At 33.5% G+C, this 60,948-nt stretch overlaps 3 protein-coding genes and 1 long non-coding RNA gene across 5 annotated transcripts; all 4 read left to right on the forward strand.

Moving 5' to 3' along the window:
- Window positions 1–20,833: 20,833 nt before the first annotated feature.
- Window positions 20,834–27,569, forward strand: LOC139491807 (uncharacterized). The gene is made up of 4 exons (XR_011656645.1): window positions 20,834–20,948; window positions 24,781–24,941; window positions 25,870–26,129; window positions 27,376–27,569. It is a non-coding gene; the product is annotated as an uncharacterized lncRNA (long non-coding RNA).
- LOC139492120 (uncharacterized) lies at window positions 21,118–24,056 on the forward strand. Its single transcript, XM_071280259.1, has one exon. It carries the CDS (start codon window positions 21,234–21,236, stop codon window positions 24,054–24,056), a length of 2,823 nt encoding a protein of 940 aa, XP_071136360.1. The 5' UTR covers window positions 21,118–21,233.
- A 19,337-nt stretch (window positions 27,570–46,906) lies between the features above and the next one.
- LOC139491809 (paraneoplastic antigen Ma3 homolog) lies at window positions 46,907–60,488 on the forward strand. 2 transcript variants are annotated; one of them, XM_071279681.1, is made up of 3 exons: window positions 46,907–47,318; window positions 56,570–56,636; window positions 57,078–60,488. In XM_071279681.1, the coding sequence occupies exon 3, from the start codon at window positions 58,866–58,868 to the stop codon at window positions 60,141–60,143; it is 1,278 nt and encodes a 425-aa protein (XP_071135782.1). In that variant the 5' UTR covers window positions 46,907–47,318; window positions 56,570–56,636; window positions 57,078–58,865; the 3' UTR covers window positions 60,144–60,488. The 2 variants fall into 2 exon arrangements, with proteins under 2 accessions (XP_071135782.1, XP_071135781.1); XM_071279680.1 differs by lacking the exon at window positions 46,907–47,318 and having other exon boundaries at window positions 56,347–56,636.
- On the forward strand, window positions 47,456–55,532 carry LOC139491808 (uncharacterized metal-dependent hydrolase BUsg_343-like). The gene is made up of 2 exons (XM_071279679.1): window positions 47,456–47,559; window positions 54,059–55,532. The coding sequence occupies exon 2, from the start codon at window positions 54,060–54,062 to the stop codon at window positions 55,530–55,532; it is 1,473 nt and encodes a 490-aa protein (XP_071135780.1). The 5' UTR covers window positions 47,456–47,559; window position 54,059.
- Window positions 60,489–60,948: the final 460 nt, after the last annotated feature.

The raw sequence follows: 60,948 nt of genomic DNA on the forward strand, positions 1-60,948 counted from the left end.
CTTTTTTAATGTTCTATTGTCATAGCAGTTACTTGATGAATATCCTGCAATCATTGCAATTAATTAATGATTATCCTATTGTGATAGCAGTTACTTGAGAAATATAATATTGTCATAGCAAGTACTTTATGAATATCCTATTGTCAAAGTAGGAACTTGATGAATATCATACTGTCGTAGCAGTTTAATGACGAATATTCTATGGTCAAAGCAGGTACTTGTTGAATAACCTATAGTCATGACAGGTACTGGATGGATATCCGATAGTCATAGCAACTACTTGTTGGATATCCTACATTAAAATAAGAAAATTGAATATCGTATAGTCGAAGCAGGTACATGATGAATATCCTATAGTCATATCAGTTACTTGAAGATATCCTATTGTCATCGCAGATGCTGGATGAATAATCTGCAGTCATAGCAGTTACTTGATGAATATCCTGCAATCATAGCAGTTACTTGATGAAAGTCCTATTAAGATAGCAGTTACTTGAGAAATATCTTTTTGTCATAGTTGGTACTTTATGAATATCCTATAGTCAAAGTGGGTACTTGATGAATATCATACTGTCATAGCAGTTTAATGAAGAATATTCTATAGTCAAAGCAGGTACTTGTTCAACATCATATTGTCATAGCAGTAACTTGATGAATACCCTTTAGTCATAGCAGGTACTGGATGGATATCCTATATTCTTAGCAGCTACTTGTTGGATATCCTACATTCAAATTAGAGAATTGATGAATATCCTTTAGTCAAAGCAGGTGCTTTTTGAATTTCCTACATTCAAATACGAGAAAGGATGAATATCCTATAGTCATAGCAGTTACTTGAGGAATATCATATTGTCACATCAAGTTCTTGATGAATATCCTATTGTCATAGAAGTTACTAGATAAATATCTTATAGTCATAGCAGCTTCTTGTTGAATATCCTACATTCAAATACGAGAATGGATGAATATCCTATAGTCATAGCAGTTACTTGATGAATATCATATTGTCATATCAGGTACTTGATAAATATGCTATAGTCATAGCAGTTACTTGATGGATATCCTATTGTCATAGCATGTACTTGATGAATATTCTATTGTCATATCAGTTACGTGTTGAATATTCTATATTCAAATAAGGGAACTAATAAATATTCTATAGTCAAAGCAGGGACTTGGTAAATATCCGATAGTCATAATAGTTCCTTGATGAATATCCTATTGTCATAGCAGTTACTTGAAGACTATCATATAGTCATAGCAGTTACTTGATAGATATCCTATTGCCAAAGCATGAACTTGATGAATATCATATAGTCGTAGCAGTTACTTGATGGATATCCTATTGTCATAGCATGTACTTGATGAATATCATATTGTCATAGCAGTTACTTGTTGAATATCCTATATTTTAAATAAGGGAATTGATGAATATTATATTGTCATAGCAGTTACTTGATGGATATCATATAGTCGTAGCAGTTACTTGATGGATATCATATTGGCAAAGCATGTACTTGATGAATATTATATTGTCTAAGCAGTTACTTGATGAATATCCTATAGTCAAAGCAGTTCATGATGAATATCCTATTGCTTTATCATGTACTTGATAAATATCATATACTAACTCAAAGCAGGTACTTGTTGAATATCAAATTGTCATAGGAGTTACTTGACGAATATCATATAGGCAAAGCAGTTACTTGTTGATTATCATATAGTCATAACAGGTTCTTTTTGAATGTTCTATCGTCATAGCAATTACTTGATGAATATCCTGCAATCATAGCAGTTACTTAATGAATATCCTATTGTGATAGCAGTTTCACGAGAAATATAATATTGTCATAGCAGGTACTTTATGAATATCCTATTGTCAAAGTAGGTATTTGATGAATATCGCAGTTTAATGACGAATATTCTATAGTAACCTATAGTCATAGCAGACACTTGACGAATAACCTATAGTCATAGCATGTACTTAATAGGTAACATATAATCATAACAATTACTTTGATTTAAATCATATAGTAGAAACAGTTACTTCATGAATATCATGAATATTCTTTAGTCAAAGCAGTTACGTGAAGAATAACCTACAATCATAGCAGTCACTTGATGAATATCCTATAGTCATAGCACTCTGTGTTTTTTGGTTTGTTAGGTGTATTTTTGTTTGTACCCAACTGATGATATAAGCTTTTTTCCACTAAATTTAATAGTTTATTCTTATGTTGTACTGTTTTATCACTGTCACAGGATATTAGGAGGGTTAGTGTCTTCGAATAAGTTTTAACCAACCACATTCTATATGTGCCTGTCCCAAGTCAGGATCCATTCGTTTGTTGCTGTAAAACATATTTGTTTTCCGGTCATGATTCCGTGCATAAATTGTTTTTACATTTGTCATTTTGGGGCCTTTTATAGCTATGCGGTATGGACTTTGCTTTGATCACCCATATATACCGTATTACGTCACTAGCACACTATGTAACGAATTTATCTTACCGACTATCTTAACGTGTGAAATTAAGACTAGTAATTCTCAAAATGAGCAAGTCTTCAATACTGTTAGCGCTAAGAAAATACTTCCATTGATCCTACAAAAACAGATGCCAACAATAACGACTTGTAAGGTTTAAATGTGTTTTATGAATTTGTTTCAATCTTAATCATCAATTTCTTCGTCTGTTGGAACTTTTAAGAATTTTTCTCAGTACCGTTTTGTTTTTACAAAGGGACATAACACCATTACTAACCGTGTATGAAATAAGCCCCGCCCCCTTCTTACCTAATAAGGAATACAAAGGGACGTAACTCCACTACTAACCGTGTATGAGATAAGCCCCGCCTCCCTACTAACCTAATATCAAATATACACGGTTTGCACGCGGACGCTTTTAACCAATCATATTCCTGGAAATGTATAGGAGGTAAGATAATAGAATATTCATCAAGTAACTACTGTGACTACAGGATATTCATCAAGTACCTGCTTTGACTATAGGATATTCATCAATTCTCCTATTTGAATGTATTTACATGTACATGATTTGGAGCAGATTTTATTTTGCAGGAATAAATTTGTATTTCAGAGAGAAATTTATTCATAAAATAAGAAGGATTAGCATTTTTTTTTTAATAAAATAGAAATTGGATTCCAAAAAAAAGGGAGGGTAAGATGGGTTTTTGTGGGCATTGGATGATTTACAAAGATAAATTGCATGTACGCATCATGATAGATGTAAATTCTGAAGCTATAATTAGTTAATTTGTTAGTTTTCCCATTTCAGTGGCATGAAAACCCCCCAAAATACTAAGCGTATAATTTCGACGAATACTCTCGACTTACAGTGTAATGTAACATTTTGCTCACATTTTTTAAAATTTTACCCCGAACATTTTTCTGAGTAAAAGCAGTTTGAAGTGAATGTCAAAATTTGAACATGACCTTGTCCTTGACCTAATTTTCTAAGTTGGGACCCAAGGACCTTCAATAAAGCGACTCTATGTTTATACGGCTTACGGTTTATGAGTTTATATGCATATCACTTATATCAAATGCATAAGGGGAAAGAACTTTGGTGCAATCCAACTCATCATCTTGAAGATATAGCAAGTACTTTGGTAAAATAAATTTGTCGTAATTTTTTACGGTTGTGAAGGAGTAGTGGACACAAGGAAAACAGTGTTCGGGGAGATAACACTTACAATGTAAAGTGTACGGTTTAACAGGGTCAGTTTCAAAAGCGCAATAACTGTTCGATATCATATGCGAAAAAATCTAGGCGACATCTTGCGAAACCACAATACTACGTAAGAACAAAATGTGGCGGAAGAAAAACAATAAATCTCAGAACAAAACCAATAGGTCTTTCCACGGAAAAGTTTAAAGACCTAATAATCAAAACCAAATAAATGGATCTTTCCACGGAGAGGTGGAAAGACCTAATAATCAGAACAAAATCAATAGGTCTTTCCACGGAAAGGTATAAAGACCTAAGTAATATGATTGTCAATGAACTATGAAAGTTTTACTATTATTCTAGCAAATAACCTTATGTCATCTCCGTGCCTATATCATCGTCCTAAAAATATATGAAATATTTGCCTCTGAACGTTAATCAACCAATAATCGATAATTCATTAATATGTCAAACCATTGAAGGTAACATGGAAACTACGTACAAACTAGTATGATTGTCAATGAACCATAAAACTTATACTATTATACGACCAAACAGCCTTGTCTCTATATTATAGCCCTAAAAAAACATGAAATATGTGCCACTAGATGTTAAGCGACCACAATCAAGATTTCATCGCTATATCATTTCAAACCTTATACAGAACATGAAAACTAGTTATAAATCAATATGACCGTCAATGAACTATGGAAGTTATACTATAATACTAGCAAACAACCTTCGGCCATCACTATATCATCGTCCTACACATACATGAAATATTTGTCACTGGCATTAAAACAATCACAATCAATAATTCGTCGTTATTTCAAGTCAAACCTTAGTTGGAAACATGGAAAATAAATACAAATTAACATGATTGTCGATGAAATATAGATGTTATACTATTATACTAGCAAATAACCTTAGGTCATCACTAGCTATATATATATATATATATATATATAGCTATTTCATCGTCCTAAACATATATGAAATATGTTCCACTGAACGTTAAGCAACCAACAGTCAATATTTCATTACTATTTCAAACCAGTGAAGGTAACATGGAAACTAATATGATTGTCAGTGAACTATAGAAGTTATACTACTAAAAAAGCAAACAACCTTATATCATCACTATACCATCATCATACACATACATGAGATACTTGCCACTGGGTTTTAAGCAATCAACAATATATAATTCTTCGCCAATCGTATCAAACCTTAGAAGTTACCATGCAACCTGATTACAAATAATATGATTGTCAATGAGCTACCTATGGAAGTAATGCTATTATAATACAACAGATCGTTGGCGTTTTAATGGGCGGAGTTGCCTTCCTGGAAATATTTTATATTGCTATATTTGACAATGACCATAATAATAAACAATAAAATAAAGCAATATCTTACAAAAATAATATCAAATTGCACAAAAGAACGAGAAATAATGGATTTAATATATTCAAAGAAGACGGTGAACAAAAACTATTTGAATTTAATTCCTTTACAAATTGCGAGAATTATTAGAAACAATAGCAACATGTACAAAATTTGTTTCTGAATATATTCTGTCTATAGATATTCATTGGTTACAGTTCTGCCAAATTAAAATATTTTGATTCTTTCAGATTAAGCTGTCTGCCTGTGAGGCTTAGGCCGTGTTCACACCAAACGCCGTGTAGAGTAAACATGTTTACAATTAGTTTAGTGTAGTGTACACTGGTTTCACATTACATTTGTTCACATCTATACACCGTGTTTAGCTACCTGTACATAAGATATGTTCCCACTTGTAAACTATATGTCATTTAGATGTTCATTACGTAGAACTAAATTCAAAATATTTGGACAATTTTTCTAGCGATAAGGGAACAACCATTTGACTTCAAAATGGGGGTGGGGATGGGGGGGGGGGGGGGGGGTGGTGGTTTGGAATGGAAATATTCCGATCCCCAATTTGATAAAATAAAAATGGTCATACAGATGATAAAAAAATATTATGAATCAAGAGTTCCCCCATACATTATAGTGTTAAATATTGAAAAAAAAAAAGAATTTGATCACCAGCATCGAAAAAAAGAAATAAAAACGTACGCACGAAAAAAATCTGACTCAGATAAAAAAAAAATAACCCTCCCCCTTTTTTAAGTTAAGTGGTTGCTACTTTATAAAAGGCATTTTTATAATTTGTAGTAGTTTGAATATACTAGAGATGTCTCGATTACGCATTAGAAAACGTTAGCTGCAGCAGCGTGCTTACAGCCGAAAAAAAGGATTGAGATATTAGGGATCACTACATTTTTATCTTTTCTGTTCGTTTCAAATGGTATTTCTTCTCCAAGGAGTATTTAGTAAAGGAATAGGGTAACGTTTTTTTTTAATTTATTTTAAGTGTTATTTAACGGATCTGATATACTAGACAAACATATCATTTACCTCACACTTTTTTTAGTCATGCATTTATGCGTGAATCGTTGTTTGAGTAAAGACCAGTGGCGAATATTTCTGTGTACGTCAAGTTGATTCGGGAAGACCTTTTCAAATGAATTAGGCAGCAACTATTTACTTCATTTTTTGTGGAGGGGAGGGGGAGTGGAGGACGGGGGACGTGAGCTATTGATTTTTTTCAGGACAAATTTTGGTGACAAGTCAAAATCAATTTTAGCATTATAAATAGTGGCAGCTGAGGGTGAAACAAACAATTTTTTTTTCAGGGCCAAAAACTGGAAACATTTTTTGTTTCCAAAACAAAATCCATAGCTCACCACCCCACCCCCTTGCCTTTATGTTTTATAATCAACAATAATAATAGCCTCCCCCCGAAAATCAATTGGTAGCTGCCTTATGGGTTCGGCAATGATGCTGCTTTGAGTCTTGATCAGGGGTTAATGAAGTACGTTATTTAAAAAAAAACAAAAAAAAACTGTAAAATTTAGACAACAATTTCTGTAAAGAACTATACTAATAATTATCAAAAATATCAATTTTACTCAAAAATAGTTTCCTCCTTAAATATATACACGGTAAAACTAATGTCCTAAATGCCTAGTTTTGTGTACACTTAACCTACACAAGGCCTACATTGACTATCGACTGTGTGTAGATAAAACATCATTTAAACTACATGTAAACATTGAGTTTTATCAATGGGAACGCAATTGTGTTTAGTTTACGTGTGAGTTACACTAACACAACACCGATTTTAGATCAATGTGAACACGGTCTTACTTTCTTTTACAAATGTTTCACCGTCTATATGATTCTTTTTTGTTTCTCTTGATAAACTTTATTTAATTATGTACAAATAGATATTCACTAGACAGTATTTGTCGGCCTCTGATGAGGGTTTACCTTGGAATATTCCTGAAAGAACCCGAAACATTGCATATTAAATTCTATAGAATTAAGCAATATAAAGTACGTAGTGTCAGGTCAGAAATATTGATGCCATACCATGAATAAGTGGATTTATGGTTATTATATACACCAAACAAATAAAAAGCTACTTTCTCGGCATTTCTTTTAATTTAAAAATTAAAATCTGGTAATGATCAGTTGATATTGCAAGAAACTTTTCTGTACCGCATTTATTTGCTAAGGTTTGCTTCTTAATTACACAGTAAAATTATATGTGTCCGATTTTCCAATAATTAGTTCTGTAGCCCGAGTTGTGACTGGATTTACAGGTGTGCGATTGCGCAATTTATTGCCCTCCAATTAATCACCTGAAATTAAGCTGGAGGTGAAGTTCTAAATGGATTATCACTTGGTAATTGTTTTTACAACTAAACAAATTACTTTATTTAAACAGAAGCACTGGGCAATACTATGGTATTCAATCCGGAAAAACAATATATGTCACGGTACATATATATTATATATATGTGTGTCTTTGTTAATGATAAAAAAAAAATGCACGATTTTTTAATATAAAATATTTGATATAAAAAAAAATATTTTGTTATATTAAAAATAATAAATGATGCATTAATATAGAAATTAGAAAGTAAATTATTCTACAACGACTTGCCATGTATATGAAATTAGTACCAGTTATAACTTATTAACTTTGTCACGGTAAAATTATTATAAGTATAATAATTAATAACTGTAAACTTGCATGTAATATAATTTCGTCTCAATTTTTACAGATAAACAGTATTCTAAAATACTATTAACTGCCGGTTGTTGAGATCTAGCTAGACGATCAATTTGACTTAAACGCGTTGTCATTTGAATCGATGGATATGATTGGACAAAATTAATTAGCATTGTCGATAACCTATTGTGATTGGGTACATATGAATTGCTATCGAAAACAGGGCGTAAATGCATTTAAGAATCGCCCGTTAAACTGTAATTATCCAATAATATGGTTCCCGCGTTCCTTTATTATAGATTGTCGACTGTTAATGCATTTATGATCGATAATGATAGATTGTCGACGATAATTTCGTAAATGCATTTACAAACGTAAAGTATACTTTACGCCGTACATCTATAATGGTCGACCGATAATCTATCATTATCCCCGATAAATTGTGATTATCTCATTTATGTGGTTCCCGCGTGCCATACCTTTAAGTCAAATTGATCGTCGAGCTAGATCTCAACAACCGGCAATTAATAGTATTCTACTGTTTATCTGTAAAAATTGAGACGAAATTAATTACACGCAAGCTTACAGTTATTAATTATTTTAACGTTTGCAACAGAGATCAACAGACACGAATCCTGGGAATATCAATTATTATACTTATAATAATTTTTCAAAGCAAATAAGTTATAACTGGTGTGACAAAAATGCAGTTTAGACATAAGACAATATTTGTAATTTATCGTTGAATTGTAATCCATGATTAATTACCCATTTGAACAGTACGTTAACGAAAACTACATATATAAAAACATCCTTTTATCCTCGGTTGTTACGAGACGCGTTAATTGTTGCTAGGGTGCTCTCTTCGAGGTCCGCGCTCTTGGTATATAAAGACACTGATTTGTAGTGCGAGTTCGCCATCATCCATTACATTCAGTCACTTCTTCTTCTTCTTCTTTAGGTTTCTAGCGATCCTTCAATTATTGAAGATTATTCGCCAGGCGTCGACTATAAAATTTATAATATACACTTAGGAACAAAATCAAAAATAACAAAATCAAAAAATCAACATAACGTAATTTACATTTGAAAAAATGAATTGTGATAAAACTATATACATTTGATAACAGAATAGTTAGGGATAGAATATGGGGATGAGAGCAGATTCTGAGATCATACTCTTGAATCCCTGTACTGTACTGCATGATACTATTTGTTGTGGCAGATGATTCCAATTTATAACAGTTCGTAAATAAAATGAATATTTATAACTGTCTTTGGATGTTTGTATTTGCCTAAATGAGTGTGGATTGCTATGTCTGGTTCTATTGTCTAGTGGGATCAAAAGGTTATGTTTAGGGACTGCAACAATTTCATGTATAATAATGTAAAAGAAAACAAGTCTGTATCGTAAACGCCTAATTTTGAGTGGGTACCAATTTAGGTCTGTCATCATTTCAGTAACTAAGCTGGTGTTATGGAAGCGGTTGCATGAGAAGCGTGCTGCTCTTTTGCTATTTTTAGAAACATAAGGCCACTAGTAATTTTAGGTCTTTTATGGTGCAGTGAATACAAAATTTAAAAAAATTCTCAAAAATTCATTTTCATCTGTATGTAAAATTATTTCATATTTTTCTACACCTGATTCATCCCTCAGTTTGGGAAAGTATGTTCAGTTGATACTGTATTTTTTGTCCAATCACACTGTTTAGATACATTTACCTAAGTAGGGTACACAAAAGAGCAACCTAAATTCTGGAATGCAAATACTACCGTGCCACCTTAACCAAGACATAACAAACTTGAAACCAGTCATGACACCTATGATGCATAGACTTCTTACTTTGGAACATATTACAATAAAGAATACTAGTCTGCACTCATTTCATATAAAAAAAAATTGAAACATTACATCCCTACCCCATCTGGCAGATTTTCACTTTTTTTCATCTTACCATTTTTACTTAAGAAGTGAACAAAACCCAAATATATGATGTTTCAAATCAACACAGAAGTCAAACATGGTGATTTAGGAGGAATTATTGGATTGCCAACTCTGTTTGTGGTTAATCTGAGTAAAAGAACCAGTTTAATCACCAAATCATGAAAACTGATATTAAAGTCCATTCCACATTTTACAGCATGCCTTACATTACTTTAAACATTTTCAGTTTATGAGGGCAATACAACAAGAGTCTTTAGATTGCAGTTAACTATTATTCCGTAACCTGTTTGACAATACATGTACTAGAATACATCTCTAAGTTGACTGTTTGTCTATTTCTCATGTATGCATTAAGTTAAATTATGTCCCCTTACATAATCAATTTGCATTTATTGTGCTTTTCACTGTCAGAAAATCTTAACAACTAATGGTATTTGCATGGAAAATGAATAAACCATTTAATCTTGCTGATATAGCATCATAAATACATTCTTTGTCAAAAATAATGTCTATTCAATGTACAGAAACCCCTATTTCTATCTCTATTTCATACCAATATGAGAGCTAAATGAATAAGTAAGGACCCCTTAACCACTTACTGGTTCCCCAAAAGCTCCTACTGGTGTCATGTAACATCAGAACTACTAATTAAACCTTAAGAAAGCTAGTATAGCTGTACTTATGTTGAAAAAAATAAGAAATTATGCAATTTATTTATTTCTGTGAAAATAATAGGATGAACATGCAACCGTAGAATGTCGCGTCTCAAATTTCAGTGGTTGCACATGTGTCAGACACTGCGAAAAGTTAAAGCGAGCATTTATAATTAAAAATGTATTGCAAGTTACATAAAAATAATGAAGTTTTACTTTCTATGAAAATTTTTACATTATTACCTACAGATCAGGCAAAATTTGCTGAATCAGCAATTTTTACTCTCAGGGGTGGAATTTAAGGCTTGTTTTATCATAGTTGCCCTTAATCAACTTTTTATTGATAAACTTACAAATTGCATAGGTAAAAAAAGTTCCTTCATTGATTTAGTGTAAAAATATATATCCCCCTTAAAGAGCACTCGTAAATAATTTGACAACCCTAAGTAAACAATACTATAAATATATGACACTGTAGCATGCTAGGTTCCGCGGCATGAATACGAGTTGTATAAATTGACTTTATTTCCGAAAGATATACAACTCGATTTTACCGAATATCAACACGTCTCAGTCATTACAGCTGAACGGACGTGCTGGGCCAGCTCTCCTTTACCCGCTATCTTCGATGAGGGTTTACTGTTAGATGATCAACGACTTACTACTTAAGATGACAGAAACCCAAGCCGTACAGATAGACGTAGTAGTTGGCGTACCCGCGTTAACATGCACTCCAAAACCATTGTATCATGGGGAGTGTTATGCCGATTAACGTCCGAGGGCTGTATCCTAGGTATTGGGTGATACGACCTACATGTAACTGCCTCACGGCTTTGCAATCTAATTAAAATATTGATCTCTGATTACGTTATACTACATATATTTAATAAGACATCTATAGATAAAAGCTTAAGTATACCTTGGTGAATTCAATGTTGTGATGTCACAGCAGATCTTAGAATACAGAAAGTTGTTACTTATAACGATATTTTTATGAATTGACAAAAAAAAAGTTTGTCCCGAGTAACCGCCCCTCCCCCTCTATAATTTGGTATTGCCGAAGTGGGAGGCTAAAGTTTAAAAAAAAAACGCGACCTAACAGACTACGGAACAGCAGACAGTTGAACATTTGATATGTTATAAAGACACCGTTGGACACAAAATGATTGCACTGGATAATTACAACTACCACATGATACCCTATGTATTAATTGACATACTTGAACTCGTCTGAGGAATATATTCTCAGTAAACAAAAACGAATTCAGTAAATGTTTACTATAAAAACAGACAACAGACTTGCTGTCTTGAATACATTTGTGGCTTGTATTGTTTAATTCATTTTTAAAGCAACATTTGATCGATTGTCGGTGGCTTAACGTCCAGTGGCAAACATTTCATGCATATTCTAGACGAGAAGTAGTTTTAGAAATTATTAGGTTTAACAAATGTTAAAATGCTCTCATCATTTTGCAAAAGGATATTTTCTAAGCTATTAAAATTGGTACGTCATATATTTTTATACCCCCGCTTTGAAAAAAGGGGGGTATACTGTTTTACCTCTGTCTGTCCTTCCGTCAGTCCGTCAGTCCATCAGTCCATCAATCCGTCAGTCCGGCAGTCTGTCAGTCAGTCCTTCCGTCCGTCCCATGAATATTTTTCGTCATATTTTTCTCAGGAACTACACTACCAGGATTTCTGAAATTTGGTTTCAGGCTTGATATAAGTCAGTTATACCGTGTGATGCATTTTCAGATTCATCACTCGACAACTTCCTGTTTACCGAACACTTGCATATTTTTACACTATTAATATTATCCACTTGCGGCGGGGGTATCATCAGTGAGCAGTAGCTCGCAGTTTCACTTGTTCTGACATAATTTCATATTTTGCTCCAAATCAACACATACGGTTCTGATCACATTAAGAACATTGCCATTTTAATATTTTAGGAACTTATTGTTAGGGTTCACCTGAGAAGGAAGGAATATATATACATTGTATTTATATATGTGTGTAGTTCATGAAGTTCAAACTATATGTATACTAGACTATACTATTATTGTTATTGTCTTATTTATGTCATATATTGTACTATGCTCTTTGTGAGCCGTTTTGATGGAAATTAAAATCTTGGTTTTTTTCTTGTAACTTAAGTCTCGGTAATAATTGATATATATATTAGGGCTTTTGAACCCGTATAAACCCGCTGCATTTGTTTGCACCTGCCCTTTGTTGTTCAGTTGTTGACTTTGTTGGTGTATTAGTTCATTCATAAGTGCTTCTCGTTTCTCGTTTTTCGTATAGATTAGACCGTTGAGTTTTCAGTTTGAAGGGTTATACACTAGCCTATAAGTACTTAAAATTCGGGTGTTTCCTCCATCTTTTTTGATGTAGCAAATAACAATTGATCTTGATCTTTAATGTAAAGTGCAATGGATTTTTTTGGAAAATAAAGTTTGTTTCAAGATTTTGGAGACAAAAAATAATTTGTTTTTTACTCTGAGAAAAAAAAAGTGTTTGTTTCACCCTCAGCTGCCACTATATGTAATTCTAAAATTAAAAGAAAAAAATTGTTTTCGTCTTTTCGCCAAAAAACGTTTGTTCAGAAAAAAAATCCTTGCCCCTCCCCCGAAATTCAAATGGTTGCTGCCCAAAGAGCTATATACCGTAATTTTGATTACTTTTTTCTCAGTAAATTTTTTAATAGATATCTTCTATACTATTTATCGAGAAGACCTCATTTTGTGTGTCGCTTCTCTTCCTTCCGCAATAAATTAATCATCATGCCTCTGTGTCCTATAGGTACCATGTATTGTCGCATTTGTCATCCATTCTTATGATTATTCAGTTTGAGTTATTTTGGGAGAAAAACGAAAAAAAAAATGCGTCCGGATATTTTTCCGACATTGGACGAAATTATAAGTCAGACTAGACATCCGGTTTGCGTTTGCTATGTTGAATTGAGATCATTAATACAATAATTAAACAATGTGGGGCTCAAACTGTCCCCTTGTTTGACCCCTTTATTTATTTCAAAATATTCAGATTGTTTATTATATATTTACCTGAAGATTTACAACACTTATATATATCTTTAATTACTTCAAATATTTTCTTTCCAACACTAAAAGGTTTAGCAATACAACTTTGTAGAAATTCCCCTATAGTTACTAATATCTAGCTTGTATCCAGCTTTATGAATTAGTATGGTAAAATATTTTCTCCAATTTGATAGATATTTACCAGAATCAAGAATTAATTAAAACGCTGAGTAATAGCTTTACAAGTAACAAAACCACTATATTTAATAATAATATAAATTTGATCTGGACCAGAGCTTTTCCAGTTTTTAATTTTTGTATACATTTATGTACTTTATTGATAGTAAAGCAATTTTAAAGGTTAATCAGATACCTCATTCAATAAAAGTCATTAGTTTCTTTTAATATATCGGTTTTAATTTTAGTTTTAAATTCTTTATCATTGTTTACAGTCTCTCCTTGATGCTTCAAATAATGAATATTTTTTAGGAAACCAGCTTGAAGCTCAATTTTATTATAGTGTTCTCATATTTTAATCATTTTTATAATTTTCAATATTGATTAGGGTCTGTATCTCTGAGGGCTGAAAGCTTACTAGAAATTTCCTTTTTAAATTGATTTTTCTTTCTTTTTTCTTTTTATCAATTTTTCACATAGACCAAGAAAATTATTTCTTAAATTTAGGTTATGAGGTATTCGTAATAATTTGGCTAGATTTGATATAGTTTTCTTTACATCAGCTTATTCTTTATCTTCCCATGGCTTTTTCTTTTTGATATCTTTTTACGAAAGGATTTAATCATTTTACATGAGCGCATGGTTAATGTATTAAATATATCAATTAGTTGTTGTTCTACTCTTTCAACCCAGAACAATTTATTTCAAATAATGTATTTTCCAAGTATTTCATCTCTAGGACTGCTTTCTTCTAAAACAGTATATACTGTTTAATTAGAAATAGTCTCCCATTTAAATGTCTATCTCATTATAATTTTTATCTATATTCATATTTTGCACGGATATACAACCTTTAAAAAAAATAGTAAGTTGAGCATCATCAGACAAATATGAAGGTTTTAAGATTTGAAAAAAAACAAACAGAATAAATAAGGTCCACACTGGTCAAGGCATAGTCAATAGTACTACACCCACTGGGTTTAAAACATGTCATGTTTCCCAGTATATCACCAATAAAACGACCGTTCAAAACTCTTAGCTGAGAGGCAATACAGAAATCAGTCAATTGCTTGCCTTGGGAAGTAAAAACTGCATCTAAAGAATTTCTATCTACATTTAATTCTTGAACATAATCCTCTGGAAGTATGTCTTGGAAAGAACTATGACTTTTATTTTCATCTGCAATAAAATCATCAGGATTTGCAATTCGAACATTCAAATCCCTTATTACCAGAACATTAACTTTATCTGACACTTGGGTAATTTCTGTCTTCAATTTTAGGAAATCATCATCAAAGTGGGGAGAATTTAGTCGGGGACGTGTGTGGCACAAATAAATAAATCTTTTTCAAGGTCAAAAACATTCTTGTCTAATTAAACCCGTAAACGGTTTTTTGATGGAGTTAAATCTTTTATTTCAATTATCCCTTTAAAGATATGGGATTTATAAAGAATAGTAAGTTAACCACTGAATCGTCTAGAGCGTCTATTCTTTTTTCTATATTTTTGAAGAATTTTAAAAGTCTTTTGTCTGAAGTATGATATTAATATTCTTATAGAGACCTGGAAAGGTGTTGAAACAAATTATTCAAAAATGTATTACTTATTTATAAAGCTTGAGACAAGCTAGATATTAATAATTATACGGGAACTTCCCTTCAAAATTGTATTTAGGACAAAATATATAAATGTGTAATCTAATACATATAGTGATTATAACACTAATTGTAATTATAACAAATAAACAATCTATTGTCATTAATACTGCATATATAGGTCAATATTCAATGACTGTCATGGCATTTTCCTTGTTGAATGAAATGTTTAGCCAAACATACATGTATATTGTTTAAACTTAAAAACGATCTATTAAAGGTCACGGCTGGTAATCTACACACGCAGAACATTTGGTTCTGCAATAAAAACCGTGAGAGGATTTTTCGGTTGTGCTTGAGTGGAGTAATTGTCACCGCTTCAAAGGGTATGTACATTTCTAAATCTCAATTTTCTTATTCAACTGATCGAAATATTGAAAATCGGAGAATGTCATGCTGTGGTGAACCACACTTTAACGAAGAGATACATGTATCATTTACTGTTGTACGTAGAGTTGAACTCCTACAAAATCAGTTGCCCCACGAGAAATTGCCTAAAAAAGTGACATTTCAATTTTGAAATGGTTCTATTTACAGACCTACAAGTTCAAATTTAGTTTTTTTTCGGGCAATGGGTATGGATGTTGTTTTTGGCGGCGTGTGTGCTGTCCTGTGTTGATAGACGTCTTAATAATTTCAAAAACAACATTTTTCCGTGAAGTCATGCGTGAGGGGATCGGTTCTGATTGAGGACATCGTGAATGCGTGAGGGGAAGTACAGACATTTTTTTTTAATCTTTGGCTTTGTGACTTTTGTTGACTCAATAAATGTGATCAATGCTGATTAAAAGCACAGATTTATCCTTATACTTTAATAGATGTAAACTGATCACTGATTCAATGAAATCAAACTATTAATTGTTTGTTCAATTTCAGAAAATGCCATTGTTCAAAGGAAAAAGGAAAAGAGGAATGAAATTGACTCTCTACAAAAAGCCATGGAGATACAAGTTATCCCCGCCCTCGAAGCGAACTAAACCCTCTGGGAGTAGTCCTGTCGTCAAATATACGTCACAGAGATCACCACATATATCTAAGAAAATGATATCTGGACATTGAGTCTCAAGCACGAGAAAACCGATCCCCGCGAAAAAGTGACCGGACGAACAAGTTATATATAATACATAAAAATAGTAAAATGCGAATTTACGATGACCCATAACGTTACAGTACAACATAAGAACGAACTATAAAAATCAGTTGAAAAAAGCTTAATTAAGATTCATGTTATACACATTTACGAAAGGAGTTATCTCCCCTAAAATAGTTTATTTAAAAAAAAAAGATGATTCTAAAAACGCAAAATTTGATATTTGTTTAAAGATTTTGATTTTTACAATAAATCACCAAATATTCTTTATGTGAATAAAGTCTAACTATTGAATTGCAAATCTGTCTCCAAATTTGCAGATGTGGACAAATAATCGGTCTAGTTTTTACTTGTGGCAAGAAAACAAAATCGTTGACAACATTTTTTGTCTTTATTCTTCGTGAAACATATTATTAAACCTAGGTTCCTACAATTATTTCAAAATCCAATCTCGTAAACTTTTTTAAGCACACTCACATATGTTTTTTCATGAACAATGTAGCCAAATTTAAGTAAGTTTCAACGACTGATAGCTTGAATATAAAGATAAGATTTGTACCTCCCCTCACGCATTCACGATGTCCTCAATCAGAACCGATTCCCTCACGCATGACTTCATGAAAAAATTTAGTTTTTGGAATTATTAAGATGTCTATTAACGGCGGACAGCGCACACGCCGCCAAAAACAACATTCATACCCATTGCCCAAAAAAACTAAATTTGAACTTGTAGGTCTGTAAATAGAACCATTTCAAAATTGAAATGTCACTTTTTTAGGCAATTTCTTGTGGGACAACTGATTTTGTAGGAGTTCAACTCTACGTACAACAGTAAATGATACATGTATCTCTTCGTTAAAGTATTCACCACAGCATGACATTCTCCGATTTTCAATATTTTGATCAGTTGAATAAGACAATTTATATTTAGAAATGTACATACCTTTTGAAGCGGTGACAATTACTCCACTCAAGCACAACCGGAAAATCCTCTCACGGTTTTTATTGCAGAACCAAATGTTCTGCGTGTGTAGATTACCAGCCGTGAAGGTGCCTTAGGTATATTTATCGTTTTCTTAACAAAAGAAACTGCGCTGTGATTTAAACCCAATCTAATTAAAATATTGATCTCTGATTCTCATATGTAGTATAACGTAATCAGAGATCAATATTTTAATTAGATTGATTTAAACCGCGACTTCCACTTTCATAAAATGGAGGATCCGCTGCTTCACATGTACTTTTAACAGTGTAATTGGTGATAATATTGCGATCCAAACACATTAAACTATTCCCAAATAACGGAAATTTAATACCAGTAAGTATAATTGCATGCGTGATCAAAATCTATAAACCTTACCCAAAATACGCATAATCGGTGTGTCGTCAAAAATACAAAAATGGCTGCCTTCGCCCAAGATAATAGTTTAAAAACTTGTGTCGTTTTCGGAGAAACTAGCTAACTACAACAATTTTAAAAGGTTGCTTGCACTGCGTGTACACATGGTAAGTAAAATGTGATTAATCTTATCTTTGAATATTCGTTTATAAATGGGATTGATTTTTTTAAATATGTGTTTTAAACTTCATGTTTCAATATTTTATTCATAAATACACTATTTGTTGTTTTTTTAGTATCTTGAAGTCATGTATGTTTTTCAGGGGCGGATGCAGGAATTTTCAAAAGGGGGGGGTGCTAACCCAGGGCAAAAAGGGGGGGGGGGTGCAAAACATATGTCCCGATACAAATGCATTGATCGGCAAAAATAAAGGGGGGGTGCGCACCCCCGGACCCCCCCCCCCCCCCTGGATCCGCCACTGTTTTTATAACCTCAAATAAATATCTACAACTGGAAAAAGGACCAGGTATGATAAGAAGCGTTTCTGGTCCCCTTCCCAAAAAAATGTATATAAACATCATTGATAGTCTTAGTATAGAAACTATTCAAAACTATGATTTTTTTTTATCTTAGGTCCGAATACACAGTTATTTCGTAGTGCATTTCCTTTAGACAATAAATGGAAATAAAAAAAAAACCCACCTGCGCTTTCTCCATAATATTTTTACAGTGTGTTGTACTACTTTTGGGACAAATTATATCAAAATTATAGAAAACTTCATCAGCCCTAACTCAAAATATGGACAATTTTATGTGAAGGGGGGCTTGAAATCTTTTGACAGCTTCCGAAATGCTAATTTTTGACCTTTTTCAACTGGACCAAATCACTACTTTACATTATAATTCACGAATCAATTTTTTTACAGTGTAATTTTATCCCCCTTCTTGCTACTTGAGGCATAAAACATAAATAAATAAATTTGGAAGGGGTATAAAAAAAATTGACAAGTAACACACTGTCCACAGTAGGGACTATATTCACAACGAAAATCAAGGGACGATAACTGTGTACTTGGACCATGTTCTGGTGAAAGGAAGGTTGCCTAGCAACGGTTTTATCAAATAGCCAATTATCACTTATGCATTTCTTTCTCATTACCCATTAGCATAACTCAAATAGTTTTGTTTGTATAACAATAACATCAGGTTGTAAAAGAAAAGTCACTTTAATTTCAGTTTAAAAAATGCTTAGCAACAACCTAGCAACAAAATTATTGCCTAACAACGGTTAAAAAATTTGTAATTTCTGCCATATGAGGTATAAATATAGCAATATTTAAAGATTTAGCTACCGTAAATGATTTTTCCTTCATATATGATGTCAGATTCATCATTTTTTTTGGAAGAAAATCATAGTGATCAAAGTTGCTTAGCAACAACCAAAAAAGATAAAATTAAATTAAACTACAAAAAGTACATTTTATTTTTAATTGTACAGATTAGAGTAAAATCAGGTCAGATTGGTTAATACATGCAAGAATAACTAGCAGTAAGAAAAGAAAGTAAGTCAATTGTATATCGTGTTGATAAAAAAAATTAGCAGCCAAAATAGTGCTTATTTAGGCCTTTGTTAGTCTTGTATTATTTTAATTTTAGTTTCTTGTGAACAATTTGGAAATTAGTATGGCGTTCATTATCACTGGACTAGTATATATGTGACCAGCCACGACATATCCAGGCTTATGGAGGTAGAAAGTCATTGTGAGAAAAACGCCGTTAACTATATGTGACTAGCCACTTTAAGGATTAGGAGGGTACATTGTTTAAAATTTGCTTTTTGTATATTTATCTAGAAGATCTAGTCATGTTATTATGACATATTTGTTGTAAAAGCAACGAGAAATTTCGAATACCGGTATGAAAATGAGACTGCTCTATGACGACTTTTATTTATTAAAGGCACTAATTTATAAAACACAAAATTATTGTATTTATTGGCTCTTAGTGATGTTCAATAGCGTATTTGAAAAAAATTTCAAAGACTTGAATTTACTACAATACAAACAATTCTTATCTCTATTTTAGAACATGTAATTTAAACTTGTTGAAAAGAAGTTAGTTTAAAATTTGTCAAAGTAAGCTTTAAGAATTTCTTTTTTTAATTTAGATTTATTATGCATGTCTCTAAACATAGTATGCGACGCGTAACAGTTTATAAGTATGTGTTGTCATATATGCATTTGATACGGTGAATTTATTATGGATATATTTCAGACTTCATTTATACAATCTTTAGAGCAGAGTATTTTTGTTTTGTTTGTAGCTCTATTTCAAAATATGTAATTTAAACTTGTTGAAATATGTTTATTTGTCAAAGTAAGCTTTAAGGTTCCACTAAAGTCAAATTTTCCAAAAAGGTGGAGCATTTTAAAATGTCAAAATTCTATAAAAAATACATATTTTTGAAGCTTGAAATTTGTACCAATTATAAATATGTATATAAGGTTGAAAAAAATAAACATGACTCCAAGAAACTCATATAAACAAATAGAGTATTCACCAATAAAATATTGAAAAATGAAGTTTACAACACACATTTTAAAAAAAAATCCAGGACATTTATTAACGAATATTAAAGTATAAGATTAATTGCATTTTAATAAGCATGTGTATACGCAGTGCAAGCTATCATTTAAAGTTGTTGTAGATAGCCAGTTTCTGTGAAAACGACAAAAGTTTTACCATTTCATCTTTGATGAAGGCAGCCATTTAATTTTTTTGGACGACACACTGATTATGCTTACTTTTTCTGGTTTATAGATTTTGATCAGACATGAAACTTATTTGAAATAAAATTTCGTTATTTGGGAATAGTATTATGTGTTTGGGTCGAAATTTCCTTACCATTTACACTGTTAAAAAGGCATCTGAAGCAGCTGATCCTCCATTCTTTGAAACCGAAAGTAGCGGTAACAATCAATACGCAGTTTCGCATTGTTAAGAAAACGATATATATACCCAAGGACTCTTTAATAGATCGTTTCTAAGTTTAAACATTTACATTTGTTTCAATTCTTCAACCATTAATTGGAAAACAATAAGTTTAATGTTGATTTTATAATACGAAACTACGTACTATTTTTAGGTACACAACTTCCGGAAAGAAGAAAATGTGCTGATCTTTGATCACGAACCTGTAAACAGTGGGGAAAAATCTAATTTATAGACAATCGGTGTATTTGATCTGGTAAGCACTAATGTCCCCTTATAATAATATGTATATTTCTGTTATAAAAGTCCATAATATGTCCATCAGAATAAAGGATTAAGCGAAAAATGAAAAAAATAGTATGATTTTTTTCCATCGTCATTTCACAACACGTGAAGTATCTGGTAAGTAATAACTTTTTAAAACTACAAATAAAATTGTATGAAGCAAAATGAAGCACAAAAGTGTAGATAAAAGTGTCATAAATTGACAGGTAAGTAAAAAAAATAATTTATTTTACACATTGTTGAAAAACAATTTTATATGGAAAGCAAGAGGAAGCACATGTACACAGCACCTGTAGTAAGAATGGCTAGAAAAGTAAAAATAAGTAAGAAATTTGGTAGAAGTTTAGGCAGACATAGGCAAAAAAGGAGAGAAAAACACAAAGGAAGACCAACCTATACAATTAAAAAGTCAAGGCAGTCCCAAAAGGAAAGTTTGAAGCTGATAATTAGAAAAATTCATAAGTTCTACAACACCACCATACGTAAAAACATATCAAAAGCATCCGTTTATGCATCCTTTGCTACTGGTTGTGAACTTAAGCTCAAGATTCGCAAGGTGAAAGATCTAAGCCCAAAAGGTTACCGTTTAATGAACTTAGATTGTTTACAATCGCACATATCAAACATTACAATGCATGCATGCTTATGTGCCGAAGCCATAAAAGTTACAAACCAAGGAAAACCACCCATAACACTTGAAACTGAGGTTCGTTCGTTTGGATTGGCTAGTGTGATGTTGGCGCAGTGTCAAGGGTGTCACAAAAAGTTTTCTTTAGATAGTAGCCCAAAGGTCCCTGGGTCAAAACGCTTTGATATCAACGTGAGGGCTGTGTGGGGCAGTATGGTAACTGGGAATGGTCCGTCCCATCTAAATGAGTTTTTGGCCACACTGAATTCCCCCGGACTATCACAGCCCTCATTTACTGCAATAGAAACAGAGATCGGCCAGTGGTGGCACTCTATTCTAGAGAAGGACATGCTGTCAGCTGGGCAGGAGGAAAGACTTCTTGCCATCGATAGAAAGGATTTTCATGAAGAAGTGCCAGCTATAACGGTAATTACAGATGGAGGTTGGTCTAAACGTACCCATAAACATTCCTATAATGCAGCAGGGGGGGTGGCCATAATTATTGGGAAAGAGACGAAGAAATTGTTACATATTGGCGTGAGAAATAAATACTGTTACATATGTAGCACCAATAATACGAAAGAACACACCTGTTTTAAAAATTGGGACCAAGACAGCCAGTCAATGGAGAGTGACGTTATTTTGCAAGGGTTTCTGGAAGCAGAGAAAAAACATGGAGTCAGGTACATGAGGATAGTAGGTGATGGTGATTCATCAGTATTTGCCAAAATCAGAGAGGAGGTACCAGGTTGGGGAAGATCAGTAAAAAAAGAGGAATGTGCTAATCATGTCTCAAAATGCTTCAGATCAAATTTAGAGAAACTTGTGACTGACAATCCCCTTTACAAAGGTAGGCATCATCTTTCAAAAACAACAAGAGTAAGGCTAGTAAGTGCTTTAAGATGTGCCATTCGAGTACGTTCAAAAGAATTTAAGGAGAAGAAATATGATAAACAAACTGCAATAAAGAAGTTAAATAATGACATAAGAAATTCGGTTCATCATGTTTTTGGTCAGCATGACCAGTGTTCTGATTTTTGTCAGGCCAAAAATCAAACTGCACCAACTTCCAACCCAAGTGATACAGATAATATCGAAACTGTAATAATTAATGACCAAATTGACTTTTGGACTGAAGGATCTTCCATTTCATGCCAGGAAGAGGCCCGTGGTGGTACAACTATTGATTACAGCAACGTTGAACAACATATTATTAGAGATGTCACATCAATACTCAATAGGATCGCTGAGAAATCCGATAGACTTTTGGGAAACAGCACTACCAACCTAGCTGAAAGCTGGATGCATATAAGGACAAAGTTTGATGGTGGTAAGGTATACAACATTTGTAATAGGGGTTCATGGCATGCTCGTTGTTATGGTGGTGCTTTAAGGATGAACTTAGGTCCACAATGGTCATGCAAGGTTTGGGAATCTTCTACAGGAACAGAACCGGGATTTTTCTATAGAAAACTTTATGCCCGTCATGAACAAACTTTAGCTAATTCCACCAGGTATAAATCAAAACCAAGTGTTCATAAACTTCGATGGAAAAAGAAATTCTCAAGCCTGAAAAAAAGCACCACAAGAAAGGCTACTAGAGCATATGGTCCAGAAGCTACTGATGTTGTAGAAGATGTCTCCACTACAGTACTTCAAAAACTTCAAGATAAATTTTTACAAACTCATATCAATCTTTCGGCCCAACAGTGTAAAAATATAACTACTTCTACAGTTCTTCAATCTCAGTCAGGTCTTTGGCATTCAGAAAGGAAAAAGAGAATAACTGCATCTAACTTTGGTTCAATTGTCAAAAGAAATCCATCTCTGCCTATTGCAAAATTTGTCCGTACCATTCTTTATTCGTCATTCAGTGGAAATCGTCACACAAGAAATGGTATTAACCAAGAAGACACAACAATAGAGGAATACAAACTAAAGAAAGCTGAAGAAAATGAAAATGTATCTGTAGAACGTAGTGGACTGGTCATACATCATACCGACAAATACTTGGCTGCTAGCCCAGATGGCATAGTTACTATATCCACAGGAGAAACTGGTATTATTGAAATAAAAAACTTACTTCATTCTAAACCTTTAAATCTTTGGCAAGCATCAGAAAACAAAACATTCTGCTTAGAAAATATATCCGGAAAACTGCAACTAAAAGAAAACCACAACTACTTTTACCAATGTCATGGACTTCTTAACATCTGCAATAAAGACTGGATTGATTTTGTGGTCCGCACATTGAATCCTCACCAAATTTTTATTCAGAGAATTTATCGAGATGTCTCTTTATGGGAAAATACAATGCTTCCGAAACTTCAGTCTTTTTATAACAAGGCAATACTTCCTGAATTAGCTTCACCAAGAGAGGGGAAAAGTCCCGGAATTAGAGAACCTGGGATGTGGGTAAGTCTGAAAATATGCACAAATGCATATATATAATAAAAAGAAATGAGTCCTGATACCTATATGATAAAGTAATAATAAATGAAGATAATAAATTTAAAATAATATCAATTAAAGGTAGGTATTCATATCTTGTGCTATCATTTGTTAGTACATGATATATAGCAAAACTCTTGACATTTATTCAAACCAAAATTACCAGAACAAGATGTATTATATATTTGACATACATTTATATACATGATTTTAAAATATAATCATGCTCAAATTGAAATGTATGCTACATAAAGGTTGTAAATAGTAAAAACAAAGGTATGTACATGTATCAAGGAGACAATCTCCCAAAAATACATACATATCTTTATTCATTTATTTAATTAGAAATTAACCTTGCTTCTTATAATCACTGAGGTAATATTTTTTATATGTAAAAGAAAGTGTAAGGTGTACGTACAATGATGTATGTCACTATGTGTCAATGAAACAATATAGAAAAATATTACATAATCCGTTACCATGATAACAATGCTCAATAGGCCATACCACATAAAAAATGTCCATAAAAGCCCCTTTTATTTGATAAAATTATGTTAATCTTATTAAAATTGCTTAAAATCATTTAAAATTACTGCACATTTTCTACTATCATGACTATGTATATGCTAAATTTTTCAGTGTTGCTGTCATTCTTCAGATTTGTTATTCAGTTGTATAAAACTACATGTATGCATTTGTGATAATATGATTTTTGTCATTGCAGTATGTCAACCCAGTAAAACCAAAGACACAAAAAGGAAAGAGGAAACAGTCTTCAACCTCATCAAATAAACAAACCAGGAAACGAAAATCAAGAAAATCCAGTTCATCAGACTCTGATATCACTGACAATCAACCACAAGGGTCAGGTCAAATAAGTCAAAGGTAAAATAATCTTTGAATAGTAATTAAGAAAAATTGAAAAGTGATCAATTCTAAATTTGTCCTTTAGAAATATATATATTTATACATAATTATGTCAATGAGATAACATCTAAAAAAGTAGAAAGTGACAAAATTTACATTATCCTTCAACAGTGAACAACAGGCCATACAACACAACAAACAAATGTCTATGAAAGTTTGTTTTTATCAAAAATCATATCTACATACATGTTGATATTTCCTAATTACATACATGTATGTGCATTTTGAACTATCACAGGTGTGACACAATCGGCTTTAGGAAAGAATTATGCTCAAAATGTCATTTGTCCTTATGAAAGACATCACTGTTCTCAAGATGAAGAACAGCTATAAACATGCTGTTTCTTTTGCATCAACTTTTTTATGTAAATGTTCTGATTTTGTGTAATAAAAAAAACAAGCAAAGAACCAAGAAACACAAAAATAATAACAATTCAACAATTTGCTCTTCCATCATGAACTCTCTCCAAGAAATAGGAGTGATAGCAGGTGGACTAATATCCAGGATTTAAAGCTATTACATATAAAATGTACTTCTTACATTGTCTTATATTCACATATAGTTTTTGCAATACTTTTTTCAAATGGGTTGATGTATCATTGATGCATACCCTTTTTCTTATTTCTTCATATGTAACCACATAATATATAAGAAAAGATATGGCAAACATGATCACCCAGACACATGAATCTCCCTTACTACAAGAAATAATAAGGGTGCATCAGAATCCTGCACTGTGATCAGTTTGTCGTAAAAAACAAAAGTAAAACTCCACAAAGCTTGCAAACATTTATTGTAAGTGATCTGGTCAACCTAAACCCCATATTGATGTTTCTTTGTTTATTATGAGACAAATATTTTATATGACAGGTTTTAATATTTTAGGAAAACAAGACAGAGACAAATTAAATTTTTGGGCCGAAGCATTAAACATGAATGGATAATTGATGAAACTTCACAACAAAAAGAATGGTATAAAGGGACTGTAGTATCTTTGTTATCTGGAACTGATGGAAGATTAACTGCCATTTATGAAGTGTTGTATGAGGGAGAGGATGAACCATTTGAAATTGACCATTTAATACAGGATTATCAATCTGGATCAGTGCAATTCATAGATGTGTAACAGTTTTATAAGAAAAAAGGTACTTTTGATAAATAAATATTTATTTTTCAGAGGAGAACTTGCTTCTTATGTAGTGTGGACTGTTGCTTACTGTTGAAGGCCAAAAGGCAAACACTAAATGATGACATTTTTGCAATAATTATGTAGTATTTTGTTCTGCAATACATACTCCTTTCCTTATTAATGTCTGGAACCACCAAAATGATATTGGGTATATGTGAATTAGGCACCACAAAAGAAACATTTACAAACTAAAACTAACATCATCTATGAATTTTCCTGAAACTGTAGGGTTCATCAGTAAGCAGCAATAATGCAAGGAAACAAATATCAGACATTCAAATTAAAATACCATAAATAATAAAATAATAAAATAAATAATAGATATACCTATAATTAAGCAAAATAGGCAAAGTATTTCATGTGAAAAATCAGATATCATATAACAGAAAAAAAAAAAAATGTCTTGTTTGGGGACAGGTAAACAAATATTGAATATATATATCTATTACATCTCATCTAATAAAATTATGTCACCATTCACCCGAATATTGTCAAAAGACATGAAAGTTCTTGTGAAATATCATATTTGATGTTCTAGTTATTTTGATTTTTATTGAACTAATATATCATGTATATGATTCTGTTAAACTTACTTATTGTTACTTATATCTACATATTGTATATGGTCATGATGGTTTGCAACAAAATTTCGCACATACCTTATCCAAAATACCAAAGTGGGTTTTCATGCTTAATATTGTAAAACCATAACCTGCATGCACACACAGCTTCTTGAATTAAAAGGATGTTATGCTAGAATTTAGTGCCATAATGTTGATTACTTTTATACAAGAATAATAATTCTTGAACAAATGAAGGGTTTAATCAATCAATTTGTAATCCCCCCCCCCCCCCACACACACACACACACATACACACATCATTATCCAGTTTTGCAAAGAAGTATTTGCTACAGTTGTTTGTATTATTTGTAATAAAACATAAATTGTATTGAACCTTTTCCAACTTTCATTTTCAAAAACATATTTTAAATATTGTAAGATTCATATATATGTTATTTAGTAACACTGTGCTCCATACTTTAAAAGAAAATAGTTCCAAAACAAAAATGGCCTTCAATTTTTCTTAAATGCCACACATTTAAATCACTGAATATGACCTGTTGCATGCATTTTAATGTTAATAAATGGTAGCTTGTACTAGATAGACACTTGATTTATACTTTAAAGTCTTTTTTTCAGGGTTTTTGTGACTTAGGACATTACTGGATTTTTTAGAAGATTGACTTACTTGTATACAGAATTTTTGACTTATGAACATATATTGTTGTTTAGAATTGTTTAATTTGAATAGTGCCCATCACAAGGAAGATTTTGATATATAATATGGTATGTTTTATCCAGTATATAGTCTGATATTAAAGTTTAAAGTTGAACATGATTTTGACTTTAGCGGAACCTTAAGAATTCTTTTTTGAATTTAGATTTATTATGCATGCCTTTTTACATAGTATGCGACGCGTAACAGTTTATAAGTAGGTGTTCTCTTATATGCAAATGATACGGTGCATTTATTATGGATATATTTGAGACTTCATTTATGAAAGGAAATCTATAGAGCAGAAATTTAATTTTTTTTGTATCAATTTAAAATGTAGATTCAAATATTTTTCACTTCAAACTATAAACTAAAACTTCTTCAAAACTTATATATGATGTATAGTTCGGCATCCGCAAAAAAGAAGTCAAGGAAAGTGTTTATCTCTTCTTCACAATACGTATTTCATTGAATCTCGATATTTATCATGTTTATAAGTTTTCTAACAATGTTGTTCTACCTCCATAAGCCTGCAAATGTCATGGCGGGTCACATATTTGTTTAGGGGCCAGCTGAAGGACGCCTCCGGGTGCGGGAATTTCTCGCTACATTGAAGACCTGTTGGTGACCCTCTGCTGTTGTTTTTTATTTGGTCGGGTTGTTGTCTCTTTGACACATTCCCCATTTCCATTCTCAATTTTATTATGAACGGTTAAATAATGTTTTGTTTTGTATATCGATGTAGGTTTTTGGCATCATTATTCTATTTTGATGAATTAAATTTTATGCATATTAACTCATTTGCTGTTACCAAAACAAAAAAAATAACAGTATTAAATAAAAGACAGCTATCAAGGAATTGGTCGGTTTATTCGACAAAAATGCATTAATGCAAATCAGATTGTCACATAGGTCAAATAAAAAAAGCTTTTAATTATATTATACTAGAACACACCCGTGATATCGCGGGTCCGTGACTGAATTAAAGTATATAACTATGCGCAAGCCTTATTTTAGTATTAGTACTGTCATCTGATTATAAGATACACAATTGTCTCTGCTTTCAAATCTTTCTGTTTGAACCCGTCGAGCTGTAACTTATCAATTATTGGTAATATTAATTATTTGGAAAACAAAAGGTCCTGGAATGGAGTATTTTTTAATCAACAGCATTGTCCTATATTAGTTATAAATAAAGTTGAATTCTTTGATTCGTTGTTTTACGTCATGCCCGCTAACAAATTGAAAACTGTACCTATACGCCTTATTTTAGTCCAGATTTAAGGTATTCGTATTGTTATCTGAGAAAGTCTAACTGATTAAAAAACTACTATAGGTAACAATTTAACAATTAAGTAGTGTCAACCCTGTGATTATGTCCCGTGTAATACTATATAGCATATCATTCCTGAATACACCGTTTGGTGGTGCGCCTGTCAGATGCGGAACGTACAGATAAGGTAATTGGTAACAGGTGAATATACTATTGGTCTCGGTATCGGACTCGACCCGGAACTTCTTAATTATTGGCAATATTAATTACGTGGAAAACAAAAGGGCCTGGAGTGGTGTAATTTTTAATCTACACCTTTTTACTATATTAGTGATATATAAAGTTGAATTCTTTGATTCGTCGTTTTTTTTTCTTCTTCCAGGTAAGGAACCGGATTCATTGCTGAATGTTAATGGTTCCGCGCGAAAACTTTACGCAGTGTCGGGCAACACAGAAAGATTTCTCTTGGCTATTTACAAATTACATTTAAAACGTTCGCAGAAAAATATACAATTAAAATTATTTACAACTGGTTTTCCTACTTCCTTTCAGAGCATGCCTTCAGGGCAGCTCTGAATCCCTCAACGGTGTTGGTCGCTGTAACTGTTGTTGGTAGGTTGTTCCAGTCCCTGATTGTCCTCGGGAAGAAAGATTGGCCGTAGGTGCCTGTACTTGTTCTTTCTTGGAAGAAGCGGTTTTTACCTCTGGTCCGGTTATCATTCGGCGTCAAATATTGGTGACGGTCTATATCTATAAGTTCATGCTGGATCTTGAATAGCATGCACAATCTATTTGTTTTCCTCCGTTCTTCGAGGCTTTCCCACTTTAGATTTTTAACCATATTTGTGACACAGCCAGGTGTTCAGTCTGTGTAGTTGTTATTCACAAATCGTGCAGCTCTTTTCTGAACCTGTTCAATTGCCTTGATTTTATTTTGAGCGGTTGGGTCCCATACTGTGCTTGCATATTCCACTGCAGGTCTTACCATGGACACATATGCAGCTGCCTTTACAGGTTTTGTACAGCCTTTGAGGTTTCTACGTATAAACCCCAAAGTTCTGTTTCCTTTGCCTACTGTATTGTCTATGTGTTTATCCCATGTTAGGTTGTTACTGATGGTTACTCCAAGATATTTACTTGCTTCCTCTGTGTCTAGAGTATGACCGTGAAGATGGTACGATGTTTGTATCACTGGTCTATTTTTGGGGGATATTCTAATGACAAGGCATTTTTTGGCATTAAAACTCATCTGCCATTTGTTTTCCCAGTCTTCCAATGCTGTTAAGTCCTTTTGGAGAAGTTCACTGTCAGCTTGGTTGGTGATGGTACGAAAGAGAAGGCTGTCATCCGCGAACAATTTGGTCTCTGATGTAGATGCTGTTTCTGGCATGTCATTAATGTAGGCCAGGAACAGTAATGGACCAAGGACTGTGCATTGGGGTACACCAGAGAGTACTGGTACTTGTGAAGAGACGGCACCCTCTAATATCACGCTCTGCTTTCTGTTATGTAGGAAAGAGCGAATCCATTTATTGGTTTTGGGGTTGACGCCGTAGTATTCCGACTTGTGTAGGAGGCGGTGATGTGGTACTTTGTCAAATGCTTTTGCAAAGTCAAGCAGGATGATGTCTACTTGGCCGCTACTTTTTAATTTCGATGCAATGTCGTTGATGGTTACAATTAGTTGGGATTCGCATGATCGTCTTTTGCGGAATCCGTGTTGTGCATCAGTTAGTATTTTATTTTTGTCAAAGTGGTCCATGATGTTGCTATGTACAATATGTTCTAAGACCTTACATGTGATGGAAGTTAGAGATACTGGTCTGTAGTTAGATGCTAGGTGCCTTTCGTCTTTTTTAAAAAGTGGAACTACATTGGCATCTCTCCAATCTTGCGGGACTTCACCAGTGTTCAATGATGTTTGATATAGGTCTGTGAGTATAGGAGCAAGTTGTTCTGCTGCTGCTTTCAGTATAAAGGCTGGTATTGAATCGGGACCAGTAGCTTTATGCGGTTTCAGGTTTTTTAATAATTTGTGGACTCCGTTGGTACTAATTTTTATGTCCTTCATGGTGGAGTATGGACTTTTTCCTTTATCCGGAAAGTTATTTAGGTTTTCTTTGGTAAATACTGACTGGAATTGGTCGTTTAAAATGTCAGCTTTACTCTTGTTGTCACTTTGCAGAAATCCCATTTTGTTTTTTAGCGGTGCCACTCCTGTCCACTCCTGACCTTTGCTCTTGATATAAGACCAGAATTTCTTTGCATTATCTCTATAGTCGGAACTGACCTCTTCCATATACTTCTTGTTGGCTTGTCGGACCTCCCATTGCACTTCTTGTTGTAGTCTTTTATACCTGTCCTTGTCTCTTTTCTTTTTAGTTTTTCTCGCCTTCTTGTGTGCTTTCTGCTTTTGGTTTATTTTGCGTCTAATGGTTGTATTGATCCATGGATGAGTGTTTCTTCCAAGGGTCATTTTCGTTGGTACTCTTTTCTCTATGGTGGTTTGTACAGTTGTTTTAAATGCCTGCCATAAAGACTGAACGCTTCTATCTTTGATGTTTTGAAGGTAGTTATAAAGTTTTGTAGATCTTCCTTTATATTATGTATTTCAGCTTTTTTCCATAGAAATATTTTTCTTCTGATTGGTTTAGGTTTAAGTGGTTTACAAGCCATATCTAGGAGGACGATGTCATGGTCGCTGTTTCCTATTGATGGTAATGGTTTGCATCTTAATTTAAATGAAGGATGAGATGTAAGCAATAAATCTAAGGTATTCTCTTTTCGTGTTGGAAAGTCCACAATTTGTTCTAGCCCGTTGTCAGCTACAAGTTCCAAGAATGCCTGGTTGGTTCTGGTGGGATACTGTCTATGTCTTGGTGACTACTAAATCGTTTTTACGTGATGACGGCTGACAAATTGGACCTCGTAATTTTAGTATTATAGAAGTGGCACAATTATAATTCATAAATAATAGGGGAAGTTATAAATATAGTATTTCACATTTACAAAAACTGAAATGGATTAAAACTACTATTGAAGATTAAATATCCAATTTATACAGTATATATAGCAAATATACATTGCTTGTGGCAATGCCATTGTTTGTCAGTTTAAGAATCGTACACTGTGAAATTTTTAACACGTAACACAATATTTTAGAGAAGGTCAGGGGTTAAGACGTTAAATATCACTCATGAAGATGTGTAGACGAAGTAGGCATGAAAATTTTCAAGTTTCTCTAAAAATTGAGTATTTCTACGATAGATTTCCTGAAAATAACACTGATCGCCGGTGTATAGTATCTAGGCAATTATGCCACAATAACCACATCTCCTTATCTTATCCAAAATGTTTTGCTTTTTTTAATGAAACATTTATTGGTAAGTACTATTTCATGAAACCCCAAAGCATTTGATTAAAAACGTAGACATACTTCATTAGAGGGTCTTGGTATCCGAGTGGTCTATGTAGTTACTTCTGTAATTACTAGCCAGTCAACAATAAGGTTGTGATTTCGTTCCCCGCTCGTGCGGGTGCACTCGTTTTCAACCTTATTGTTTCCTTTCAATGTTGATCTATTTAGTTTTTTTTTTATTCTGAATGTCTTCACTTGCAGGACTGAATGTCCAGCGAAAGGGTTTCAACTTTCAAGATTTAGTAGTCACCAAGTTTTTTTTTCTTTCCGGTATTGAATAAATATTTGAAACTACTAAAAAAAATCTTATTTATTGCATTAGGGACATTAAACTGTAGTACTAGTAGAATGAAATTTATGATTTCAATTATGTTTATAGCAAATGAGAGGGAAAACAAGTTCAACTACCGTTTTTTTGTGTAAATATTCAACAACTACAAATGTACCCTTATTGTTTTTTAGTAGCAATAAATATCGACTAAGTCCAAAAGCCTGACATTTTTAGTGTATTTGAAGAATATTAAAGTCCTGTGGCTATACACGCTTCCATTATGTGTACAATAAACCTATTAGGTATTAAAGCTGTAGCTCAAAACTTGTAGGAGGATAACCGACGCTTTATATAGCTAGGACCAAAAAGTTTCTGTGTCAAAATACCTGGCATTTAAAAAACATTTAATAAAAGAATCAAAAACCTGTAGACATACACACCTCTAATAATAATAAAAAGCTTTTACGCTCAAAAACTGCAGGAGATAGCTAGAAGTATATATCCGGACAGAAACAGACGAACGGACGGATGGATGGACGGACAGATATAGATTAACAAACGTGCTCTACATTTTGTCACGTGGGGGAGGGGGACATATAAATGTAAAATAGAATTAAGAGGGCTTAATTTACACCCCGTATAACACCGATACAAATGAAACCGGACGTTGACGCGTTCGAAGCGATAATCAGGACAATATTTAGGATGACAACAATTTGGAATGCCTCTCTAGAACTTATTTGAGTATATATAAATATGTCAATGTGCATGCTAGTTTATTTATTCAATTATACAATTGTTGTTAGTTTTAGATATTGCATAGAACGTTTGATAAAACTGCTAGATGCAAAACGCACAGACATGGTGCAATTTCATACGTTTTATGAGATAAACAATGCTGAATATCTTTTCGTGCATACACCTTTGCGTATTAATACCTTAAGCAATAACAACTAACTATACTTTGAATTACTACGTGCTTTCAAATGTTCCCTAGAACTGAGAATAAACTCAATATCATAGTAAATAAGTTTTCTCTTACTGTATTGTTCGTTCCACTAAATGTGTCGCGTTCGTTGTGCGTTTTTAAAAAATCACTGTACAGTTCGTTGACAAAAACCGTCACAAATCACTTTCTTGTCAAGGTATTCGAGATGATGTCGGCGACCCTTTTTTCTGTATTTTATTGTTAATGTTTATCCGTTAAATTAGTCAAAATAGTTGAACTTAAATCACCAGTCACCTAAAGCCAAAATTGCAGTGATTAACCAGCGTACATCTGATAGGAATGTTTCTATTGAAAATTGGGGTGTTCAACGTTATTCCAGATGAAATGAACAGTTAATAAATATATTCCAGAGGAAATAAAGTTTCGAAAAGAATAGAACAGTCATTAAAACATTTAATGACTTCCTTTTCACAAGTTGAGGCTCTTCAAAATGCTATTGTTGGTCCAAATTCGCATAGACGAAAGCAGACATAGGAGCTCGTTGAACTTAGTTTGCCGAATGCCTTAGATGGCATTCCAACTGCTTTATCTATGGGTGTTTTTTGTTTTTTGTTTTTTGTTTTTTGTTTTTTTTTTTTACATATAAAGCTTTTTAGATATGGTGTGATAGCCAGTGATACAACTTCCCACCAAAGTTTAAATGAAGTGTGTGAATAAAGCAATTATTATAGTCCAATGTACAACAATTAACAATGAGGAAAACCTATACCATATAGTCGGCTATAAAAGACACCTATATAAAAAAAAATGTGAAAAAATAAAAACGAGAAAACTAACGGTTATTTATTTATAACTTATGGATTATTTATCAAAGAAGAAAAAAATATGACAGATCTATATAATCTATGTTATACAGGCCCATGACGTAGGACCGACACGAAAAAAAATGCGGCGGGATTAATCATGTGAGCCCCCAACCCTCTCCTTAACCTGGGACACTGGTGTAACAGCACAACTTATTAAAAACATAAAAAAAAACCTGTACAGTTGCAATTGTAGTTTGGGTCGTATGCGTACTTTTTCAAAATACTCATACGGTCGGACAAATATTAAGAAGTATACATAAAATATCGACAAAGGACGAATGGGAATATACGATCCAATGTCTCGTGTAATTTACGAACTCTTGAAAAACTTTTTGAGAGGTCCATAAATGGCCTGTTGAAAGGCAACATTTATGTCCTTATTCAATATACCTCATTTTATCCAGTGGCAGTCCAAACTTCCCTGACGTAATTCCGGAGGGCCTTCTTCCGGGACTTACATGTAGTATGTGTTGCTACTTTGTGCTCTTAAGCAGCCAACAATCAGCTATTATGTACGCGTGTCATTGACAAATAAAAGGGTCCAGAAATTGTTAAGTATCAACTGTGAAACGTTTCAATTTTTATTGATAACTATTAAGACATGATAAAAGAAACAAAGCAAATGTCTAAGGTTAAGTTGATGGTTGATGATTGATGCTTTGCTCGATTGCATAATTTACCGATGACGCCAAAGGTAACTGGGGAATATAAATATGGTCCTTTTGGTCTTATCCGAAACAAGTAAAAATTTGAATGAAATGCATATGGGTGGGTATAGACTTTAAGGTGTTTAAAGTACCAGAATTACCAATAATGTAGATTTTGGCATCACAGTAGAAAGACTGTAATGTCGAGGAAACTAAGCATAATCTTTATACTCTAAAAATTAAACAAACAAAAAAAAACATAATCGAAGAAAGCAATTCAGTTAATATTAAGAAGTATCTCTTCATCTTTATATCTTTACATTAAAGAAACTGTATTGCTATTGACGGCTATAAGTTACATGTTCATTGTATACACATATTCTCTAGCCTTAATGTAACTCTATTGTAATCTATGACCCCTTGGACCCGCCTCTGAGATTCAGGCCAAAAGCCTATAATTCATTAATTGTTTTTGATTGCCGTCTACACCAAAAAGAAGATGTGGTATTGAAACAACTCTTCGCAAGAGACCAGACGACACAAAAATTAACAACTATAGGTCCCCGTACGGCCTTCATCAATTAACAAAGCCCATACCGCATAGTTAGCTAAAAAATCACACAGAAATGACAAATGTAAAACAATTCATAAGAGAAAACTAACAGCATAATTTTTTCAAAAAATAGTGAACACAAAAATATATATAACCACTGATTACAAGCTCTTGGCTTTAGACAGGCACATACAGATTATGGCGGGATTAAACATGTTAGCGGGCACCTAACCCACCCCTAACCGTACATTGATTGTCGTATGGTAAACATTTTCTAAAATGCTATCAAATTAGATATTCGGACGTGTGTATCTGTATTCTTAGTCATATTTGCATCTGCCGAGTTAATGTATTTCTACCAATTCAACTTTCGTATACATAAGGATTTTTTTTACATGACATGTACAAAATACCTCCAAGAGTGTTTCGACAATACTACGGATATTACGGGTTGCTGTCTGCATGTTATGGTGGTAAATTATTTATTTTTTAAACATGCATATTGGTTATAATCATATCAAAGCATTATTTCATACACGCAAAATTCATTGACAAACGCAATATTGTGTCAACAGTATAAAAATGTGTAATGACAACGAAGCGTACACAACATGAAAATAAAGACACTTTAAAACGTGTATTCTTTTGTTTCTAGACACAACACAAACATACGACCTTTATAAGTTTGTTAATTTCAACTATGAAATTTTCAAAAATGTATGTTATAAAAACTATGAGGTACAAGAAACATTAAGTTTTGAATATTTAAAAATACCAAGCACGTTTTATCATTGATATCGTCGTGCGTTATTTGATGTTTGTATATAAAAATTCCACATATTTGAAAAACCTTTTAGTAACTAATGAGTATTATGGCAAAGAATATATTGGAGCAAAATATTCGAAGAATAGATATTGGATTTTCTTTAAAAGTATTTATTTCTTATTGTCTGAACTCGGTGTTACACGATGTGTTCGATTCGAACGCGTCAACGTCCGGTTTCATCTGTATCGGGGTTATACAGGGTGATTTACCTGTACATTGAACAAGTCAGAAGTACCAGTGCACTCAAGGATTCGGTATATGTTTGGCATGAAATTTTTGTCACTTACATAGAACTCCAGACAAAACAAAATACATGTTTTTTTTCTGCGCATACTTCATAAGTTTGTTTTCCATGAGTCTTATCCAATTTGTATTTATGCAAGTAAAATATGTTGGAAGTAATTTTGCTGTAAAATGTTTTATTTGAAAATCCAATCAGAAGCTGAGTCAATTGAATGCTACATTTGTACTTTTGATTACAGCTTGTCAAAAGAGTGCTCTAACACATATATAAGAAAAATCATTAGTGTACCGATATATGAATAGGCTGGTAAAACATAACTTACAGTATAGCTGCTCTTTACATGGAATAATGTTTTTTTTAATTACATATACTTTGGATTTATTAACTGCACATACATACCACACTAGGTTAGTACTGTAAACAGATTTTCGTTTATCAGTAATTTTTTTTATTATTATTTATTCTCTGTCCAATTATCTGCTATACATCTATAGACATTACACGATTTTTTTTTTTATATTTCAAACATTTTATTAATAATAGATATCACATACTATATTGATTACAATCAATAGTTAAAATAATATATCACAGATAATACGATTGTAGCTCAATATTGAATAAGTCCAAGAAATTACTGACAATCAAATATTTTTAGTTTTAAATGAAATTACCAAAAATAAATTTACATGAAATCTATTTTCAAAACCCCTTAATAATTACTGAAAAAAAACTTTTTAGATTAATCAACAAAGTGTTCTAAATTCCTTTTACAAATCTATATGTAAATCTATGCGTGAAAACATTTCAAATATACAAGCATCTAAAATCGGGGGGAGGGTGTGGGTCTTTACCTAAACTAAGCTGCCTTACTGAACGGTATACTAGCTTCGAATGACAATATATCTTAAATTACTTAAACAAGACTATTCGCGCTTTAAAAATCCCGTGCTATTTACATAACAAATATCATACTCAACCACAAACCCGTTTATCTAATACAAACATCAATTATAGATGACCATTATGCAGACACACAATCACGTGTGATTGTTTACATAATAGAAAACACGTGTATGCCCAACTTTACATTTATAATTAAAACCAGTTCCCAAATACTAGTATTATATTTAACTTTAACTATAAATAAATGTCATCCGATAAATTTTACGCATAATGTTTACCTTTATCAAAATCAAAATACAAAATACATAGTGATTATTAGGGGGCGCAAACTTTTATATTCGCCGAGCGGAGCGAGAGGCGAGGCGAAATTTTTTTGAGATAACATAATTAAAATATTCTTCTTAAGGGGTGGAATATAGGTAGTTTGGACTATTGTGAGATAAAATAAGCGAGAAATTAAAGTTTCAAGAAGAAATTACCTATATCCACCCTGAAAACAATCTACAATCACTAGAGACGGACAGAGGTGAAACAATATGTTTCTGTTCCGCGAAGAACCTTCGAGTTATGATGACAAGGTCTCCTACAAATTAGAAAAATCTACAACGATCTCCTAACACCCCTAACTTATGCACTAAGAGATTCATATTGCATATATATTTGTTTATAAAGCTGCAGCCCAAAAAACAGAAGCTGAAGATCATTTTATTTTGATACTGTGTTCCTATGCAAACCAATCTACAATCAAGACATGCACCAGCACTTGTTGTAAAATAATCTATAGAGCAATATAAGGTAATACATACCTCAACCAATCCTTGAAAGACATGGTGCTGGTAGTTGTGACAAAAAGAAATTTAGAAACATAACAAAAATAAATAACCCTTGTTTGCTTGTTGATTAGTAATTACGTTGATTCTGTTAAGCTGACTGTTTTATATACTTTGAATGTTAAAAAATATTGAATGGTCTCTTCTGATACTCAAATAAGTTGAAGACAATCCATGTTTTGCAAATTTTAGGGGGGCGCACGCCCGCCACGCCCCCGCCTAAATCCGCCCCTGACATCAAAATCAATATCGTACATACACAACCCACTAAAGTCCATAATGCATTGTCATATGTGCTACGATAATTACTTTTACCTCTAAATTTCTGAGCCGAACTGTTGTTACAAATACTACATGATATAACTATTTGTCAAATTTCATGTTACTTTAAACTTTAAATAAAATCATCCGAAACTACTATTTTATAATTAAAATAAATATAATGTACTACAATGTCAAAATCTGCATGTAAACTGTCTAATATTAACTGTTTATGTTTATGTCTGTCCGGTTCTTTACCAATTATATTCTGAAATTCCTTATTTCTGATTATTGACGAAGTAAACTTGTTCTTGTCATTTACGCGACCTAATGCCGGTTTAGATTTCCAATCTTTCGTATCAACAAAACACAGTTGATATGTTTCCCTTTTAACTTTGTCCACGACTTCGAGACGGACGGAGACTTCTCGGTTTCCATAGTATCCTCTGTAGACTCCTGAGTATCTGGAGTAGTAGCTTGTGAATCTAACGTTTCACTATTGCCACTGTTCTGAGTTTCCGGAACCGATACTTCTGGCGAAGGTATTGGTACTGTAGACTTTTTCGCGGACGGACAATTCCGACGAATGTGCCCGACTTCCTTATACTTCAAACACATTGGTGGTCTACCGAAAACAGTAAATAAACAGTCCTTACCACCAATGACTGTACGGTACGGTATACTGTACACATCTTTCTCTGACACTTCTAACGCCACTTCTAATGTTCCCATTTGAAAATGACACTCCTTCTGAAACTTTCATTTCCCTGACACAACTGTTCCAAATTTTTCAAGAAACATCTCTACTGCTATCAACTTATTCCAAACAGGCAACCATATCACTTTTAATTGTACTGTTCTCGTATCAGCACGACTCACTTTAACTTTTGAATCTAACGACGAGTCATCCGATGCTATAACTTGTTCAGCAACCTCCGCTGACGTAAAAGTTGAACCAGTCACCATCAATAACACACTTAAAAATAGTGTAATATCCTGCGGATCAATCACGGTCTTCAAAATACGGATAACCCATGTCCGTGGGTTATCAGGTACACTATCCGTAAACACAAACTTGGCACTGCGATTCAATAATTCCAAATCATTTGCTTGCATTTCGACAAGATACTGTAACACTATTAATTTTAACTCGCTTTAATCTTTGTCAAAATGCCGAGAAGCGACATTACGCGATTACAGTCCAAACAAGTTGATGATGATGGAAGTGTTTCGCACTGATCTGATGTGAACAAAATAAATATGATATATAAATCTGTTTTTCCGTAGATGGTCAAATAGAAAATGTCAAGGTGCTAAATATATATCTTCTGAGGAAATAATTTTCTTCAGAATTACAAAATGAGTTTCAATGTATTGAGAACTTATTAAAAATCATTTGTAAAACTTTGTTGAATATTTGAAAACAATAATTCAATTCAATTCAAAGTTTTATTGCCATATAAACTATACAGTTTGTGACATATAACAACAACAAAAACAAATAAAGACAATAACTAAGTAACTCAATATATATACACAAATTCAGGTAAATATTAAAGGGTCCCCTGTCCTCAGTTCCATTGACTTTTTTTATAAAGGATCCTAGTTTATTCACTTGTGTTGGTGTTGATGGGTTAAGTATATATATTACTTTGTCATTGTCAGTGAGATTAGCAAATGAATTACTTTCTCTGTTAATGCAATTAAAATATGTTAATCTAATATTTGAATTATGAGAACAATTTATTAAGAAATGTTTCTCATCATCTAGTACTTTGCATTTTTTGCAAAGTCTCTCTTCGCGAGGAATTTTAAAATGCCTTCCTTTTTCAATTAATAATGAATGGTCACTGATTCTAAGTTTTGTAATTAATTTTCTAAATTCAAAGTTTGGGTTAGAGAGGTAAGGTTTGATCAATAGATTTGGCTCAAGTCCTTTATAAAAATTTAATTTACTTTTATCATCAATAGATTTCAAATTATCCATCAACAGGTTGTTGTAATATGAGTTTATTTGGGGTTTAATATAGCTTTTAATATTTTTTAATTGTTTTAAATTATTACAGGTTTTTAGTCTATCTATATCAATGTTAGATTCAGAAAGAATATCTTTTGCAAAAGTGAACCATGAATAGGAGCCACTAGAATCCAAAGTTTTAGTTAATTGAAAAGATTCATGTAATAAGGGATTCAAATTTGAGGTGAAAAACCTTGCTAAATACATAATAGTTTGGGTTTTTATATGACATTCAATAGGCAGTCTTCCTAATTCGTTCCTTGTACCAAAATTTGAGGCACTCTTGTTAGTGCCAAGGGTAAACTTGCAATAACTAAGATGCAAGTTTTCTATTGGAGTCTTGTCAATAAAATTAAATGGGTCCACATTTTTTCCAGAAACCAAAGCTCTTTTCTTAGCTTTGAAATATGTTATATATGAGTCCAAATATGTTATCTCAGAATTATAAGTTAATATAGGTCTCACTAAGGTGTCAAATAACTTATATAACTTATTTGACACTCTGATAGGAAGGCTGCCAAGAGAATTAGTATATGTTTTAATAGAAAACAAAACCTTTTTTGCCTTTTTTGTTAATTCAGCTGTACTATGACTGAGATTACCATTTGATTTAATTAGCAGACCCAAGTAAGGATATTCCATAACATTCTCTATTTTTTTGTTTTTATATACAAGTATAGATGTTTCAGGCTTTTGCTTTGTTGTTGAAAAGACCATACTTTTTGTTTTATTTATGTTTAGAGAAAGCTGCCAGTTTTCACAAAACATGGAAACTTTATTTAGACTATTTTGTAGACCCTCCTTAGATTCTGATAGTAAAAGCAGATCATCAGCAAACAGGAGGGAGCCTAGTTTACTATTTATGAGCTCCAATGGACTTGAGTTGTCATCTTCCAAACCTTTAGTGATATCATTTATAAAAATATTGAACAAAGTAGGACTTAATGAGTCCCCTTGTTTCACACCTCTAGTAATGTCAAAATAGTCAGAAATGTGATCTTTATATTTTAAAGAGGATTTTGTATTTAAATATTGTTGTTTTATTACCCTATAAAAAGACTTTCCTACTCCCATTTTGCATAATTTATATAGAAGGGCTGTCCTCCATACAGAGTCAAATGCCTTTCTTAAGTCAATGAAGCATGCATATATTTTTTTGTTATTTTTGTGTATCTATACTATTAAACGAGAAGACCTCATTTTTGGTGTCGCTTCTCTTCTTTCCACAATAAATTAATCAACACGCCTCTGTTTCCTATAGGTACAGTGCATAGTCGCATTTGTCATCCATTCATATGATTATTCAGATTGAGTTATTTTAGGAGAAAAACGTGAAAAAAGGCATCCGGGTATTGTCCCGTCATTGTACGAAATTTTAAGTCAGATTAGACTTCCGGTTTGCGTTTTTCTGTATACTTTGAACGTACATATACTACGAATAAAGTGTATTTTCAGAATTTTATCTGCTATCATTTTCAAGTTTACTATCCACGGCAGTCACAGAGTTTATTAAATAGAGAGGGTCTGTATACTATATCAATGATCACCATGGATCGATTAGTAAACTTAGAATTGAAAGTAAATACGCTTTATTTATATTGTAATGAATGTTCATAATATACAGATAAGCGCTAAAATTATTCATGTGAACTTTTGATACTTTTTCTGAAATTCTCCAGTCATTAAATCTTTTACAAAATTCATTGATTACAAAAAAAAAAGAAGATGTGGTATGATTGCCATGTTGAGACAACTCTCCACAAGAGACCAAAATGACACTGACCGGCAGAAATTAACAATTATAGGTTACCGTACGGCCTTCAACAAAGAGCAAAGCCCATACCGCATACTCAGCTTCAAAAGGCCCCGAAATGACAATGCAAAACAATGCAAACGAGAAAACTAGCGGCCTTATTTATGTACAAAAAATGAACGAAAAACAAATATGTAACACATAAACAAACGACAACCACTGAATTACAGGCTCCTTACTCAAATAAATGTTCATAACATACTAAATGTATGTTCATATTGAAATTGATAGAAAACCAAAAATTGGGAACTTTGGAAATAAAGGTGGAGGGTAAAAAAACATTGTCCTGTTCCCAATAACCTATGACTTAGGATACTTTTGCTGAAATTCTCCAGTCATTCTGTATTTAACAAAATTCTTCCAACAACACTTTACATACTGATACTTTAAACTACGCTCTGAATGCCCGCGATTTCGCGGGTGTGTTCTAGTATATTTATTAATTAAAGATTTTAATATGAAAATACTGTCAGCAGTTCTGTGGTTTTCTCTGAAGCCAAACTGACAGTTATTCAGCTGTTTATCCACAACTGTGATTAGTCTATTATTGAGTACAGCATTGAATATTTTAGGAAGATTACTGATTAAAGATATACCTCTGTAATTATTGGGATCAGATTTGTCTCCCTTCTTATGAAGTGCTATTATATATGAGTCCTTCCATGATTTTGGGTATATACCCGTTTTTAGAATTAAATTAAATATTTTAACAATTGACTTAATTATTACTTGATTTGAGGTTTTAATTATTTCATTTATTCTATCTGGTCCAGCAGACTTTTGAAGTTTTAGTCCTCAGGGCCCGTATGCATAAAGCTACTTAAGTTAAGATTTTCCTTAGTAAACACTTAAGTTAAGGAAACTCCGCCCTTTTTATCTAAGTGGTATGCATAAAAAATCTTAAACTAAGTATTTCCTAAGTAAAATCTTAGTTGTTTTAAGTCACGCCCACAAAACTTAAGTGGTATGCATAAAACTCCTTATACTAAGGAAACGCCTTAGATAACACTTAAGTCTAAGGTACCTATAGAGCTACCTTAAATTTTCAAAAATAGTTAAAAATTAGTCGAAAGTTTGCGTTTTTGGTAGAACATTATTATGTTACAAAATGTACCTACAATTTGATTGATTAATATGTATATATATATCAGTAATAAACTAATTATTCGTTTATTTATTGCTAAATAATAAGTAAATATTAAAGATCATCGTTATTTTCTTCGAATCACGTATAATCAACAAATCAAGAGATAACAGTGGGTAGTTATATATACTATTTCCTAATCTCGATGTTATGTATACCAAGTACTGAGTGTTACACACATGTAATTCATGGTACTTTTTTTCTTTTGTTTACTTTGTAAGTGCACGTTTTTTTTTAATTATTAAAATACACCGCGCGGTATCAATTTTAACCGTTAGTTAAAAACCGAGAGAGCATGAAAAAACACACTTTATATATGTGTGGGGATGGTTTCTGTTTTGCCGGGTGGATGGGGTTGGGTGGGGGTGGTGCGTCATTTGAACTTTCAATTCAGTTTTATTCTAAAGATGTAGGGCATACCCTAATTTTTTGTTCACTTACCGGGACAAAATCGAAAAGTTTTAAGACCTATACCCAGAGGTGGATTTCTTTCATAAAAAGGGGGGGGGGGATACATGTATGAAACAATTAGGTTGATTGTTTGGAATCACTGTTACGGCAGTCAGAAGTCCCCATGGAATTCGTCGGTTATATAAGGTATTTGTGATACCTTACTCGTTTTAAATTATTTTTTCATATTACCTTATATATTCACTGCAGAGAGATATATTGCGGTTCGAAAATATTTCTAAGTTCGTTAAGATGTGGAGAATATACTTACTGTAATAATTTGTTTTAGTAAAGATTGTAGGACTTTTGAAATATACCCTAGTTTGTATATGGATTTCTGGAAAACAATCTACCCTCCCCCTTTTTTTGTTGTAAAAGGGAAGTGATAAAAATGTTAATTTCACATCAAAATAGATTTTTTTAAACTATAAGCAATTGTTGGCAAGGGTTCTGGACAGGGAGATGGCAGCGCATAATAAGCTCAACGATAAGTGAACATTTTATTGAAAAAAAGTGTTTTGTAAAATTATTTGTTAGCACATGCATGCTTACAATCCTGTACTCAGTCTTGTGCTACGCCACTGATTTAACCTTGATCATGTTTTGTTAGAGTTTAAAACATATTGTTGTCTCCAGAAAATATTACACCCATGAAAGATAATTAAAGATTAAGTAGAGGAAAGTTTTGGATTACCAATGCTCATCCGTCAAAGCATCAACCATAAAAAGCGTTGTCTTATATGCGCCAATTGTCCATCATTAAACTATGTTACATTCTATTGAATTGTTGTACATGCCTATATCAATTTAACCCAAGCTCTTTAAAATAAAAGCATGCATTAATCAATAAATTAAAATAATCATAACAAACTTTTACACGGATGAGTACATGTGATGAGCTAATATTTATCATACGGTAACTAGAGAAAGGTTCCGATTTAAGTATTCCTTAGTTAAGTGAATACTTAAGTTAGTTTATGCATACAATTTAAGAATTTGACTTAACTAAGGAAATTCTTAGTGAAATCTAAGTTTAAGGAATACTTAAGTTAAGATGTTTTATGCATACGGCCCCTGATTACCTTATTTACTTCTGAACAAGATATTGGAGCATCTGTTTCAGCTTTGAAATCTATATTATTTTCTAATAGCTTTACTTGTGATTCAATGTCTATCATAAAAGCATTATTTATAGATGAAGGTTTACCTTGATCTTGAAAATGTTTTATTAAAACTTCTTCATCTTTTAATACCTCTGGTATTTCATCTTTTTCTGTTTTATTCTTAAGAGATTTTAAAATTTTCCAATATTCCTTTGGATTTTGATTGATATAATCACTTAAACAATTATAAAGTTTTTGTTTATATTCATACTTTTTCTGTTTAAGCATTTTCTTTAAGTTTTATTTTAACTCAAAAAACTTTTGCTTTAAACTATTATTATTTGGATTATTCCTTATTTTGTTTCCTATTTTATTTATTTGACGCTTGGTTTCATATATAACATTGTCTGACCAAACTTGTTTAAATTTCCTTTTCTTTTTCCTCCTCTTAGTTTTTGGAGTTGCTTTACAAGAAAGGCTTGAAATATTATCTAAAATTTTTGTCAATTTTTCTGTAGCCTCATCAACACCAACCTGATTTTCCTCGTAATTAATCATTTCAAACTCTATTATCTCATTCTTTACATTTTCAGTCAATAAAGCATCAATAAGTTTAAGTTTAGAATTTTCTGACCATTTATATGATATAATCCAGTGCCAACCTTTTTCCTCAAGGCCAATTTCTTTATCTATATTCATAGAGCACTTCATATATAAAGTAATTTGAACATGATCTAATAGGTAAGTAAAATCGTTTGTTTTAAAATATTTGACTGAGGACAGGAGACTCTCGCTAACAACAGCATAATCAACAGTACTAAATCCGCTGCTTGACATATATGTATAATATCCCAATGAGTCACCTAAAAATCGACCATTGAGTAAGCGCAGCCTTGAAGACAAACACAAGTCTAATAACTTTGTACCAACTGTATTGACAGAAGTATCTTGATTGTTTCTATTTATTTCTGAATCGGTAATATAATTTTCAGGGAGTAAATCAAAACCATCAAAATTATTGATGTGATCAGAATCATTTACAATAAAGTCAGCTCTTTGGCCAGTTCGAGCATTTAGATCTCCAATTAATACAATCTGTCCATTCATGGAGAAAGTAGATATCTCATTTTCTAAAAAATCTAAGTCATTATCATAGTGAGATGATGAAAAGGGGGGTATTGTCTGCACAGTGGTAGACTATTTTGATCAGTGTGGGTCTAATTTCACGTACAAATTATTTCTTTAAGAGAGTACATGTCTTGATGACTGGATACGACGCAAAAGCTATCGGTACGTGATATTCTGATCAATTATGGATCCCGGAATAATTTCGTACCCGTGCCGTTCCCTTTTGACGTTTTCTAATGACTTGTCAAGATTGTAAACAATCGGATTATTTTTCAAATTTTTAGACATGAGCGCCAACGTAGACCACCATGATGTTTTATGATATGCAAGATAAATAAGAGTACGTCATTTGATGGTTTAAAATTTCAACATGGTCTACGTTTGCGCTGATTTAAAATTTCGTCTCTGAACATGAAGAAATTGTCCAATTTTTTTACACTTTTCGTCGTTTAAAGCCTTTTTAAGGTCTACGTTTGAACATATTTGAGTACATAACACCTAACAATAAGGTTCTACATGAACGAGCAGATACTGCAGTTCATTAAACAGGCGTGATTGGTTTCAACTTCAAAATTTAAAAATTCTGGAAAAAGGGGGGCCAGAAACGTCCCTTATCATTCCTTGTCTATCCTTTTTTTTTTTACATTTTTGAAGAATTTTAAAATCAGGAATGTTTCATATATATGCATTATTAATTACAATAGATTGTTTATTTGTTATAATGTGCTAGCGTGTATTTATTCACGATTGAATAAATACCGTTATGATTTTGTAATGTATATTTTATTTCCGATTTGAATTTGCTTTTAATAAAGATGATTTAATTCCTAATTCATGTTTGTGTTTTCGTTTTCAAATAGATTAATTACGGATTGTAATTAATTATGAGTGGTGCTATTCGTATTTTTATATTCACGGACTTTGACGATTGACTAGTTCGGCCTTGATTGTTACTCACTTCTACTATTCTGATGGTCAGTGTTTTACGCTTGATTTGACCGCACACTTTCTGCTATTTCATTGGTTATATATCTTTTGGCGGTTTATTTCTATTCAGTCTATATTCAATTGTGGATTGATGTTCAAACCGAACAGACGTTTCTTATACTTTATTTGCTGTTTCATATTTTGTACTATTTGTATTGGAGGAATTCCACGATTATTCCAGGTCAGTTTGCTTACTTATCTCTTTAGATATTCTGTCTTTATCTTACTTTCATTGTAATGTTGTAATCGACTTGTCCGGATCTGATATCACCGAAACCGGACATTGACTTATAGTGCGACTGTCAACTTCCTGTGGTGAGTACTTTGATCATTGCAGAATAACCAGAGAGCTTGATGAAGACAGACGTCTAACCCTCAACTCGTATCTGCCATTTGCCATACACGTACTTGGATAACTCAAGGTAACCTTACTTATTATATAAGTTCTAGTAGCAAATACTATATTGGTGTCAGAAGTTTGTTTCAACTCACCTGGAGAATACCGGAAATGATTTTGTAGCGGCAAAATTTTTCTTTTTGAATTTTGAAACAATAAAAGATTCGAAATTGACGAAATATACGGATAATTTTCTAAGTGTTTAAAACAATTGTCAATAATCCTTTGTCAGTTTCACTGATTATTTATTGGGCAATTATTTAATCATTTTAGAAACTGAATTTTGATTGATACATTTTTCTTTGTCATTGTCAATGACAAAGAGATACAGGCAAGTGTCAGTGTTACTGAAACTTAACCTGTTAACAATTTAGTCAGTGTTACTGATTAATTATATAGCAAGACATTGTGTCTTATATTTATTTCATTTTATAAGAAATAGATTTATTCAATCATGACAGAACCAGTGAATATTAACACAGCTACATTTTTACAACTTAAGTCGTTAAAAGGCATTGGGGAGGCTAAAGCAAATGCCATACTAAGGGCAAGAGAAGAAAAAGGTACACTTACTGAAGACAACATCTTTGATATTACAGAAATTTCGAGTACTCTTTGGGCATCTTTATTAAAGGACAATCTAATAACTTTTAAAGCAGTTAAGCCATCGGGGGAAGATCTTGCGTCAACGGTAGCATTACTAAGGGATAAAATATCTAGTATTGAAAAGGATCGTTCTGACATGGTAGTTAGTTTTCAGTTACAGGCTGACCAGTTGAGAGAGAAGAACCTGGCCATATTGGAACAACAAAGGTTGCAGTATGAGCAAGAGCGGGATGAATATTTACAAAAGGTAAAACAAGAATTAAATCATTTTAGAGAAATGGTTGAAACTAAAGATAAGGAATTAGACCGGTATCATGAAAAAACAGAGAAAATGCAATCTCAAATAGAACAGCAAGAGTCTCTTGCTAGAATTCAAAAGGTAATAACTGACAGGGAATCTAAATCAGGAGTAAATTATAATTATAAACCCCCTTCAACTCCCGACAAATATGGTCCATCTGCTCCAAAGCTGGCTATTTTTGATGGCAAAAGTGACTGGCGACCATACTTTTTGCAGTTTTCTACCATAGCTGATAGATATAAATGGACTGATGAGCAAAGATTGTTCAAATTAATAGAACTTTTAAGAGATAGGGCTCTGAAGTACTACAGTAACAGGGTTAAATCATTACAGGCAAATTATAAACTGTTTTGTCAGAAATTTAATGAGAAATTTGGTAAAAAGGAATTACCCCATATTTTACGTAGATTATTACAGGATTTGAGGCAAGAAAATGAAGAGAATTTGAGAGATTTTGCAGAGAGGGCACAGGAGTTGGCGGTTGATGGGTATCCTGATACTCCAGAGAAGTTTGCTGAGACGCTGGCTACTGATGCATTTTTGAGAGGTTGTCTGGATAAAAGAGCTGCTTTAGTTGCCATGGACAAGAACCCAGAATCCTTAGATCAAGCAGTCCAATTTGTACGTAGTGCAGCAGCTAACCAAAAAGTTATTATGGGCGGTAAGAAGTCTGAAGTGAAAAGAGTTACATTTTCAGATACAGAAGATGTCCAAGAACAGGAAGAAGAAAAATTTGCTGTACGGGTTGTTGAGAAAGATGATGATAAAAAAGGGGTAAGTGCTAGTATTGAGAAAAGACTTAAGAAAACAGAAGATGATCTTGCAGAGACAAAAATTATTGTGAAAAAGATTCTCAATATAATTAACCAAAATCAGGGTCAAAACCAGAGGTCAAGAAGTACATATAGGTCTCCTACACCAGAAAGGTCAACAAGCCCATATAGGGGAACAGGCTGTTTTCAGTGTGGAAAAGAAGGACATTATGCCCGGGATTGTCCAAGCAGGATAATGTATCGAAATGGGTCGCCCATGCGTAGTAGAACTCCATCACCAAGTAGCAACACTTTAAACTATCAGGGATCAAGAAAGACGGCCAATTCTTGATCAGCTCGGGACATGGTGGCCAAATATGTACAGATGTAAAAAAAGAGGATATTGGTAATACAGTGAAAATTCAGGAACTATTTCTGTATAAACATAATTCAGATTCAAAAACATTGTACATAAACTTAATTCTTAATGGGCAAAAAGTTTTAGCTGTTGTAGATAGTGCAGCTCAAGTTTCCGTGATCAGTATATCACTCCTTAAACAGTTGGGGCCAAAAGTAAAGATGAAGCAGCACATAATACTGAAAGGGGCTGGAAAGGGGTCTGAAATGGAAGCCAGATACACAGACGACCTTGACGTAACAGTTGGTAAACTCAAAGTCAAATGGAGGTTTGTGGCTGCAGAGATCACAGATAAGGTAATATTAGGTATTGATTTTTTGGAACATTTCAAGGCTATAATTGATCTAGGCAATTATACCGTACAGATAAATCAAGATCTTATACCTGCCATCTGTTTAGGTAATAAGGAGGGTAAAATTTCACATGTTTACAGAGTAACAGTGGGGAGGAAAACAGTTGTTCCACCTCAGTCAATGAAGGTATTAAAAATTGAGATTGATAGGACACCTAATTCTGATATTATTATACAGCCGAACTATGAACTAAAAGGTTTATTAACACCAAATGTTGTGCTGAAAATAGGTCAGGAGGTCTCAACCGTAGTACGTAATGGCTCCAATAAGTTTGTTACTTTGAAAGGAGGGTTGAAATTTGGAATTGGCACAGAAATAGAATGCACAATACCTTTGACAGATGTAAATGAACTTGACAGGTTTTCTGACAAGTCATTAAATAATTTCGAGCCATCTTTTGTAACACATCAAGCTGCAGAGGCTGACAGAGTATCTGATAGCCTGACAACTGGTTCAGAGACAAACGAAAACTCAAATATGGTTCCACCAGCACATACAATTTTATCCATTAAAGCTGATAATAACCACTCTCAAGTAAGTTCACAAAATCGTGATAAAAACATGTCTGACAGGGTCTCTGTCAAACAAGCTCTTTCAATTAAAGATATGAATGAACTTATTCCAAAACATATACAAGATCTGTATTCAAGGACCATTAAAGGTATGACACTGTCAGAAAGTAAGGACATAGCAGAATTATTGATTCAATTTCAGGACGTGTTTGCGAAAGGGGATATGGATTTGGGCCTATTTAAAGGGGAAATAAAACACCGTATCCACACAGGAGATGCTACTCCAGTAAAACATCGTCTGAGGCGGACTCCATTAAAGTTTGAAGGTGAGGAACAAAAACATTTACAAGATATGTTGGATAAAGGGGTTATTCAGCCATCAATATCAGATTGGGCAGCATGTCCTGTTCTAGTACGGAAAAAGGATGGCTCTATCAGGTACTGTCTAGACTATAGAGGGCTCAACAAGGCTACAACAAAAGATTTATTTCCGATAGCGAAAATAGAAACCTGTCTAGATACTTTGCGTGGAAGCCAATACATGAGTACGGTGGATATGGCTGCAGGTTATTGGCAGTTGGAAATAGACGAGAGAGACCGCTATAAGACCGCTTTTGTGACTAAGTATGGTTTGTTCGAGCACGTCAGACTGCCATTTGGTCTCTGTAACTCTCCAGCTACTTTTAGTAGAGTTGTTCAGTTAGTTTTGCAGGGTTTAACTTGGGAGGAGTGTTTGGCATATCTGGATGATGTCATCATTTTGGGTTATAGTTTTGAGGATCATTTACAGAAGCTGAGACATGTATTAGAGCGATTCCAGCAGTATAATCTCAAGTTGAAACCATCAAAGTGTAATCTGTTCCAAAAAGAGGTAAAATTTTTAGGTAAGATTGTTAACAAGGAGGGAATCTCAATAGATCGTAAAAACATTGATACGGTACAGAAATGGTCAGTTCCAAAAAGTAAGAAAGAACTAGAATCATTTTTGGGATTTGCTAATTACCACAGGGAGCATGTGTCTCATTATGCTGCTCTGGCCGCACCTCTACATGTCCTTACAGGGGGAAAAGAGTTTAAATGGGAATCAGAACATCAAGATGCCTTTAATAGCATTAAGAAGGCCTTAACTACACCACCTGTATTGGGATATCCTGATCCTAACTTTCCATTCATTTTGGATACTGATGCCTCTGAAAATACTATTGGAGCGGAATTGAGTCAAATTCAAAATGGCAAGTGTGTTACGGTAAGCTATGCGAGTAGGGTATTGACACCAGCTCAGAGAAAATATTGCACTACAAGGAAGGAACTTCTAGCAATAGTAGCCTTTACCAGACAATATCGTCATTATCTACTTGGTAACCAGTTCACTATACGCACAGACCATAACAGTTTGAAGTGGCTCATGAACTTCAAAAACATAGAGGGACAGTTAGCTCGCTGGCTAGAAGAGTTATCACAGTATAACCTGATCATCCAACACAGACCAGGTAAGAAACATTCAAATGCAGATGGGCTTTCCAGGATACCAAATCACCAAGACCTTTGCTCACACTACAGCTCAGAGATACCACTTAATTTGCTTCCTTGTGGAGGCTGTAAGTAGTGCACTCGAGCAAGGAGCCAGTGGCAAATATTTGAAGAAGATGTTGACTTTGTGGTACCTTTGACAGCGAGATCTGTCAGCTGTACTTCACCAGTCGGCATTATAGGATTAACCATTAGGTCAATAAGGAATGTAACATCAGACAATAATGTTAGTATAATGGGAATGCCTACCAGTTATTCAAATGACGACTTGAGGCAATTGCAAAATCAGGATAAACACCTAAGTACTATTATTGCATGGCTAACACTGAATTATACTCCCTCTAAGCAGGAACTACAAATGCAGAGTCCAGGAGTTAGACATCTTTGGCAATGTAAGTCACAACTTAGATATCAAGACAGTATACTGTCTTATATCTGGGAGGACCCTGTTGGTTCTAGGATTCTTTTTGTGACCCCAGACAGTCTGAAAGATGAATTGCTCAGGTGCTGTCATGATCTAAGATCTTCTGGACATCTAGGGCAGGACAAGACACTATCAAAACTAAGGAAGACTGCATACTGGTATAAAATGTCATCAGATTGCAAAATCTATGTAAGTTCATGTCATGTTTGCAATAGACAGAAGAAGGCATGCAGGAAGGCAAGAGCAGATTTGGGGCAATATCACTCTGGGGTCCCTTTTGAAAGGATACATATGGACATTTTAGGCCCCCTACCTGTAACTAAAATGGGTAACAAATATATACTCGTGATCCTTGATCAGTTTACTAAATGGATTGAGTGTTGTGCTTTACCAAACCAACATGCAGAAACAATTGCCAAAGCTTTTATGGACAGTACAATATCAAGATTTGGATGTCCCTTGGAGATTCATACAGATCAGGGGAAAAACGTTGATGGTAACGTGATACGACAGCTCTGTGAACTCCTAGAGATAACGAAAACAAGGACTACAGCATATCATCCAGCTTCAAACGGTCAAGTTGAACGTTATAATCGCACTCTTGCACAGATGATAAGGTGCTTCACTAAGAAACGACAAGATAGCTGGGATGTTCACCTACAGCAACTTACTGGTGCCATTAGAGCTACAGAAAACAGACAAACTGGGTTCACACCAAATTTCATGGTTTTTGGCAAGGAAAATATTCAACCTATTGACCTTGTTTTGGGTCTTGATGCACCTAACAGGACTAGGGAACAAAAAGAACTAACAGATTATATAAAGATTCTTAGAGAGACGCTGACAGAGGTACATGACCTTGCCAGGGAAAACATCAAAATGGCTCAGTGGAGGCAAAAAAGAGATTATGACCTGAATGTCAATTGTAAGGTTTATAAGGTAGGAGATATTGTTTTTAAGATAGATTCAGCCAGGAAAGTTGGGGTGTGTCCGAAACTAAAGGCACCATGGAAAGGGCCCTTTGTGGTAGCTGAGGTTAAATCACCGGTCCTATACAAAATTAGGAACAAAAAAACGTCTGAAGTTGTTCATCATGATAGGCTCAAACTCAGTCAAATTCGTGATTTACCTGTCTGGACACAAAGGCTTAAGAGAAGAATACTAGAACAGGTAGAGAGGAAAATGTTGGAAGATTTAACTGACAAGGAAGAACACTGTGACTTAGGGCTAGATTGGCTTTTCAGTAATAATGAGCCAATGTTGTGGAACATGATAGACGGTAGCCTTGCACAGTCAGACTCTCTGACTGGTGGAGGCAATACTGGAATTGGGCAGTCAGATTTTCTGACTAATAAAAGGAGCTCACAAGAAGCTGATCAGTTTACACTACAGGATTGGGAAACCCTAATGAACCTTGATGATAATTTTGGGGATCAGACAATAATCTATAATGTAGCCGATACTGTGGAAGCACAAGTTAAACTGTCTGATAGGAGCAGAGGGAGGGACAGGAAGGCCCCTGCCCACTTTAGAGATTTTGTAATGGACTAATGATGATGCAGTTTGTGTATAAATAGTGTATATAGGTTAAATGTTTAATTTGTTTTTTCTTTATCTTATTTTTAAAGAATGGAAGAGGAAGAGCTAGACTATGAGCCAGAAGAAGAGGAAGTGGGGGTGCTGAAAGAACAGATAGAAAAGGAAGGGTGTTTGCTGAAAGAACAAAGAATTAAAGGTAGCAGTAATAATAAAAAAAGATCAAGACCATGCTGTATATGCTCTGGTAGGTTTGTGAATGTAAGAAGACATGTACTTCGGGCTCATGTACCCTGGTATACTGCACCTCTGTTGGCATGTTGGACCTGTCAACTTCAATTTGGCCAACAGGGTGCATTTACTATACATTGCAACGACTATCACAACTCAGAGCAGACACATGGGTATAAAGAGGAATTTTTGGTTGACTGGGTTGAATTGATGAATGGCTTACTCATAGAACTTTGTCGTCAGTTCGCGGTTTCCACACTGGACAAATTGGTAACATTCGCCAGGGAGATGTCCACTCTAGAACAGTGTGACAAAGCAACCTTTCATCAAACAGACCTGCCGTTTCTGCTAAATTTCAACAGGATAAACCATTTTCACTCATCATCAGCTTACACGGTCTTTCCACCATCAAACATACATTCTCTCTTACACTGGAAAGTCTTAGCTTTATTAATCAAATCATCCGAGGATTCCGAAAATTTACTTTCATATAATTGTAAATTGTCTCTATGTAAAATTACTTCACATCCGATACACACAGTTATTGACACACATTTTCATTGGGACAAATTCTTCCTACAAGCCAGATTTTCTGGCTTGCCTTCATACATTTGGGAAGAACAAGATAATGAAAAATTTCAGATTAGAAAATTAATATCAAATTTTGTTTTTCCAAGTCGATGGACAGCTTGCCTAGATGGGGATTTGTTAAGGGAGGATAAGAGAATTCTCCACACTATTGGAATCCATCCGAAGGTAGCAGGGAACCAGGTGGGTCGGAACTTTAATGAGTTGAAAAGAAGAATCCCAGGTAATTTTTTAGCAATAGGGGAATGTGGATTGGACGTAAGTCAGGGGGAGAAAGATATAAGAGAGCAAGTTAAGGTACTACGAGTACAATTAGAGTTGGCCAGAGATTACAAGTTACCTGTCGTAATTCACTGCAGAGGTAAAAACATAACTGCCAGGTGCTTAGATATCATGTCAGAGATACTGGACAGGGATCATGGTGTCCACTGGCACTGTTTCTCCCAGGACAAGACAACATATGAAAATATAAAGCGGTGTTTTCCTAATACAAAATTTGGTATTTCTCCATTACTGTTAATGGAGGATACCTATCCACAACTCCGCTCACAGGTTTGCGAGATGAGCCTAGAGGACATCATTCTGGAAAGTGATGCACCATACCTCCACCCCAAGAACTATGAGGACAGTTCTCCAATATTGATTAGATCTATTATACAGAAATTGTCTATCATGTTTAATATTCCAGGAAGGGAAATTGCTGACATCACCACCCGAAATGCTCAGCAGCTATATAAGTTTGAATAGCGTATCTTTGTGTGTATATATATTTTTAACTGTAAATAACTATATGCGTGTGTGTATCATGTGGAACTGTAACAATTGTACTGTGTTGTAAAACTGTTATGTGAACTATGTGTGTTTGATGTGTAACTGTAAATATTGTGCCATTCTATTGAATGACTTTCGTTTCAAAGGACCACTGGAAATATTAGGACAAAGGGGGGTTATTACTGACATGGTTAAATGACAGTAACACCTCAAGTTATAAGTAAATCAATGGAGATATCATGATATCTGCGGGACAATTTCTGACATGATTAAATGACAGTAACTTCATTCACCGTTTAAGGAAATCATAGTGGGACAAAAAGGACTTCAGAATAGAGAACTATCACTAATCATTCTTTATATGAATTTATATTATACCAACAATCTTTTCAGAGAGAAGGGGGAAGAATGTTGTAATCGACTTGTCCGGATCTGATATCACCGAAACCGGACATTGACTTATAGTGCGACTGTCAACTTCCTGTGGTGAGTACTTTGATCATTGCAGAATAACCAGAGAGCTTGATGAAGACAGACGTCTAACCCTCAACTCGTATCTGCCATTTGCCATACACGTACTTGGATAACTCAAGGTAACCTTACTTATTATATAAGTTCTAGTAGCAAATACTATAGTAATTTTATTACCGGATTAATCAGTATTTCACGCATGAGTAACTTTCCATTTTAGCATGAATTCGTAGTAAGAATGTGTATCGTGTGATTGGTGAATGAATGTTGTAAACTATTTAAAAGGTTAACGTAACTTTTATATCAGGCACATTATTGATTTACATTTGAGCTACATAATTTAAGCCTGGAAATAAATAGAGTAAATATAAACGTATTGAATGCCGAATATTTGAGCAGAATGAGTCCGAGAGTAAATGAGTAAAATGTTAACTTGATAAATACTTTTCAGAGTCTTTATAATATTTTTGTCTCCGATAGATAGATTTTAAGTACTTTATAAGTCTGTGCATAGTAACTATAATTTAGTATTTGTTATACAGGTATTTGACAGAGTTCTGCATATGATGTAGATACACGTAGAGGCATAACCTTTGTACCTCATACGAGGTAAGAATGAGTGTTCATTTGTAGTTGCTTATTATTTTATTAGCTTAGTTATTTTGCTTTGTTTAGCTTAGCTTAGCTTTATTAGTTAACTGCTTTTTGGTATTGGCTTAATTAATGCTTATTTTGCTTAGACTGTTTGTTTATAGTTTTAACGGCTAATTCGTATATTATAATGTTTTGTTAAATGAGAAACTATGTTTATATTTTGCTTTTCTGACAAGTTAAATTCTGTTTCGGATGTCACAGAAAGTTATATTTTGATTAGATAAGGTTAATTGCACATTTTGGTAATTTCATGAACTGTGACGTATTTTACAGTAAATTGGTTAATTATTTTGAGTACACATGTACATATTACGTAAATTTATCAGATTGATATAATACATGTTTTAAAAGAATTGATTTATATACATTGTTATTAAATGTAACATTATATTACAGGGTTTCTTTTGATGCTTCATTGAATAATAAAACTATCCAGAACCCTATACATAGTCAACTATTATTTACGCCCAGATAGTGCGACTACATTTTGGCGCCCACGTTATTTGGTGGATAGTGAAGGATTCACGACAAAACATCTAGATAGAAAAGATAAAAAAAGGATCCGTTGGCTCCGACCGGAATATTCCAAGTTAGAGAAAATGGTGAACCGTAGCTCCGGCCGGCGTATTCTAGAATTCGAAACCGAGTTTGGCCATTGTTGACATTTCGATTTCCGGTACTCGAGTACGAAAACAACACATAGAAATTTGTGCACAAGTTCAAGAAAGGACCTGATATTTTGTGTTTATTCTTGTATTTGTAAGTTACTTTTCATTTATAATTGATTCATATGTATGTTAACCACATGACTATTGGTATTGAGTAGCGATTTATTCAGAATTTATTGAGAAATTTGAAAATATTGTCTTTGAAAATTTCGACGATTTTTCATTTGTATTTTTACACATAGATTAGAGACACTTTAGAACACTTGTCAATCATTGAAGGTTCATGTTGAACATCACTTGGTGTTGATTGATTATATGTACATGTATGTTTACACTTTAACTATACATTGATACTTGACCACCGGACCACAACCCCCACCCCCTTCGAGGTCAGACTGGGTCAATACAGGTCAAGGTCAACCGGAAGTACATACACATCCTGTATAAACATAAACATTGTGACAACGTGCATTGATTGATTGTTTGAAAATTTAATATTGAATTCTCAAGCCACTGATTTGCGAATTAACAATAGTTTGCAATTTATTTAATTTTGTCACAACCAATAGTTGTTTTTGGTAATAGTGCATACACGCATACACTTTTGTGAGTTAAAGCCCTTACACATAGAGACTTTGCATACACATTTACACTTGAACATAGCATACACGCATTACATTTGTGTGATTGAATTTTTTTTTTTTTTTTCATTTATACTATACCACATAGGTTGCAACTTTGCGCAACATTTATATGATTATGCGGTTGAGATGTGATGTTAGTTACATGTACATAAGAATTATTAGACATTGTGATTAGTATTAATATTGACTTAGCTGTCTAGTTTGTGTTGTATTGTTGATTTTTTTTTTTTTACATAGAATTTTCAGCACAGACTTAGAATTTTTTTTTTTGGTATATTATTTTTTTTGATTACTGACATAGGTGATAAATAAGTTTGATATTGATAAACTTAGTGTGAATCTTGGTGTATGATAGAGTTATAGTGCATGTTATATAGGTGATACCATTCCTTATACCTTTGCATGTGAACCCATCCATATCTCTGCACATACTTACTAACACTTGTATACTTACACTTGAGTGAGATCTTAGTTTGTTGTTTGTACTATCAGTTACCATCTTTGAGACTTGTTTCTGCCAGCTATACAGTTACTTTTAGGGTAGTGCTAGTGATCTTTATTACTACCTGGTCTATACTTAGAGTATTTCTATCCTAGACTGATCATTGGTATTGAGTGGACAGTTTAGACTTTGACTTGAGCATATTATAGTTTATACAGTGCGTTATAGTACATGTAGTATATTCGATATAGATATATTTTATTCGTAGTTGTCGTATTTTTCGATTGGCTTATTATACGCTGATTATTCGACCGTTACAGCTATACTCGGATATTTTGTACGCGCATATTTTTTTATATATACAGTTTTCCGTATTGCCGACTAGATTTTGATTTTGTTCTCGATTTTCACACTGGAATTTCTTTTCAACATGGCTACTAATTTCAAGGAAGAAGAAATTATTACTGCACAGCCAAAAAGTCCAAAGACGCCTACAGCTGAGATGATGAAGACTTTTGAGATGTTTGAAAAGATGGGAGCTAAACCTAAAGCTGATACCCCTGAGGACTTAAAGAATTGGATGATGGAATATCTGATGTCACAGGGAGCACTCAAGGAACAGAAACCAGAACCAGCTCCTAATTTACAGCCACATTCACTTGTAGCACCACCTAAACCAGTTAATGTGACCAAGATGATGATGAACCATCCACCAAAGATAACCTGGTTTTCAGGAACAGAACCAAAGGCAGGCGACACTACCTATGAATTATGGAGACATGAAGTCCAGTGTTTACTTAAGCAGAATTATGAGCAAGATGCTATATTGAATGCAGTAAGAAGATCATTAAGAGGGGAAGCAGGACTTGTAGCTATGAGGTTGGAACTCAACGCAACTGTAAAAGTTATAATCCAGAAACTTGATAGCATATATGGAAGTGTGGACAAGAAAGAAGAGCTTTTAGCTGAGTTTTATGGTTCAAGACAACGACCAACAGAAAGTGTAACAGCCTGGAGTTGTAGACTGGAAGGAATTATTGGAAAAGCAGTTGATAGAGGACTTGTACAGAGAAAAGATGTTGATAACATGCTTCATGCAATGATTTGGACAGGATTAAAACCACACTTGAAGGATATTTCAGGACATAAATATGATACCATTGGTGATTTTGATGGACTACGTGTAGCTTTAAGGCAAATAGAGAGTGATCATAGCAGCAGAAGTGAAACACTACCAGCAGAGACCAAGACACACATAAACAAGGCTATAACAACCCAACCTGAAGACGAAGGTCTACAGGAGATCAAAGGTTTGATTAATCAGATACATACCAGACTGGATTGTAATGATAAAAGATGGGAGCAAGCACCATGGAACCATCAGGAACAACATACACAACCCCCACAATTTCAACCACCAAATCAGTCGAGACAATGGCAGCAGCCCAATCAGTCATCACCATGGCAACAGCAACCACAGTTTGGACAACAACAACAAAATAGAGGAGGATATAGAGGTAGAGGAGGAAATTCAAATAGAGGTAGAGGACAGAACAACTACAGAGGAGGAAGAGATAATCCAGATAGAGATTACCAATGCTGGAGATGTGGACAGACAGGACATCTGAAGATAGGATGCAAAGTTAGAATGGATCATAGTCAGCAACATTTAAACTCCAACAAGCCTATGCAGGGGGAACGTCCATAGGTTTAGAGAACAGCAAGGTTCCCAAAGTCAGTCGGGTAAAGACACCACCAGGACTCTTTGGTCAGCCAACAGAAGTAAAGATGAACATAAATGGTATGGAAACATCAACCTTATTAGATACCGGCTCAACAGTGTCAACAGTCAGCCAATCTTTCTTCAACCAGTATATACAGACACCATTAATGGACATAACAACCTTGCTAGATATAGAGTGTGCAGATGGGCAACAGTTACCATACCTTGGCTATACTGAAACTTGCATACAGATACCAGGTCACCATCAGGAATACCCATGTATACTCCTAGTTATACCAGACAGTAGATACAACAAACAGGTACCGCTGCTACTAGGAACAAACATGCTACAATAATTACAATTAAAATGTAGTGTTATAATGACTATTTGTGTTAGAGATTACACATTTATATATTTTTTCCTTAATCACAATTTTGAAGAGGAATTCCCCTATAATTATTAATATCTAGCTTGTCTCCAGCTTTATAAATAAGTATGGTTAAATATTTTCTCCAAAGAATATGTGTTTAAAACTTTATGTTTCAAAATTTGATTGATAAATACACTATTTGTTTATTTAAGTATCTTGGAGTCATGTATATTTTTATAACCTCAAATACATATCTATTACTGGGTCAAATTTCAAGCTTCAAAAATATGTATTTTTTATAAAATTTAGACAAAAGAATCAACTTCTTTTAAAAAAGGATGTTCTGTACACCAACAAACATTTTGCGAATATATTCGAAAACTTTACAAAGCTCCAATTTTTCACGCATTTTGAGCTGA

The sequence above is a fragment of the Mytilus edulis genome, chromosome 10 (genome assembly GCF_963676685.1).
Source record: "Mytilus edulis chromosome 10, xbMytEdul2.2, whole genome shotgun sequence".
Classification (NCBI taxonomy): Eukaryota; Metazoa; Mollusca; class Bivalvia; order Mytilida; family Mytilidae; genus Mytilus; species Mytilus edulis.

Coding starts and splice junctions, on each gene's coding strand:
- LOC139491808 (XM_071279679.1), top strand. CDS start 54,060: ATGGAAGAGGAAGAGCTAGACTATGAGCCAGAAGAAGAGGAAGTGGGG.
- LOC139492120 (XM_071280259.1), top strand. CDS start 21,234: ATGGAAAGCAAGAGGAAGCACATGTACACAGCACCTGTAGTAAGAATG.
- LOC139491809 (XM_071279681.1), top strand. CDS start 58,866: ATGGCTACTAATTTCAAGGAAGAAGAAATTATTACTGCACAGCCAAAA.